Below are 72,089 nucleotides of genomic sequence, written 5' to 3' on the forward strand. Positions count from 1 at the left end.
AGCATCATTCTTTAAAAGAAGTTGGAAAATGCCAATATTAATTTTGCCTGTACAACATTAATTCAGGCTTTTATCCATGTGTTTAAAATAAAGGCTCAAGTTAATGATCATATCCTTTTTTCCCACAGGACTTCTGCCTAATTTCAGCCATGCTACAGGGACTTGTCCAGGCAGAAACAAGTTTATCTGCCTACACGCCCAGAAAATCAAGTGTAAAAACCAAACCTAAAAACAATAAAAAACCTCTAGTCCAGAAGCTGTATAGTCATGTTAGCAAAGTACTGCTTTTGATTTAAAATGCCTCCTGCAAGAAAGCTTCATGCCTTCCCTACCACAGCTGGCTTGTTTCTGGCCCGGGGCATGCAAGTGCAGTCTGCAGGGCTTTCTGCAGCTGGCCACATAGCTTTGCCAGCTGTTGTATTTTGCATTCATACGTCTTCATTAGCAGATGCAGATTTCTAATTTCGAGAATATTAAACTCAGCAGTGCTCTTAAGCAACTTATATATTTTCCACTCTTTAAATTCATTCAAGACAAAATGCAGCTCTGTGTTACAGACTCTTTCCCTGAGTGACTGATTACTCCAAAGGGAATGTTGCACAAAGTGTTTTGCATCTCTGAACGCCTTCCTTCCAAGCCCCACCCCCTTTCTGGTTTTAAACCAGTCCCAAGACAATTATACCTGTAAATAAGTGGCTTTCAAAATGCTGGTTGTTACTACAGGGAGGACAGAAACCTGGCTATCAATATTGTGAGGAGTTACATTCAGAAAAAGATGGTCTCCACTCTTCTCCCTTCTTACCCTCAAGTTTCTGCTGCAGAAATAATTTGAATGGGATCTGACAGGGATGTGAAAGTGCTCTGTACTGTCACCAACGTCTGTGAGTACTCCTATATCATTTAAGTATCCAACTGACATAATATATATGATAAATGAGATGTGACAGTTTTTCATATTAAAAAATTTAGTTCTGTTTAACATTAGTCTTACTGAAACTGCATGTTGAAAACACTTGAAAAAAATCAGTCATTTTACCATTTTACCTATTAACATAATTTGCAGTCCATCTCAACTATGAACAACAACAAAAAAACATTTTCAAATGCTTCCACAAAGTTTAGAGACAGAAGAATGGCCTGTTTCAAACCTGGTCTCCAAAAATGCCTTTTTAAGATTCAATTACTTGGAATTTGAATAAATCCACAGAGGGGCAACATTTCAAGGAAAGTAATTGCCAGTACACTTCCAATTCTGTCCAAAGCCTACCTACCAACAAACCTAAAAGCTTACAGCTGAATGGATTTAGTTATATCCTGATACGGGAAAAATATGCGATTCATCCAATCCATTTGTAAACAGTTTTTTAATTTCAAGTGGTGTAAATCCAGAGTAAATCTCCTCACTCAAATGAAGTTCTTCAGAGAGATATAAGTGCAAATAAAGTAATAATGTGGCATGAGAGATCATAAAAACCTTTTTAAGGAAAGGGAATTTAATAGTTTGACATAATGGGTTATTCTGATCATTTCAATTCTCCTAAAGGCTAGAAGGATAAGCTGACTACTGGTTGGAGAGTGCATCATGCCTTTTCAAAGTTGTTCAGTGTGCTTACAGTCCACTTAAAGTAAGCTTATATTTTTAAGGTCCTCTTAAGCACACATTAATACTTTGAACCACTAAAACACCTAAAATTTTTTTCTTCAGACTACTTCCTAGGAAAAAAATTAGTTATAAAACATTGCATCATTAAGTACAGAGTGACTGACTAGACCTGTCAGGTCTTTAAGGCCACCTTTCTTAGAGCACAAGAGCTCTCTATCCCTGTGTGTAGGAAGATGAGGAAGGCAGGCTGGAAACTGGCTTGACTAAGCAAGGGTCTGCTCCTCCAGCTGAGTAGTAAGAACCAAATGCACAGCCAGTGGAAGCAGGGACAGGTGACCTAGGGAGACTACAGGATATGGTTCATGTGTAGGGATGGAGTTAGGAAAGACAAAGCAAAGCTGGAGCATGGTTTGACAAATGACCTGAAGAATAACAAGGAGGATTCTATAAATACATAAGTCAGTAAAGAAAGGCTGAGGAGACTGTATTCCCCCTGATAAGCAATAAGGGTGAACTGGTGGTGACTGATGTGGAGAAGTCTGAGATACTCAGCGAGTTCTTTGCCTCAGTCTTCACAGGCAGTCAGTTCTCTGGGTGGGTGGGGGCCAAATGAATCCCTCCCACTATAAGTGAAGAACAGGTTCAGGACTGCTACAGTGGGGATTACTGTAACACGCATATATCAAACCAGGAGTCCCGTGGAAAGGAAATATATATGGACAGATTCTTGGTAGATGTTTCAAAGATGTTTATTTCTCCAGCCACATGGCCGAGGCTCTGCTGAGGAACTCTCTCAGTCACGGGACCCCAGGGTCCTTGCCCACACAGGGAAACACAAACCAACCAATGGGGAATGAGGCTGACCAGGGGCAGGGAAACCCTGTGCCTCCCCTCAGGGCCCCTCTCCCAGGGCTACATGGCAGGGGGAGGAGACCCCAACACAGGACCACTGATGAAGTCTGTGGGACCTGATGATGTGCATCCCAGGGTCCTGAGGGAACTTGCTGACATGGTTTTCAAGCCACTGAACATCATATTTTAAAAGTCATGGCAGTCAGGTGAAGTCCTCGTTGACTGGAAAAAGGGAAACATCACTCCCTTTTTTAAAAAGAGGAGAAAGGAAGATCTGTGAAACTACAGACCAGTGTGCCTCACCTCTGTGTCTGGGATGATCATGGAGCAGATCCTCCTTGAATATGTGCTAAGGCACATTAAAGATAAGGAGGTGATCCAAGGCAGCCACCATGGCTTTTAGTAAGGGCAAATTGTGCCTGACTAACCTGGTGGCCTTCTATGATGGAGTGATGGCAATGGTTGACAAAGACATCTATCTTGTGTTAGACCTTCAATACAGTCCCACATGACATCCTTGTCTCCACATTGGAGACACATGGATTTGATGTATTCAGTTGATAAAGAACTGGCTGTAGGGATGCAGCCAGAGAGTTGTGGTCAAAGGCTCTATCTCAAGGTGGAGGCCAGTGATAAATGCTGTCCCTCCCAGTTCTCTCTTGGGATGGTTCCACTTCAGTACCTACACCGATGACACAGACAGTGAGATCAAGTGCAATCTCAGCAGGTTTGATGACAGGAAGATGAGCTCTGCAGTTGACACAACAGAAGGAAGGGATGCGATCCAGAGGGACCTGGACAAGCTTGAGAAGTGGGCCCATGAGGACCTTATGGAGTTCAAAAAGTCCAAGTGCAAGGTGCTGCATCTGGGTAGGGAAAATCCCAAACATGAGTCCAGACTGGCAGAAGAAATCACTGGGAGCAGCCCTGTGGAGAAGGACTTGGGAGTTCTCGTGGATGAAAGGCTGGCCATGAACCAACAGTGAGTGTTTGCAACCCAGAAGGTCAATCACATCCTGGGCTGCATCCAAAGCAGTGTGGGCAGCAGGGCCAGGGAGGGGATTCTGCTCCTCTACTCTGTTGCTGCCTGTTCTGAGCTTCCCCTCCCCCTCCCAAAGACACTTGCTCCTGTCCACGTGCTCCGAGCTCCTTTGTTCCAAGCGCGGGCAAAACCAAATGTAACTCAGACTCTTTAGCAGTGTCTGATTGGCCGGTCACCCTGGGTCCGCCCCCAGTCCTCCCCTTTCCCCTTCTCCGAATAAAAGATGGTGGAGGGGAGGCTCCGCCCTCTCTTAGCTCAGCTATCTTCCTGTGAACATCTCTGGTTGTCTGTCTCATTTGAAAGCTTCTAACTGCAGGAAATTGAGCTAGCAGGGAGCTATATTTCTCCCTCTTTGCTTCTGCTGATGGTATTTGCTTTGGAGCTGATTCAGGTACCGATTTTAGAGCTACTAAAGTGCTAGATCGCCCACTAGCCAGTATAAAGCTGAAAAGATACCTTCCACACTACTCTGCACTTGTGAGACCCCACCTGCAGTGCTGCATCCAGCTCTGGTGTCCTCAGCACAGGAAGGACATCGCCATGCCCAGAGGAGGGTCACGAAGATGATGAGAGGGATGGAGAATTCCTCCTACAAAGACAAGCTGAGAAAGCTGGGGTTCAGCTTGGAAAAGAGAAGGATTCAGGGAGACCTCATTGCCACTTTCTAGTACCTTAAGGGGACTTATAATAATGAATGAATGAAATATCATATAAACCATAATGAGGCATTTATCAACATGGGACAATTTTTCTATATAGACATTACAGCAGCACTAACGTGAGACTCCCTTCAGGTTAATTATTCTGGGGAATTCAACTTTTCAAAAATCAATACAGCAATTGTGCAAGGTAGAAGTACCCTGAGCTGGTCGACTTAACCCAGTGTCTGTGGGCAAAACAGAAGCTGATGTCTAAGTTAATGCCTAAGCAGTAAGAAGGAAATGGTGCAGTGATAAGGGCACTCAGAATATGCCGAGTCAAGGCAATTCACCTCGTATGGGAAAACTTTGACTGTGGGAAAAAGCTGTGGGAAAAAGCAATAGGCAGTGAGTTCAGCTGTGTAGAGCCCCAGCTGAAAAGGGACATATGTGAACTATATGTGTAGGGCAGTTGTAGGCCCTGAAGAGTTTATAAGGTGGTGTATCATGGACTGAATAAAAATTAGCATAAAAATAGGGGTTTGACACATAAAGGCAGGCCTGTGGCATTCACATATTTACATGAGGAAATCAGCTCCCAATATAATTAATTTATGTGCTGAGTAAGCAATAAATAGGATGCTTATTATCATAGTATCTAGCCAACAAAACTGACCAGTTGAAATGTTTTCCAAATCTTTCCCAGAAAATAGTGAAATTTAATAATCCTGCCATAATGGCTAAATTTCTGAAAACTGTATGACTGTATCATTCTAGCTCTCAGTAAATTGCCTATTAGGCAGTATAGAATTAGGTATTTGCATTAGAATCTGCCTCTCCACAGACAAATTCATATTGAATATGTGTCACTATAGGGGCATTACTTAAATAAGGATGATTTCCATGAAAATGAAAGTTTGGAGAAATGTCGTGCAAAGATGTTGCCAGTAAATATCTTTCTCCAGAACTGCTTTCTTTATTTTGCAGATATTCTTGGCTTAGTTATGCCATGTTTGTTCCCTTTCTTTGTATCGTTTGAAATGAGGGCATACAACATAAGTGCCCGTATGGTCATCTTAAAGCAAGGGTAAACTAAGTCTTCTGGTACTGATTACTCATGGATGCCCATGAAAGCTTTCTTTGGACTGCCAACTTCAATAAAGTTTCCAGTCACATGCTGCTTAAGCAGACTCTGTCAAGAAGACTATATCTGGTACTATGTGCCTAACCCTAAGTAAGTAATTCTTGTTCTAGGTAACACTCATAATCTCAAAGAGATTGGAAAATAAATTCGATTTCAAAAGATATGCTCAATCGCAGTTCAGTATGCAGAACTAATAAATGAGTAATAGAAATCTTCAATTTAATAGTCCACTTATTAAATCAGATGAGCTGTTTTCTCATACATCTACACTTTTTTTTTTTTTTAATAATTAAGTTAGATCCATTAAATGGTTCCAGAGAAAGTGGTGTCATTTTTAATTCTACTTTACAAAATGGTCTAGCCACCTATTGTTCTAATGTTCTAAACACCTGTGTTTTTCCTTTCAAATGCAAACTTTTCTTACCTTAGAAAAGTTAGGGAGATGAAGAAAGGATTTAACGTCTCTATTGAGATAGCCACAAAACAAAATGCAGTGATACTTGAAGAGATCCTCCTGTAAACTAGCTAACCCCTTTGCATTTTTCGCGGATGTCAAAGTGTACATCAAATCAGTGGGAGCAAGGATACACAAACAATGCTTGATTGATCACACTGGCAGAAGGATGCCCTTACAGCTTTTCTATCATGCTACCCTGCAAAACAGGCATCAGTGTTTGACAATACTTCTGCATAACGGATCATACTTAAAAGGGAATGTGACTTGCAGACCACGTGTCTCCAGTTAAACAACAACCTCATGGCAACAGCAACATGTGTTTATACGGAAAAATAATATTGGGAAAGTATTTTCTCTATTCCCTAGTGTCATTTAATGTGATTTAATATTTAGAAGGAAAGGAAGTCACCCCATATGTCTGGTGTGGCCTTAGCAGACCACTGACTGCATACTGGGAACAACTGTTCTAAATCATGTGAAATTTGCAAGAAGTAAAGATCCACGTCTTGCTGAGTTCTGAGTTCTGAGTGCTTACAGGGTTTTTTTTTGAATGCTTTCTGCTCATCAGAGGAAGCCAAGGTCAGTAGTGTATCATACACTAGAGCAAGGACATTAATCTTACTTTATACTAGACTATTTCTGGAGTGAGGAGACCAGACTTGCTTCATTTAAAATGTACCTTAAGTGACTGATATTAAATTTACTGAAACAAATGGTACAACTGAATATTTGCCTTGGCTTTGCAGGATACTGGTACCTCAGAGATCACAGCTTGAGAGCTGCTGGCAATACATTTATTTTAGAAGGTGCTACTAATATACCTTGAATTCAAAGTACTAAGGAAACAAACTAATAGGATGTATAAGATCCCTTGATTCATAACCAAGTTTTTCCTACTTCTAGTTTTTAAATTCTTCTTTTGGTTTGAGTTTGTATCTATATTATGTGTTATTTACAACTCATGACTGAAACAACTCTGTTCTTTTCTTTATAAATGCAAACTTCAATTTTCATTTCAGATGCAAAAAGGAAATTAATTTTAATTTCAACTCACAAAAATTTGTAACAACTTTCAGAGACACAGTCTCCTTCATTTTTTTATCCTTTTCAATATTTGCAGCAGAAGTCAATCAAATAGCTGAATCACAGTGCAAACACTGAGTCCCACTAGAATCGCACATAGAATTCTACTGGGTCATCAGATGCCAGTATGAAAAGCGGATTTGAAAACACTTTTGGTATTCATCCCTTCATTTAGCATAGTTGATTTAAAGCTAACTTATCCCTATCTGCTCATATAACGCACTAACCCATTCACGCAAAAGTATTCACCTCTGCCTAGGTGTGAGAACTTTGCAACTTCTGCTAGTTACCAAACATATATAATTTAAATATGTCCCTTTTCTGGGTGAAATATGAGTCGCCATCCAACTTTGCCAAAATTGATAGAATTTTTTCCCAAATTCATGGTTATGTGACACAACATGATAAAATTCCTTTACTTATAAGACTCTAATCTCATCAAAACAATTTCATCTACCACTGATTTACCATGGACTGTGGTTGACTGTGTGACCAGGGTGTCACTCCAGTCTGAAGGACTGGTCTGTGTAGCCACTGATATGTACATTAACCGCATTGATCGTCCCTTTTTGTCAAATTTGGTCAGATCAGTCAGTTACTGTGAGGGTGGTATAAGCTGACAGTATACCCTCAGTAACTGTCAAACTGTGCCCAGCTAAAACCCATGGGTCAGGGTGTGGATAATACATTGAATTTGCTGCCACACATTTGTTTCACCATATTTAGTACTACTGCTGGTTGGTGAGTCCAAGTGGTAGGGAGAGAGTAATTATCACTACATAACACTGGGGAAGAGGAGTTGGCTTGACCTAAGTTGGAACATCAGCACTTTCTGAAATGTAAAAATCTTTGAGTTATCTCAAATTGGGCAACCATCAATCCTAAACCTTCAAATTCTGGTGCTTAATGATTAAAACATAAATGATAATGTTTAAACAATTCTGCTGAAAGTAATAAAAGTAGGTTAAATCACAAAGGCAAGCTTTCCTCATAGACTGGTTAAGTCTCCTTGAAAAGGGGAAGGAGGGAGAGGAAGATTACAAGGAAGGGACGGAGTCATGTTTCATTGGTTTTCTGGAGAAGCTGAACTTCTTGATAAACTGTTCTTGGGGAGAGAGGAGGAGAATGAGGTCATCTGCTACAGTAGTACCTGTCTGTACATCTGTGTACAGTAGTACAGAAAGGCATCACCTTCACGGAGCATTTAGTGGAGACGGGGAAACACAGGTCAGTGGAGGGAGTAAATACTACAATAGAGCTTATAATGACAGAATTTATCCTGCAGCAGTTAACATGACAAAATACTAGACTTGTTCTCTCCTTTCCAGATTAAAGCACCTCTATTCACAGCAGGTGATTGTCACATGACAATGGTGATGGAAGAGACAGGGCAGATTGCTTGGATGCAATAAGCTGATTTTATTGATACAGAGCTGAGTATTTATACCTTTTCAGCAGTAACTGAAAACAGATTCTTATATAAGCAGCAATCACTGTAACAACCATATCTGTTTCTTAATAACATTGCAAAACTAAAAGCTAGCACTAACCGTCACAGGTACATACTAAGCATGCCGTTCCCTTGTACTAACTATTTTGTGGTAGGCTGTACTGCCTGCCACGGTTTGCAGCCTAGCAGCACTAGTGCGTCCACTTCTGACATGAGTTTAGCAGTGCTCTCACTTCTGCTTTCTAGCTGTACCTCCACATCTCCCCCTTTCTTGTCTACGAGTAAAATTTTCTTTGTTGACTTACCAATCAGTCTCTGAACACATTGCAAAACACATGGCAGACAAATCATCATAAGCAGCAGCATGGCTAAAATATAAATTCCTGCTTTAGCTAAATGCTTAAGCCAGCCAGTAAGTCCCCATCCTCCAAGTATGTTTCCAAGCCAGTCGTTATCAATTACAACTCTCAATTTGGTGACACTATCTTGAAGGGCATGAATAGACAAAGAGTAATCAGACAAGTTCATGTGGGGAAACACAAAAGGTGGAAAGGATTTTAGGTGTGAGAAATAAAAGCAGGTTTCAGAAAATAAAGCAAAAGGATTTAGGATTCAGCTTTGGCTGTGAAAAGATAGAAGAAGATACAGTTATATAGCAAACAAGGACATTAAAACAATGGTTAGAGTTTCTAGGTTTGGCCTAGATAGACTTTGAAGTTGCAAAAAAATATGCTTAGCAAGATAGATGAGTTTAAGCCTTATAATGGAATATTGTGTATTGTTAAGGCATAACAAGCCAGCATTGTGTTTAACAGTTGTACGTGCGCTATTATGGATTGGTTAAGACAGCTGTATGCAACTTTTAGAAGCATGCTGATTGGCCAAAAAGCTTTTAAGAATGCTCTGTAACCAGGAAATTTTTGGATGCCCTTGGCAGCGCGAGCTTTGTACCATCTCTGTCTCAACTCGGTATGTGAGACTGATAATGGAATAAAATAATAAAAGGCTCCTGGAGCGCCAGTCCAGGCTCCCCATCCCATTTGTCGATGAAGATGCCGACACAGTTCATGCAGCATAAGCCTTCAAATTCGTCACAACCGTGCCCATGTGCCAAAAGCAAAAAGTCAATTGCAGCTCTATTCTGCAGTGTAGCATGTCTCACGCTATCAACGTCTGTTAATAAGCCTGTTAAAGCAGAGCTAGTAGCATTAGTTTGTTTTGCAAGCCAGCAGCCAAGGTTATTCAGGGTTTTTAGTGCATGTGCCATTCCAATAGAAGGAATAATAGAGGCAAACACTTGGGCTCTTAGGTTCCAAGATTGAACATTATCATCACAATCCTGGCTATATGTGCATGTGCTGCATTTTGCTCGCACCAGCGAGTGCAAAGATGGTAAGTTTCCCTGAAAAGAGTGAAAAATGGTTAGTCACCCAAAAGTACAAGGACCTCCTATTGCCGTACCCAGTATTCCCTTCCAAGCTCTGTTTCCACATATCAAAAATATGTTGTCTAATAATCCAATAGCAGCGCTTCCAGGAGTAATTGGTTGGGGGAAAGTATGGTTACATCAGGCAGAAGCATTGGCATAAATTCCATCCCATTCACTTTCCCCTAAGGGCATAGCTACCAAACAGGTTTGGAAAGGGTCACCAGGGAAGGCCATGGATGGGCACAGCGTAGACTGTGCTAGCTTCAGCTAGCGTAAGCCAAACATTGCGTTCTGGGAGGGGTGGCATTGCGACCACCTCTCCTTCATCAAGAAGGAGTCCTACTAAGAGGACCAGCCTGAAAAGGCAGATCTAGCTCCCAAAAGTACCATTGTGGAAGCCAGCCACACTCTTTTCCACACACAAGTTTTAAAATAATACAGTTACCGTAAGAATAGCATAGCACAAAGGATCACACTGTGGACAGTTGCCGCAGCGGCGATGCGACATGCAATACCACCACTTCTGACACTTTTGACACTGACACAAAACCCACACCTGATGGGAATAATTTTTGCAAATAAAACAAGGAATAGGGTTATTCTCAAGTCCAAGTCTCTCCTTAAACCATTTCCAATACTGCTCACTAAGAGAGACTTGATCTGCAATTATAGCTTCTACTTCCGTTGGAGTGGGTCATCCCCGGAAATCAAAAAGTGGTGTAAAGTCGATAAGTCCTCTGGAATCATGTAAGAGCTGATTGAGCTGGTGGTCAGGTGGAGATGTCCTCTGCGATCTCTGGAACCGAGGCAGAGACTGGAATGGCTGGGGTCTCCGCTGATAGTGTGCCAGGGTGGTCAAGATCCTCAAGATCCTCAAGAGAAGTTTTCAAGGATTCTCTGAAGGGTCTCACGTTCTTAGCTGGGATCCACCTTGGGCCATTCTCTGTAGAAACACAGGTAAAACCCCTTCCCCATGTGATGAGGGGATAAGGTCCCATGATCTTACCTGTTTCTGGGTCCTTAACAAGGACTGGGGCCTTCTGTTTAACCTCTAACTGTCGGTTATTGCTGAAGTGCCTTCCTTACAATCGGAGGGTTAGGATCCATCAGGGAACAATTTAAAAGCTTAAAAACATACAATGCCTTCTGTAAGCCTTCAGCTGGAGTAGCATTCCCCATTCCCCCTTTCTGTTGTAGTAAAAGATGCTTTAGTGAACAATGGGCTCATTCAATGATAGCTTGGCCTGTGGAGGAATGAGTAATCCTCGTTTTGTGTGTCACTCCCCAGAGGGCAAGAAAATGTACAACTCTCTGGGAAATATATGCTGGGCCATTATCAGTTTTGATCTGTGAAGGAATTCCCAAGACTGCAAAGGCACTCATAAAGTGACAGCAAACATCTTTTGCCTAATCTCCTGTATGACAGGATGCAAACAGGGCACCTGAAAAGCTGTCTATAGAGGAATGTATATACTTAAGTTTGCCAAATTCAGGACAATGAGTAACATCTGTTTGCCAAATTTTGAGGCTCTGGAGTCCTCTAGGGTTAACACCTCCAGCGAAAGAGGGAAAGGAGTGTCTTTGACAGTCTGGGCACACAGCCACAATGCTAGAGGCTTGGCGAGAAGGCAAAGCAAAAGTTCTTGCAAGTGCAGCAGCATTCTGATGAAAAAATGAGTGACTGATTTTTGCCTGGGAAAAGCAATCAGATAACCCTTGCGCAGGTAGCATAAGTAAATCTGCCTGGTGATTTCCTTCTGCAATAAAACCAGGCAAGGTAGTGTGAGATCTAACATACATTACAAAATACAAATCTTGTCTATTATCTAAAAGGAAAACAAGTTGTTGCAGCCAATAAAACCAGTCTGTGTTAGGCACATCTTTTAACACAGCAGCTTCCGCTCTTTCCACAAGTCCTGCAACATAAGCAGAATCAGTTATTAGGTTAAAAGGAATAGGCCAGCATTAAAAGGCTCTAATTCAGCAATTTGAGGGGATCCTGAAACGGTGAAATCTGAGTCCCATCGGTTGAGATTTGAGTCCCACCACAGCATCACGGACATGCGGGTGCAACCAGATCCATCTGTCAACACAGTTAACGCAATGGGACTTCGCTTCTCTTGGGTTGTGTTAAAAGATTAAAACCTGCTGCCACGACCTTGTGTTTTGGGGGATATGTAGAAAGTTGTCCAGAGAAATTGGTGAAAGTCATCTGAAACACTTCAGACTGTTGAAGTAGCCACTGTAAATAAACAGCAGTAATAGGCAAGCAAATCAAACAGAAATCTACACCTGCAAGTGTAACAAGTCTCTGTCTAGCTTTTACAATGAGCAAAGCAAGCATTTCACATTGGGTACTGACAGTTTTGGACATGTGATGTGGCAGAAAAATCCATTCAATGATTAATAGAGGATCTGGCAAACTAAGGTCCCACTGAAAAATTAAAGCGTGGGGCTGCTTGGCCAGATTTAAAATTATTAAAGAAACGGGCAACTCAGTAGCCTAGCGGGCCGCTTGCTGGTTTGAAATAGCATTAGCTGCCTTTTGCAATGCTTGGCGAGCTTCCAGTGTAAGCTGCTGAGGTGATAATAAATCTGGTTCCCCTTTTAACAGAGCAAACAAAGGGCTCAAGTCTGCATTTGAGATTCCTAACAGGTGATGAACTCAATTAATTGTCCCCAAAAGTTTCTGAGCATCATGCAAAGTACAAATGTTGGTTTGAATTTGTAAAGGTTGAGGAGAAATACTCTGGGTCCTAATTCGCCAGCCCAGGTATTTCCAAGGGGGTTGATGCTGAATTTTTTCAGGAGCAACATAAAGTCCTGCTTGGGTTACAGCATTGCTGACAAGGGCTAAGGCTTTCTCCATAACTTCTTGTTTCTCTGCAGCAATTAGGATGTCATCCATATAATGATATAAAAGAGTGTCAAGCATGTCCAGGTGAATGGGGCTGAGGATTTTTGCAACAAACCACTGGCAAATAGTGGGGCTATTTTTCATGCCTTGGGGCAGGACAACCTAGTGATATCTTTGCAAGGGTGCCTGCATATTGGTGCTCAGGACAGAAAAGGCAAATTTTGATGCATCCTCAGGATTCAAGGGAATATCAAAAAAGCAATCCTTTAAATCGATGACTGTCAAATGCCAGTCTCAAGGGATCATGGTAGGAGATGGGAGGCCAGGCTGGAGGGCTCCCTTGTCCTCCATAACAGCGTTAATTTTATGGAGGTCATGGAGCAAGCGCCCCTTGCCAGTTTGTTTTTTAATGACAAACTGGTGAATTCCAAGGACTGGTGGAGGCGACTATGTGTCTCTTTTGAAGCTGTTCCTGGACCAAATCAGTGAGTGCACGCGCAGTTTAGGTAATGACAGGGACCACTGGTCCACCCAAATAGGGGCATCAGTTTTGCAGGTTAATTTCAGGATGTTGCATGCTTCAATGGTCCCCATTAAAAATCCGACTGAATTCTGAAACCCCATTGAGAGAGTACATCTTGTCCCCACAACACTATGGGCACAGGTAGAACAAATGGCCTTACAGAGGCTGTGTGGTTTTCTGGTCCTGTCACTTGAATCAGATGGCGACTTTGATAACTGCAACTGCTTCCTCCTATCCTGGTGAGGGCCACAGGCACCTCCATGAGGGCCCAGTTAGGGGGCCACTTATCTTGAGAAATGACAGTAATGTTAGCTCTGGTATCTAAAATACCGGTGAGCGTTATTTGTTGTCCCTGTAATAATAGGGTGCATTGGCAGGTAGGACACTTGTCTGAAATTGTTTGTGCCCATAGTATTTGTGGGGTTCCTATAGAACTATATCCTCCCACCTTGGTGCTGTATTTTTCTACAGAAGATGGTGAATCATGTGGAAGAGGGATTAATTTAGCTATGCAGGTCCTTTGCAGGATAAAACGTGGATTAGGGGTCCAAACAATGTTCTTAAGTTCGTCATTAGAATCTAAGTCCCTGACCACAGGGAGAACAGAAAGTCCTGGAAGGCTAGTTGAGGACCTTCCTAAAAGTAGGGCACTTTTTTGGGGCCCTAGTGGTCCAAAAATTCCTGTAGGAGGTAAATGAACAGAAGAATCATTTAACCTTACTGTGGCTGAGGTGTGCAAGTCCAATCCAGCACTTCCTGCAGTTGCTGGGCAAAGACTTGAGGGAAGCTCCCGTTGAGCATCTGTGGGGCTGACATCTGCGAGGCTGGCATCTGCGGAGGCGGCTGAGGCAGCTGTGTCAGAGCTCTTTAAGCTCTGGGAAAGGTAGCTGTTCCCAATGGGCATTTAGCTTTCTTGGTCCCGTATATAAGACTGGTGGCACAATTTTGTCTGCAAAGTCTAGATTCCCTTCCTTTAATGCTTATTGTTTCAAGAGGACCCAGGTAACGTGAGGGTTGGGGGGAAATAAATCTGGCTCTTTTTCAGGATCGATGGGTCTGGGGTCTCCTTCATCCTCGCTGCTGTCAGCTGGACTGTAGCCAGTGGTAAATGCTTTTATAGATTGCGAGGAGCCCTTCTCCCTTTTTATTGCAAGGGGGGCTGGAGCCTTTAGTGAAAGAGGCACAGTCTCTTCAAATTGTAAAGAGTTCTGAGGCTCCGCTTCTGCGGAGGGGGGGCAAGGGGCATCCTCTTTATCTTTAGCAAGAGATTTTTCTTGAGCTTTTAAAGCTTCAAAAATTACTTTTCAGGAGGGAATCATCTCTGCAGCAGCTTTATCACCGTCAGCTACAGCATTCCAAAATTCCACTCCTACTCTATCCCACAGATCCGCCGTAAAACTTGTGGACTGAGTTACTCCTTGCAGTTTAGAAGCAGTCCATCGAAGCATAATTTTTAAATCGTTCACAGGCAAAGATTTGCCTTGCTTCTCTAGCAGCTTTGACAGAAGCTCAAGCACATCTCTTCCTAGGGTGGTCATCCCCTGACCCTGGCCCATAGTTCCCTGCAGCGACTCACCTCTTTTTCAGAGGATCCGTTGCCGGCTGGCATGGGTCCTGCTTCTCCCCGCGGCTTAACCACAGTTCTGAAGGCTCCCGCTTCTCCTCCGGCTTAACCTTCGGCAAAGTTACTGAAGTTCTGCAGGGCATCGCCGACTTCACTTAAGAGCAGTCCCAGTCCTCACATGGGGCACCAGTTGTCGCATGACTGTTGGTGATGGAAGAGACGGGGCAGATTGCTTGGATGCAATAAGCTGATTTTATTGATACAGAGCTGAGTATTTATACCTTTTCAGCAGTAACTGAAAACAGATTCTTATATAAGCAGCAATCACTGTAACAACCATATCTGTTTCTTAAAAACATTGCTAGCACTAACCGTCACAGGTACATACCAAGCATGCCATTCCTTTATACTAGCTATTTCGTGGTAGGCTGTACTGCCTGCCACGGTTTGCAGCCTAGCAGCATTACATTAGTGCGTCCACTTCTGACATGAGTTTAGCAGTGCTCTCACTTCTGCTTTCTAGCTGTATCTCCACAGGTGATATATGTCAAGACAGACTATGTCTTGAAAATACTTTCACCAAAAAGAAGTGTATGATCAATTGAGAGGAACAAAGGAAATTAGTTAACCTCTCATGATTTGCTGTTTCTCTCTGGTTAGAGAAAGTAAAACTAGGACTACAACTGAATTGTGTTGAGTATTCTTGAGCAATAATTAAACAGCCTAATAAAAGTTTGACATATAAGTATGTGGAGAAAAAATACCCCAGTAGCTTTTATTAGAGTTTCCTCAGATTTCTTTTGGCTGCTTCCTGCCTTTTTCAAATTTTTTCTGTCTCCTTTAACAATAGGCTTTTCGCTTCAAAATTGCTGCCAAAATAGGCATTAAAAATCCTGAGTTATTTATCTGCTCCAATGTACAGACACTACCACAGATGCTCTGTAAACATCTAGACAGCTAACCCAGACAGTATATGTTGGCACAATTCTTTTTATCCTTTTTGGAGAGGCGACTATCACTTACTGTGCAGCCCAGTAACAGGACTCTAGTGACGTTTTCAGGATGCCTCAGTTACCATGAACAGCAGGTGGCAACCATGCTCCCTGCTCTTAAAACTCCCCTTAAAATCCTACCTCCCTTAGACTTTCACCTTATACCTAAAGCTGGAGGTACCAAATTTTGTCAGCAGTGTAGGCAAAGTTGAATGGTAAGGAAGTTTGAAGGAAAGGACTTGAACCAAGTCTGTGCTGGAGTAATAGGCATTAGAAGTGGCTGTTGACTGATGCTTCTATTTCTGCTCTCTTTCTGCCTTAGGCTCACCAAGAGAGTTGTAGCCAAACCTGGTAGATCCCAGATCCCACTCTTCCTTCTGCACTCTCCCACTGTGCAGTGGCATGTTACCTCAGATGCGAGACAAGGAATGAGCTGTGTCCCAGGAAAGCTGCTGTCCTCAAGGACCAGCTGCCTAAGTTATCCGTGCCTAGAATAGGTCCACAAAATGTCATGGGTATCATGAGACTGTGATTACAGACAATATGGAAGCTGACATGATTTTCCACAGAAAACTTGATACATAATTATATCTCCAGAATCGCATTCACCAAGAGACAATAAATCTTTATTAATAATGATGATAGGCCTTTATTAGTGACAGATGGGGGTATTGGGTACATCCTCAGCCAGTTTTCAGATTATATCAATATGAGTGGTGCAGTTGATATGCTTCAGAGAAGAGAAGGGTGACTTTGACAGTCTCAAGACATGGACCCATGCAAACCTCATGAGGTTCCACAAGGCCAAGTGCAAGGTCCTGCAAATGGGTTGCAGCAATTCCCAGTATCTGTACAGACTGGGTGATGAACTGGCTGAGAGTAGCCCTGAAAAGGGCTTGGGGCTACTGGTTGATTGAAAAATTGTACATGAGCTGGCAACATGACCTTGAAGCAGAATGGCAGCTGCATTCTGGGCTTCATCAAAAGCTGCGTGGGCAGCAGATCAAGGTACCTGATTCTGCCCCTCTACTCCACTCTGGTGACACTGCCTGGAGTGTTGCATCCAGCTCTGGGGTCTGCAGTACAAGAAGCACATGGCCTCTATTAGTGTAGCTCCAGAAGGATGCCACAAAAATAATCAAATGGCTGGAGCATCTCTCCTCTGAAGACAGGCTGAGAGAGTTAAGGTTGTTTCTCCTAGAGAAGAGAAGGTTCTGGGAAGACCTTGTTGCATTCTTTCAGTATATAAAAGGTGGCTTATTAGAAAGATGGAGAGATAATTTTACCAAGGCATGTAGTGACAGGACAAGGGACAATTGTTCTAAACTCAAAGGGGGTATATTTAGATTGGATATAAGGAAGACTTTTACTGTGAGATGGTTGAGACACTGGAACAAATTGCCCTGAGAAGTTGTGGATTCTCTGTGCTTGTAAGTGCTTAAAGCCAGGTTGGATGGGGTTTTGAGCAACCTGGTCTGGTGGGAAGTGTCCTTGCCCATGGCAGACACTAGATAATCTCTAAAAGTCTCTTCTAACTCAAAGCATTCTGTAATTCTGTGATGTTCCGGCATTGCAGTACCTCATGCATAGAGATAATCTGGAAATCCATTGTCACAGCTGTGTCTTTTCTTTAACTTGTTCAATATTGGCAAAAAATTACTATTGTCTTTAGCAAATGCAAAGCAAAGTATCCACATAACAGAATCCTGTTATGTGGGTTTTATAAAGTAGTTTCACAGAAATACAGAATCACAGAATTTTTAGGGTTGTAAGGTACCTCTGGAGATCATCCAGTCCAACCCCCCTGTCAAGGCAGGGTGACACTGAGCAGGTGAAACAGGAATGTGTCCATCTGGGTTTGATCATCTCCAGAGAGGGAAACTCCACAACCTCCTTGGGCAGTCTGTTCAGTGCTCTGCCACCTCAATGTAAAGAAGTTCTTCCTCACATTGAGGTGAATCTTTTGGTGGTTTAGTTTAAGGCCATTGCTCCTCACCATATCGCTGAGCACCACCAGAAACAGTCTGGCACCATTCTCTTGGCGCCTGCCTTTCAAATATTTATATGTATTGACAAGATCCCCTCTCAGTCGTCTCCAGGCCAAGTAGACCCAACATCCTCAATTTCTTCTTATAAGAGATGCTCCAGTCTCTTAATCACCTTTGTGCCCCACCACTGGACCCTCTCCAGTTGCTCCTTTTCTTTCTTGTCCTGAGGAGCCCAGAACTGGACACAGCACTAGGACTGGCCTCACTAGAGTGGGGTAGAGGGGCAGAATCACCTCCCTCAACCTGCTGGCCACAGTCTTCCCAGTGCACCCCAGGATACCATTGGCCCTCCTGGCTGCAAGGGCACTGCTGGCTCGTGATTAACTTTTGATCCACCAATAAGCTAGCCACATCTTTGGTTCTCCTGGTGTTAAAGAGAAAATCCTAAAACAGTCCTTGAAGTACAGCAGCCTATTAATGTTCTCAGTGTATTATTACATTTTCCTGTATATCATTCAATAAACCTCTTTGGCCTATGACTTTCTGATACTTTGAAAGAACTTGATGAAACTCGCAAAGTTTCTGAAAATACCAGTAACTGTGGAAATGCTCATGGAGTATCTGGAAGGGCAACCAGGAGTTCTGTAGTTACTCCTTGGTAAAGGGTACAGTTAAAGTGTTGTGCTGTACATTATGTTAGGTCTTAGACAAACATGATCTTTTTATTAAGTTCAGAGACGGATGACACTGGAGTTATGTTCTTAAGGTCATACCCTAGGAATGGACAAAGAAGCCAAGAAAAGCCTATTTAATAGATGTGCAGGATATCATATGATGTAATGTCTCGTTAGACAGAAAACCCAGAAGTTTTTATTTCATCCATCATGCACTCTCAACCTTGCCCGATTTTTGGTTATATCATATGGTGTGATAAAATGTGTCACTTTTTTTTCCCACAAGTCTTGTGCAAAGTCTTGCAAAAGAAGTTAGTATAGGAATTTGCCCTAAAGGCAACCAGGAACCACCAATTTATTCCAACAGAAAATTGCTATTGATCCCTGCTGAGCTTACACCCATAGACATCAGAGGGAACACCACTGTTGAGCTACTGTATTTCCATAGTCTAGAGTTCGTCCTTATTTCTTTTCACCGACTTGACATTGGTTAGATTATCAGAATTTGTAACTGTTTTAAAGTGAATTAGGTGACTTATTATCTGAAACATTTATTGAACCTTGAAGAAAAAGACAGTAAGTGTAGACAGCGTTGTGATAACAGATTTTTGTCTGCTCTTTACCAAGACAAGGGATACAAAACCAGTTTTTCAGCTCATTTACCTAGTGAATAAATATTTTTGCAATCTAGCGCATCTTTCCACATCTCTGTTCTGCAGATGCCTTGTCACAATACACATTTTTATCTTAAGAACAAGCACTAGAGCCTCTCATAAGGACAAAGTAGAATTTAACTGCAAAAATGTTTGGCTACATAAAGTAATGCCTTTCTATTTCAATGTTTAATTCTAAATTACACCATAAAAGATATTTCCATTAAAAATGGTAGGTATTGGCTAAATATGTAAAAAATTGTACGGTTTAGGATCACATTTCCTTAATGTAAACATAATTAAATGAATTAAACATAATGTAACATATTGGGATCGGAGTTATTATTTTATTAGTTGTCTCCGCATTAACATGGGGTTTTATGTGAAATACTTACCCAGAAGCAGACAAAATAGAGACATTTCTCACTCTACTCCAGTTAAAATATTGCTAAATATATTGCTTTTATTTAGGTTGTAATAACTACTGGAGACATCAACCAGCTCAGGACTGCACTGTATGGGGGATTACTCAAGCCATGCAGCAGAATTAGAATTAGCTTTACCTAGTTTCCACTGTCTGAAAGATGGACAAGAGGTGTGTAGTCATTATCCATACTCCCTCTGCAGTGAAGAGAGAGAGCAAGAGAAAATATAGGTTTAATTAATTCCAGCTGCCTAGTAAATATGTTATGAAGGAGTTGAGTCATTATTTGAAGGTGTCTGTTTATCTCTGCCAGTTACAGGGAAAGCCTGAGCAACTATGTAAGTCCAATTTTATACTTAACTTTTAGATATCTAAATTATCAAAGATAAATCATCGCTAAATTACAATTGTTATTCAAATTTTATTAAAACAAATAGATGGATAAAATAGATGATGGATAAAGTGGAAACTAACAGTAACAACAGTCAAGCAAAATATTTATAGGCCTGAAGCTAAAGCATAAAGTATATTATTAATACACAAGCAATATTATCTGCTGAAGGCACTTTTTTCTTCATTAAAATTCATTACTTGAATTCCTGCATCTGATGGAAAGTACCGAACTGCTTTGAATAGTGAAATACTTAAACTTATCTAACTTTTTTTTTAACCTACCCTCCTCATAACTTCTTTCCTCCTTCTCACAGAAGTTCCTGGTATGTGTGGGTCTCCTTTCCTCCCCTGTATAAATTCTTGGTGAAATTTATTCAGCCTTTTGGAGCTCAAGTTTGTTGGGGTCCCTAGTCCCCACAGAGAAGTGCTAAAATGGGTCCTCGTGGTCCACAGGCTCCTAAGTTGCCACAATAGTCAAAAGACTCTGGCTGATCCTGCCACAGGCCCAGGTTGCTTCTCAAGTCACTAGCATTGAGGCATTCCTTGGTCTTCAATAAGGTAAGGTAAAATCAGTTCCATAGTTTCAGTGGAAAACTTGAAAAATTTAACTAATTTGAGGAGCTATACTTACAGCTTTTTACCGGCTAGGCTAGTAGTTTAATGCCTTAGAAAGCCTTGGGCAGCCTAGAGAGGTAGCACGGGCAATCCAGCATTTCAGTAGCTCTAAAAGCAGCAAAATAGTAGCTGCAAATCTAATACCACGAGCAGAAGCAAAGAGGGAGAAATATAGCTCCCAGCTTGCCTAATTTCCCACAATTAGAAGCTTTCAAAAGAAACAGAAGCACACAGATGTTCGCAGAAAGAGTTGCAAAGCCAAAGACGGTGGGCCCTGCCTTGGTCCTTTCTTTTATTGGGAGAAGGGGAAAGGGGAGGACTGGGGGCGGACCTGGGGTGACCGACCAATCAGACACTGCTAAAGAGTTTGAGTTACATTCAGTTTTGCCCGTGCTTGGAACAAAGAGTTTCAGAGCACATGACAGAGGCAAGTCCTGGTTTGTCTCGGGGTGGGGGAGGGGAAGCTCAGAACAGGCAGCAACACTAATTTGTTTTGTAACTAATCTGTTACTCCAGGCATCTCATGTGCACTGTCTTGCTGTTAACAGAACAACTATGAAGAGCTTTAAAATTTGGGGGTTGACTTTTCTAGGGATTGCATTAAAGAGCCTAACCTCACACTTAATTTCCAGTCTACATTCGTTTGTAGAGGGAAAAAAACCCCAAACAAACCACACCCCAATGTCAAACTGCCATCCTCCAACATTTTATTTTTAAAAATAGAAACAAAAGAAAATACATGTAAAAGAAAACAAAGAAGTTCAATATGGAATGCTTTGCTGGTTCAAAGCACTGCCTGTCTGACTCTATTTGTCTTTAAAGCTGCCAGGAATTTCAGTTACAGTTAATTCAGTTCAAAGCACATGGGGGTTTGTTTGGTTTTGTTTTTTTTTTTTCTTCTTCTCAGTAAGAACAACACAAATTAAGGAAAAGGAACAAGTTCATCATTGGAATAACTCCAGATCTCAATATTCTTGATTTGATCATATTTGATCATAAATACAAAGTTTAATGGAGAGATTCTATCCTTCACTACAGGTACTTCTTCCATTTGGTGTGAAGTCTTCATAGTGGACTTCTTTCTAACGCTTTTCACATACATGGGCTATTTAGCTGCTAAACCTCAGTAGCATGACAGTGCAGTGACCATAACAGGAAGGAAAAAAAGAAAAAAAAGTAGAAGAAACAAAAAAATATAACAATGACGGCTTCAACTGAGAAGGAGCTGTAGAGTTGAAAGGTATAGTTTTCATGCCCTGATTGTATTTCTAGTCACATTTTCTGTATAAGTTTTCAGATATCTAAGAAATTAATACAATTTAAATATCCAGCTGTTGGCCTATCAATATACAAGTGCACATGATGTAGGAGAAGAATAATATTTTAGAAAAGTTTTCTTCCTAAGTCTTGGGATCTTTTCAGCAGAAACCAGTTGCCAAGATAAAGATATTGTCCCAAAAGGGCTGTTTCAAAATTGGTATTTATAACATTATCCAGTGGTTTTGTGATGGGATTAAATATCCACTGAGTACAAGGTCAAGTCTACAAAATGAATTGACTTGTGACCTACTTTGGATTTCAAATTGCTCCACCAAGGCTAGGTAGGTCATTGCACATTGCGTTTTACTTCTTAATCATACCTCTGTCAGAGGTTTATGGACTTTCTATACCAATAACCCTTGAAATACATTAGAAAAGAGGAAAGCAAACTGTAGGAGTCTGTTCCTTTTTACATATCACAGTATCCTCTTCTGACCAACTCATCTTCGGTGCTGCAGTATTAAGAAAGGACTGAAGTCCTGAGAGTTTGCAGAGCCCAGCTGATTTCACACTTTTAATTTTAAATCTATTTTCTCAAAATGATCAGTTGTCAGGTTACCTCAGTTCTTTGATACCTTGCTGTAGAACCTAAATAAAACAATTTGTGCATGCTCTCTGTTTGATCATAGCCTGGGAGACACTGGCCACAGATTTAAGCAGGGCTTTTGCCAGAACATACTGTACCAGACCTCCCAGATATTGTGAAACTAACAGGAGGCTTAAATTTCAAGCTTTTTAGATGACTGCCCCTTAGCCAGAAACAATGTTGTAGTTAAACCTTTTCCTCTAGGCATTCAGGGAATACAGGAATTGTCATTATGCTGACGAATTATATGCTTTGGGTGTATTACCACATGCAAAGATGGATAAAGTGAGAGTTATCTGCTGCCAAAACCTTTGTTGGAGTATTGAGTATAATAGTAGAATATGCCACTGCTTGGTCTACATTTAGGATAATTGTCTCAGATACTCAAATAAAATATGTTTAGATGAACATAAATCTATTTGAAAGTTATATTGGTTAACTGTACTTTTTGCTTTCATGCTTATTGTTTTTGTGGTATTGCACATCTTCCCATCTCTCCCTAGAGAAAGAGATGTAGTGACAATATACATTCCAAAGCTGTTGGAAGGCTTAGTGCTAACAATTATGTTTCATTTAAGAAAATAACTGTGCAAAGCAGCATATTCCTTCCCTAGGTTCAGGAATGCCTTTCAACACATCTACATGGAAGTCCATTATTAGATGCACTCGTTGAAAGGAAGGAATAGTGAACGTTCCCAACATCATTGTACAAGATGGAACAGTGGGCTTAAGGAGAGAAAATACTGTTCTCTTTGCATAGCTGTTGGAGGAACAGTTTGATGATATCGACCATGTTCATGTGCCTAGAAATATTTTTGGTTCTGTCACTTTTTGAGGATGATGCCTTCCTGAGCTACTGTTCAGATATTATGTTCTCATTCACATCTATGATATGGACACCAGAAGTTATTACTTACAATTGAAAATTATTTTTCCAGTAAGGTAATATAAGAAAGACTGATGTACAGAAAAACACAGAAGGATACATCCCTTATGGATGAACCAACCCCTTTTCCATCCCCATACCTCCCTTGATCTCCTAGGGAAAAATTGGCCTCAGAGGTTCCTTATATATTAATTTTTGCATTTCCTTTTAATACCAGTCTATGCAGCTGCAGAAATGCACTGAATTAAGTCTACCAGAGATAAGAACTAAACAACAGAAAAAGCTGGATATAACTGTGCAGTAAATTACTGCTCTTGATAAGAAGAAATATTCCATTTTTTGGAAAGTATTTTAACATACTAGTTTGTATCCAAGAAAATAGGGAGAAAACTAGACAAGGAAAAAGTAGGAGAAAGAAAGTGAAGCAGGAATTACTGACTGTGTGATTAAAGTAAATTTAAGAAATTTAAGAGTGGTGAATGCTGGAAATTTTTGTTGTGCTATTTGTATAAAATCTGAAGAAGCACATCTGGGCATTGTATAATGGTGTGAAAATACAGATTAACTTCCCAATACTGCCTCACTCACCTGTAATTTGACTTTGTTTTTTAATGAATATTAATTAGTCTTTCCACAAAGTTGTCATTCGCTCCATGCTACTGTTTTGTTGTCACTCAGTGGATTTAAGACACACAATTCACCTTTTTGTGGACTGCTTTGCCTTCTACAATCAGGTACCTCACTTCAATTGAGATTTAAAACCAAACCTTGTTCAAATACTGGCAACACAAAACACTCCTAGGAGAATACAGAAGAAAAGTTTGTTTTACTGGTGATGGTGTTTGGTTGCTTTTTCCCCTGGTGGGAATGTCTGTCTGAGACTTAAACCACACAGCTGGGAAAGACAACCTCAGCCTACAGCCCAGGCGGCCTGCATACAGAGACTGTATTTGTCAGCCAATGTAATACATGGAAAAGAAGCCAGAGATTTCATTACCTTCTGCTCAAAAGAGCCTGGGGCAGCCTCACTTGAGACTGCATAGCATGTGCAGAAGAGATCAGACAGTTCAGCTGAAGGCAAATATTAGTATATTGGTTATACAAGTGCACAGTACAGAATTAGAAGCTTTGTGTTATCCCTTCAGAGCAACACCATTTTTTACTGGTGAATATTAGCTAATTAGGCATATTAGCTCAGAGCTGGTACACTGTGGCACCAGAGTACTCTACTGACTAGTGGTAGCTTACAGCCAATTTGTTCTCACAGACAGTCAACTGAACATAACGTAAAAGAAGGAAACTGAGAACACGTATTATCAGTGCAGATTATCTGGGACTAATTTAACACACAGAGTATAAGTCTTTCTGTGCTCACATTTAAGCCATGAGCATCTGGTCTTGGCCATATTTGGTCTACTATGGATGAATGGAGAAATCTGTCATCTGTGGATACCCTAACAGAACTAATATCTTCCAAATAAATGTCTGGGCAAAATAAACGACTAAGGCAAAGCTCTGTTCATTGCACTGCTCCAAAAATAGGTGTATATTAAAATAGAGTCAAGTGTTATACAAAGTGCCCTGGCAACAAGAACTAATATTGCAGTGAGTTGTAAGTCCCAGGAATGCAAAGAGAGTTGGGCAAACAAACTGAACTGCTCAGTTATAAACACGGGCTGCTGCTGCGAAGAAAGGCAACAACCATACTGGAACATGAGGGAAACCTCAGCATGCTGCAAATCTAATGCATTACCTTCAGGCAAAATGTTGCAGTGGAAATAAAAGCTTTGAAATTTTTAGACAAAGAAGATGGGTAACTTTAGCTGGACCAGAGAGGCACAGCTAATAGAGTGGGGACAACTTTCAGAATGTTACAGCACATAAGGATTTTCTGGTGACAGGGAGAAGGAAGAAGACTCAAAGCTGTCAGCATTTTAGTCTCTATTTTTGTTCTTTTCTGACCCTTACTAGCTATGCAGTATAAAATATCACCTCTGATATACCGTGGTTGCATATAGCCCCGTGCCCATTTCCCCAGCTGCATCTCTTCAGCATGTATTGCAGTCATATAAATAACTTAATACAATGATCTGATAAAAATATTTAGATAACAATTCTGTCTAACAAGTATTTCAGATACTTCTTAAGAAGATTATTCTTATTAGACAGAAAACAATTTCAATGGGGTTCACCCACAGTGCGCTTTACATATGAATGCTGAGACTGAATACAGCAAAGCCACTCAGAAATTTTACTTTGGATAGAAACACAGCTACACTAATTTATTTCATGAGACATAGTTTGTGGCAATGCACGGCCTCCTTTCTGGAGATATTAGCTTGGGTATTCTGAGTCCAGAAACACTTACTTACACAAACTTTAAATCAGTTCTTTGTGAATGCTAGTTCTGCTACCAGAACTTCCAGGAAACAGGTAGTTATAGTTCTCCCTGTAAACTTGGGTAATTTGAACTATTAGTTAGGAAAGGCCAATCTAAGACAGCCTTCGGATGTAATAATCCTTATGAAGATACCTGTGAACTGTGTTGCTATTGACCTAGCTGCAGATTTAAATACAGGTTTGTCTTTAAAGTGTCAGTCTTTTCACTTGTCTGATTTTCATAGTTTTACTATTCACAGTTACCAATAAAGAAAATAAATGGAAATTTGGCACAATGAGTGAATGGTAAAAGCAAATTGTTGGTTTGTGCCTTGATTCAGAAAATTAGGAAGAGACAGAAATGGCAAGAATTGCCAGATTACCTACACACCCTTCATTTTAACAAAAATACACAGGTATTTTCATAAAAATGAAAAGAATATGGGAAGAGTTACCTATTTTTCCACTAAATACATTAAAATCATTAGTAGGAGTATACAGCAATCCAAACATTACATTACATTCATATATTTTCATTCCTATAAAGCACAAAAAAAAATTAATTCAACTAGTTTCTGGAAACTATATACCTGCTCTTCATGCGAATGGTGAATTAAACAAGACTGGATGTTACAGTGGGGATACTGCAACACGTGTATCAGACGAGGAGGCCCGTGGAAAGGAAATATATCGACCGATTCTTGGTAGATATTTTCAGAGATGTTTATTTCTCCAGCCTCATGGCTGAGGATCTGCCCAGGAACTGCTCAATCACGGGACCCAAGGGTCCTTGCCCCGTGCAGGGGAACACAAACCAACCAATGGGGAACGAGGCTGACCAGGGGCAGGGAAAGCCCGTGTCTCCCCCCCAGGGCCCCTCTCCCAGGGCTACATGGCAGGGGGGAGGGACCCCAGCAACTGGATACTAATATGTTTACCCTTGCTACAATTTTCCCTCAGAAATTATTTCTCCCTTTCAGCTTTATTTCAATGGTTTGGTTTTTTCTCATCAAAAGTGCCCAAGACCTACCCATCATTCTTTGGCATCTGAAGTTTATTAAAATTATTTTCAAGCAAAGCATGATCTTATTCTTCTCAATTTTCAAGTAAGCTTCTCATCATAACATGACCAATATGAATGCAAAAAATGAAGTTTACCTCAATTATCTCTATTACTTCTATTCATATACAAGGCTGTTTTACCTGCTTCTGGTCGAAATGCTTTGAATAGCTTTGCAATAAAGTCATACAGTCTTATATCATTGGCTCCACAAAGATAAAACCAGGAAGCAGATAACAATTGACACTTTTATTGTGATATATTTTTGAATGCGTTATCTCCATGCCTCAGAGGACCTTAATATTTGCCACTATTTTTTGTAACCTATGTAAGCTACAGAATTCTCAGGAAGAGCAGGGTAGGGTTTCTGCCACCCTTGTAAATAAATGCTTATTACCTTTAATAAAACAAATGTTTCATTACATATTTTCTAATTTGTAATTATTTCTGTCTGATAATAAAAATACTGTATATTTCTCTGAATAAATCTGAGTTCCCATTATTATCAGTGTTGCCTATTTAAGAGAAAAACGTTACCTAGAAATACTGAACTAGATGCATGATCCTGTCCACAAAGTACATTATCACCTGATTTTCTGAAGAATCTTGTTTGAAATGTCATAATTTCTAAAGTGACCTTTATAGCTCTATTGACTGTGAAACCAGAAAAAGTGCTTCATGGTCCAACTTGTATGACGTGGCCATAGGACACTTCAGAGTAATTTAGTGCTGAACTGGATCACATGAATTTAGAAAAAGATTTTCCTTAGTTTTCTATTAAATTATATTTGAGTTAAAAATATTAATGATGAAGAAGTTTCTTCAATTGGCCACAGTGGTGGCAAAAAGTACATATGATATTTCTAGAATCTCTCCTCCTGGTGTTAACCTATAGTCAGTGTTCTAACTTTGCTTAATAAACTGAAAACCTCAGCTGTTGAATTTGTGATAGAACCCTAACATTATTTGTAGCTAAGCAACTATATAGAGGTTGGATTTCCACATACTGAATATTTTCTCATTCTTTGATAATTTCATGTGAACGTTCTTAGAATGTTTTTAGTTCTAATTTATATATATTCCCTTTAGCCTTGAAAATACAAGACCCAGTGCCTTTTTCTATTCAAAGTTTCCCAAGAATGACAGCTTTAAATAATTTTATCTCTTTATTCTTTGGAACATCATTTGGGGACCCCACTTATATATGAGCCTAAGGCATGTTTGGTATATGATAATATGTGTCTTCTCCTCGGAAGTTTTGGAATGTTTGCACTCATATATAAACTGAAAGCAACTCTAATTTCAGGAAATTGTTTCTAATTTCTGATGAGAAGTCATATAGCAATTGCACTGATATTTTATACTTCTTTATCAGTGTCTGTGTCAATTAAATAGTTCATGCAGCTCCACAGCAAAAACTGCCACTTCTGAGTTTCTTCAGGTAAGAAGACAAAAAGCAGATGGTGTCTAGTTTGGCCCTATAATACACTCTTCAGTACCTTAAGAACCCAAATTAGTTCAAAAGCTAACTGCTAAAAAAAGAGAGAAAAACATATTTGAAATATTTAATGAATATTTCTAATGAGAAAGACAAATAAAGATAATTATTTTATGATTATTTTGCATTTATAAGCACAGTCAGGCAGCTACTTTTTTTTTCCAGAAACTAAGATCTAATAATACTACAAAAAACCCCAGCCCCTGTGACTTACATATGTCACTAAGAGGCAATGAGAACAAACCACACCTTTTCATGCAGATATTACTCTGATCAGATAGAAGAAGAATCATTTAAATGACACATATACATACAAAAATACAAACAAAAATGGAAAGGTTGACTCTGGATATGAATATAGAAATTATTTGTAAGGTGAAAAGGCTAATACATTTTTCTATTCTGTCTGCCATTTCTTTTTCTTAAAAGGGAAAAATAGGACTGTTGTTACTGTGGTCATGGTGTCTGCAGGGATTAACAGACATTTCCTAAGGTCATTTCTGTAACTTGCAAAAATATTAGTAACATTTAATTAATAATAGTCTCGGTGAAAACAGATTAAGTCAACCCCATTGACTTTGTAGCCATCACGTCTTACATTGCTTCTGGCTCCTGTGGGATGCTGTGCGAAGTTACTACAGACACCTTTAACTGAGGCAATTTAATATTTCCCATAGAGAACATAAATTCATTTGCATTATTATCACCAAATGAAACCTTATTTCAATAACATTTAACATAATTAAAATCCATGAAAGTATAGTGCAGATTATATTACAAGAGAAATAAAATGTTAAATATTAGAGTGATAGTTCTGATTGAACACATAAAATTTTTTCAAAGTTGCCAAGTGACCCTTTTTATGATTTGTGCTCATTAGATATTTTTAGTGTACTCTTTGCATTGGATGTAGGTCTGAAGGTGTTGGCCATGAGGGAGATGCAGCAGGTGACTTCTGTGTGAAAAACTGGGGGTTGCCCCATGCCAGACTCAGCTGGGTCCACCCAGGTCCAACATGAACCCTCCCCAGGGCACAGATGATCCTCTCAGCTAAGCTGGTGGCACTTCTGAGAAAACACATTTAAGAAAGAACAAAATACCTCATAGACAGTGAGGACCGAGGAAATACAATCCTGCAGATCTCAAGGTCTGAGAAGATGGAGTGGGAGGAGGTGCCCCAGGTGCTGGAGCAGATTTGCCTGTTGCCAATTGAGAGAGCCATGGTGGAACAGGTATTTCCCTGCAGCCTGTTGAGGACCCCACGTCAGAGCAGGTGAATTTGCCCTGAAGGAACACTTGCCTGCAGAGAGGAGTCCACACTGCAGAAGTTTTATCGCGAAGGACTGCAGCCTGAGGAAGATTCATGGTGCAGAAGGGAAGAAGCATGAGGAGGAGGGAGCTGCAGAGAGGAATGGTTATGAGCTGACTGCACCCCCCCATTCTCCATCCCCTTACACTGCTCTGAGTGTATAAAGTATAAAAGAGGTAAAAGAGCAGGGTGGTCTAGTTTTTGTCTTTGTATCTCACCTTCCTACTGCAACTTTAATTGGCAAAAAATTAATTTTCCCCAAGTCCTTTAAACCCTGGATGATAATTGGCAAGTGATCTTCCTATCTTTATCTTCACCTATAAGCTTTTCTATCTTATTTTCTCCCTCATCCTGTCGAGTATGGTGAGTAATATAGTGATTAGGTGGATGTCTGGAAGCCAGCCAAGGTAAACCCAGCCCACATTGTATGTTATCTTCTGGGTAAAATGATTTTGATTAGTAGGGCTCAAGCTAGAGTTGCTAAAGGACATTCTAGTGTGAAAATCCCATTGAAATAAATACTCATGGCATGGGTGCATGAAAACAGAATGCAGAAAGTGAAAAAGAAAGAAAATGGGAAAGAAGCCACATTAACCCATTTTAGGGTCTAGGTTTCAGATGGTGAAATGAAGTTCTGTGGTTTTAGTTTTTCCCATTTCTTTTGGAAGTTAATTAAGTCTTCTTTTTCAGGACCTAACTAATGAAAACAAAGTCTCACAGAAGGGTAGCATTTGTTGCAATTAAATAGGTACAGTAGCAATATGCACAAATAGGCAGTTTCTAGACACTACTACATATGCATTGCACTGGTTCCCATATATACCAATACAAAATTGAATTTAAAAGTTCATGAAAATGCATACCTATAAAAGGATGGTACTTATGTTCCTATTTTGTATGCAAACACTTAAATGAATGGCTTTTCACTGCTTAATGAGCTTTCAGAATTTATATGATGCAACAAAATTTCTCTGCATGCAAACACGGTACAAACAGGCAGCTTGCAAATGACCACAACTGATAAGTTATAAACAACTGAGTGAAGATATTAATTTAGATAAACCTTGCTTGTTGATTCAAAAATATACAATACGGTAACTTACCTAATATGCTTAGCTCTTCAGATGCTATTTATAGTCATTTTACCAGCGGTGACATATTACTTCAGTTGGAGAAAAAACTATGGTTTAATGAGAATACATATCAGATGCTGCTGTGATGCTCTCCTAAAAAGAACAGCATATTTCCAACACACTTTATTAAGCTGAATTACTGGTAAGGTTCTTAGTTTTGGTTATAGTTGACTAGAAGATTTACAACTGTTTGGATTACTATTATTTTTCAAGTGCATAGGAATTTAGAAACAAAATCACGAAAAGCTTATCTAAACAGGCATATAAATGATTCTTTTGGGAAACTGTGTAATGAATTTGCTGAATTGGATTGCACATATCAGAGGTTTCCTGAGCTGTGAATATCCTAAGAACTGAAAAATGGAGGAAGTGATTTGATAATATAATGCCAATGCTTTCTTTTATTTTTGGTAAAGAGCAAGAAAATTTCTTGGCAAAAAGCGATATGTCTGATATATTTTTGCTACACTGAATGCCATTCTGATGAGAGCAATTATAAAGAAAATGTCTGTTGTAAAGTCATACACTATGTAGGTAGCAGTTCACAGGAAAATAATTTTTAATTGGGCGCAGGCACCTTCACCAACTCAGCTTAAGTAAATTATGCTGCCTGAAAAAAAATCTTATATTTGATAATCATTTTGATTTGGAACTAATTTGGTATGGAGGAAGTTAGGCTAGAAAATAAACATTTATAATCTTGGAGAAACTTATCTTCAAGAGAAGTGTTTGTACACTATCTACAAAAGAACTGCTGTCATTTTAGAAAATAAACACGGAAATACTCATTACCCAACCCCAATGTGCAAAGAGTATGACACATGAATGGCATATCTGGAGTGAGTTTAAACACATCAGCTTGAAGTGCATTGATTTTTTTGGTGTTGAAATGGAGAAGTAAGTATTAAACCACTTCAAAATCATCATATGCACATCCATAGACATCCATACAATTCAGACCAACATTGAATGTGTTTCAGGCAACTGAGACAACAGTAGATTTTAAAATATTGTTTTATTAAAACACTTTCATGAGAATGGAGGACTTACCTTTTGAGAAGTCTCAGAAATGGGCAGATATTTTTATTTATATGCAGCAGGTGTACACTCACCAATCTGGGCACTCAAGGAACTCCACTGTTCTTCAGGCATCACAAGGGACAGTTAGTAATTTACCTACAACAAACCTGCTTTTAATTGTGCTTCAGTGGCCTTGTGATCACATTGACGTTCTTAAATAGAGTGTTCCAGAGGTAGCAAGTATAACACTGGTATTGGTTATCAAAGCACAAAATAAGGTGACTGGAATTCAAAGATTAAAACATCCTGTTTCCTCAGGCAAATACTTTTTTAGTCCCATTGTAACTCTTCCAGGGGTTACTGCCTTCTTTCACATTTTTAGCATGCCCTTCTTAACAGGCTGTTGTCCATACATTAAGCATACAGTCAAATGCCAGCCATTCTTATCATTGTACATTCAGTTCACGTGCTAGACACAAAGCAGCAAATAACAAATTATTAAAGTTCTTTGCATACATATATCCATTGTGCAACATCCTTCCCTTTCAAGGGTCATGTGTTAGGTCACAAATATTGATTTCTATTCCCAGAATTAGCAGGACATTCACCTAGGAGCACTTAATCATATACACAGATAAAATAATTTTCAAGATAACGTATATTTCACTAACCTTGCTTTCATTTAGCAATATTACTCATGTAATACAAATCCTTATGCCCTAAAATGCTTTCTGCTTTTAACATATCAGTTCTCTGGATGCCCTCAATTTTATTTCAGTTTTCTATAATCAAATTCTCTCATACTTCAGCTCACTGACAATAGTACATAATCATACATGATTCCTCAGCAGACTGTGCTGGGTTGACCCCAGCTGGACACCAGGTGCCCACCAAAGCCCCTCTATCCCTCCCCTCTTCAGTGGGGTGGGGGAAAGAAATCACAACCACAGGCTCCTGGCTCAAGATAAGAACAGGGAGAGATTACACACCCATTGCTGTCATGGGCAAAACAGGCTTAACATGGGGAAATTAACTTAATTTTTTACCAAGAAATTCAGAATAGGGTAATGAGAAATAAACCCAAATCTTAAAACACTCTCTCCTCACCCTCCCTTTTTCCTGGGCTTATCCTTACTCCCAGTTTGCAATACCTCCCTCCTGCCCTAAGCAGTGCAGGAGGACCTACCCCTTCTTCTTCCTTGACCTTGGTGTCTGCAGGGTTCTTTCTCTCACATATTCTCACTCCTCTCTCCAGTTGCTGTTTCCCAGAAGTTTTACCCCTTTGTAAACCCATTATCCCAGACGTGCTACCTCTATTGCTGATGCACTTGTCCTTGTGCCCATGCTGGAGCTGTCTGTCATTGTCTCCATTGGACATGGGGGAAGCTTCTACCAGATTCTCACTGAAGCCACCCCTGTATCTTCCCAGTACCAAAACCTGGCCATGCAACCCAATACACAGGAGCTTAATTTTTAAAAAGTAGGGCAATCCATACACTAAGAAACTCCAACAAAAAGCAAAATGGTTTAAGGCTATGAAGTGTATTTGTTTGCTGTTTTCCAATATTGTTGGTATACCATATTTAATGAAATCCAAGTTACCTTAGAAAATTTAGCACAACTCTGACCTTGTTCAGTAAGAGGCAAAAAATGTTTGTAGCACAGCAAGGTATTATTTTATTATAACCAAAGATTAATATTTAAGACAACTTCATATTGAACGAGTATATTCTTTACAGAAAAATATGGTTTTTATTTTAAAGATTCCACATTTTAACAGGCATTTAATCTATGGAGTGTACTGGTCACTATAACTGGTCTTCAGCAGTGTTTCCTCTTACTTTTTCAGCTTATTTAAATTTGCTGGAATAAGTAACTAGTAAAATTCCACTTTATCACTGTGAGAAGTGTTCTTTGGATTCTCACCTTTATCTGCTATTACTCTCTTTCTTATTTCATTCACACATGTTTTTACATTCACTTAAACTAAAAACAAAAAGTACTGCTTTTTATGCTTTTAGCTCACCATCTGACTTGAAGAGAAAATTAACCTCATTACAAAACAATGGTAGGCAACAGCCACCTTCAAAGCAAATACTTTAAGGAATTCACTTTACAAAATAAAATTAACTATCCCTTAGAGAATAGGAAATTTCAGTTGCAAGGAATTATTATAAGAAAAGATGATGTAATCTTTCAAAATCAAACAAGCTAGAAAATACAAAGATTCTCATACTTTATTAAAAAAAATCTTAGGGGAAGCTTCAAAATCTACATTATTTATTCTTTCAATCATTTAGCAAAATCATAGTTCTAAACTTGTCCACAAGACTATGTTTTCGGCAATCAAGTCAGTATGTGCCAAATCTAACCTCCAGAAAACCCTATCAGCTATTCATACTTCAGTCTGCTTGATAAAGCAAGTACTATCAGTAACAGAGAAGGCACACCCTGACTTTCTTGACAGGCAACAGGCACAGGACTCACAGCTTTGCTATTTGATAAGTTTATTCTAGCATTTAGCAACTGGTACCAAAACATGATAAAAAGCTACTATAATTGGCAATGGAACAGTAAAGAGCACTTCTTCCACAAACAACACAGATCAACACCTTCATCTTAATGAATAGACCATATGGGCCTGTCACCTTGAATCACCATATTAAATTTGATTTTGAGGCTAGGAAAGACTTTTTTGCTCATCTTTAACATGTCCCACATGACAAATTGTGAGGATTACCTGAGTCAGTTACTGCATCCAGTCAAAAAGCTAGAGATGAGCTACAGCGTCTCTCTTTCTATCACGTGCAACCTCAATTTAAAAGTTTCAAGTGAAGAAAAGATCCACAAAATATCTTTGTAAATTTTTCCATTGGCAAATTATTTTCAATACTGACATTTCTGTATTATTTTATTCCATTCTTGCTTTTAAATATTGCTTTGGCTTTTGGAATGAAGAGCATGAACAGATTTATTATTTATTATGAAGAGGTTATCTTCAGGAAAGACTGTACTGTCACATCATCTTTCTCTCTTCTCTAACAAGAGATAAAACCTACATTAGTAGAATTGTCATGGCTTTTGCTCAAATTTTGAGTTTTCAACTTCCTCTTTGAACTATTAATTCCCTAATTTGCTGCAGTATTCCAATAAGACAATGCCAAAGGGTGTGATATAAAATGATCTTGCTTCTTTTTGCAACCAATTTCATGATTTTTGTATCCAAAAAGCTGCCTGCTCAGTACTCTGAGTATGTGCTTTCATTGTGGCATAGAATCAGTTTAAGCCTTTGTAATGGGTGACTATGTTCTCCTCTTATACCTCCAGCACATTGTCTTTTTCATCCAGAAGCACAACCTCATACTTGGTTGTACTTCACACAAATGTTTTGATGGCATCCAGGTTGTTAAATGATTTAAATTCTTATGTAGAATTGATTTGTCTTCCTAAGTGTTTACCACTGTCATGGTTACAGCTTTGCCAGTGGTAGTTTCACACTGCATAATTGATAAAGTATGTTGAAAGTGTTGAACTAAGAATAAGCTTATGTAAGACCTCATTGGAAATGTCAGCAGTTGCAGGTCTGTAATTTGTAAGCAACTGAACTCTTGGTACTGCTCTCACATTAATCTGCCTAACGAAAATGTAGTGCCACACTTAATCATAGGTTTCTACAAAAAACTCATCATCACCTTTACAAAGCATGCTTTTAGCTCATAAGGAGAAGTATCTGTGTATATATATGACTGTCATTATTTATAAATAATTTCTGACTGTTTTTTATTAGATTACCCCCTTCAAGTATTTTGTTAATAATGTCTAGGATTAGGTACTTTATATTTTGCTTTTAATCAAAGTTGGATGGATGTGCCAGTAAATATGCAGATCATTTTGCTTATTTATTCAACAGTTATTGAACACAGAGATCCCTTAAATGTCTTATTAGCAAATTTTTTCCAGTGCCTACTTATTAAGAAAATGAGTGATAACTTATTATGAATCCTTTATTTCTTATTGTACATTAGATAATTACTTACCTTTATACTTTCTACCAAAACCTTCTTTTTGTCCCTGTTATCTTTGCCAATAGTTTCCCATACTTCTTAGTTTCTGTTTGATGTTCAGTAGCATTAGCTTCTCACATCTTCCACTTCTTATAGGTATTTTTGTTAATTTCTTCATTTCCTCCCTAAATGCTGAGGCCTTTTGTTTAGTTCCATATCTTTGGTTTTGATGAGCATCATCTTCCTAATGGACTGATAACAAGCTTGACGGCACCTAGTAAAATGCTTTTAAGTAGTGTCCAAATGTCATTTGTGCTAAGTTCTTACTACTCTCTGATTTAGCTGTAAGTGTTTTTTGCCTTTATGATAGGATCTCTTTAAATCATTACATATATATTCTACTTTTATTCTTCTGTTCTATATGCACATTGTAAATGTGATTTACTGGAGCATATTGACAGATGAAGGAAGAGACTGAGATAAGGGCTTTCTTGGCATGAAGACAAGAAGGCTTTGTGGGGATTTAATAGCAGCTTTCCAGTACCTAAGGAGAGGTTATCAACAAGATGAAGCCAGACTCTCTACTGATGTGCATGACAGAAAAACAAGGGAAAATTGAGATGCCACCTTTACATAAGGAAAAAAATCACTGTGGCATTAACCAAGGATTAGAACAGAATGCCTGGAAAGGTTAGGTAACCTCTGTCCTTGGAGGTTTGTCTGACTAGATGAAGATATGAGAAGCCCAGTCTGAATTGATCACAGAGTTGATCCTGCTTTAAGCAGGAGGGTGAACCTCCAGCAGTCCCATCCAGCCTGAATGATTCCAATTCTTCAATAAGATCATTTACAACTGTGCTTAATTGTTAAATCTTGTTCTTCAATAAGATCATTAAACTGTGTTTAATTGTTTGCAACAATTAAAAAGAATTTATTTTTAATTTTGTTTGTAATTCCCTCTACCTGTCAGAATGAGGATTATGTTACCATTCCATTGGGTTGGTTATGACCATGCCTCAGGTTTCAATTTTTAGAAAGAAAAATACTTAGAAATTCTAGGATGTTTTAGAATCAGCTTCATGAGAGCACCAGTTCTTGTCATTCTGAGTAATTTCCTAAAATAACACAAGTTCCTTAAACATGTGAATGCCTATACCAACCTTTCCCTTGTTCTTTGTTTTGTATAGTAGATAGACTATTCTCTATAATATAAAATCACCATTGCATGTGCAGTAGGGTTTTGTCAAACAATCATTTAAAAACTCAAATCTGTGTCCATTGCCAATAGCAAGCTGTGATAGAGTCACAAATTATCATTCAACCGTTGTACCAATACCATGTCAGAGGAATTCGGGTAACGCAGGATGAGCAGTACTTTGTTGACACAAAGTACTTGGTTTTCAAGTCCTAGGACAGTGCTTTAATCTTTATGTAATTTGGCTGCAGTCTATTTTCTATGTCCTAGATGCCACAGGCTGGCTGATATTGAACATACAATATTCCCTTGCACTAAATGTTATGCACACAAATGTTTTCTGCTGACATGATGAAGGCCCAGATGGTACAGACTCAGTTCTCTGTGATACTAAAGAATTTCATTTCCAGGATCTAAAAACAAAAAACCCCAACTGTCTTCTCCAAACAGTCACTTTTGCTTGGCTTTCTGATGAGTCTTTTTTTCATTGATGAGAAAAATGTCTGAACATGCATGCCTTTTGATAACACTGAAAGCTAACACCTTAAAGATAATTATTTTCATAATACTGACCTTTTCAACATGATGTATACATCTTAAAGTGACTTCTTTAAATATTCATGCTGATGAGAATTCCTTTGATTTCTTGTCTGAATTCGTGACTCCTTGCCATAAACAACCTCAGTAATATGCCTGTAGGCTTATGACTCTCCCATAAAACCAATCACACTAGCAATCTCATTTTGAGCTGGTATTAAAAGTGGGATAAGCAAGTGTTCCCATATTAGCATAATCCAGACAGAACTTGCTGCATACAGTTGAGGCATAAAACTTTTCCTGTTACATGGTCTGGCAGCTGAGATGAAGATATTTGGCAGGACTTGGCCTATGATCTTGCAAGATTTTGTCTGTAATACATTACTATAGTGGCCATTAATTCTCCAGGCTTTGGCTTTACTATTCAAAGTCTAAAGTCAGTAAGTATTTTCTCTATGTACCCTGGAAGTAAACTGAAAGGGATGATGGTATAATTTATAGCTGAAATTTTACAATGTGACATAAGAAAAATGCAAGAAAATATGGGGGTTTTTTTCACAGCATGCACAAAGCACACCCTCAGCACTTTCTAGACATAAGGATCTTGGTTAACTTTATCTCCTTCTGTTTAATGACATGGATCTTCTTTTCATCTGCCCTTTTATATCTTTTCCTCCACTTCATGAAAAAACATAAACCACTACTCTTGCTTGTGTGAAATAAGGAGTGTATTGTCTTTAGTATAGAGTAGATTCAGATCTACATCTTTGTATTGCTCTCAAAGCCTTCAAAACCAAGGAATTGGTTCAATTCTGAATCTCTTCAAACAGTACTAAGTAAAATGATTTGTAATGCATGAAAAAATAATTTTTACATCATCAGAAGCCTTTGAGTCAGCCAAATGAAAATCCCTTACCTACCTACCAGTAGATGCCTTGGGAGGGGAGGAGAGGAAGACAGGGAGAAAGAATGTACATCCAACTACTCCATATATAATTTTTCTCTAAATGTCTCCTACTCATTTTCAGAAACAGAAAATGCTGAAAGTTTTGCATTCTTCTGGTGTCTTGTAGACTTAAAAAGGGAATAACATCTGAAGTTTGAAGACTGGAAAAAAAACTCCCCCTCAAAAAATTTGGGGAAGTAACCATGTATCAGAAGAAATTTTATCACCTCTGCAATGAAGAGTTAATGCTAATACAGGAAAAGAGGCATCTCTATTAACCTGTGGTGGTTGCTAGCTGGTTAAGTAATTGCTGTAGACAAGATGTATGTTTTCAAACCATATTAAAGCAATGCCAGTCTTAAGTAACTTCAGTTACTTAAAAGCTAGGCATCTAAACAATTTGTCTTACACATAGTCCTTGTCTTTAAATATTTGGGAGTAGTAAGGAGAAGTTGCTGCCTCTCACATTCCAGGTTAGGTACTCACAGAGTGGATTTATGCATGAAGGTACATTTAGACACAAACTAGAAATTAAAAGACACTGAAAGATGGTTATTTAGAAGATCAAATAAGCCAAAGGTGGGAACTATAGCTGTTAACCGAGGAATCAAAATTTCAGGCCTTAAAATTTTAGATAAACAAATTTTGGTTCCTAAGTTTCTTCTCTACTTGAATTCTCTACTGAAGATTCTTGTCTGTCAGGCTTTTTTAGGGGTTAGCCATATGAGGTTCTCTTCTGTGTTTTTATCTGTGCTTTCAATAACAGTACACTTAGTAGACAGGCAACACCTTTTATACTAGAAAGCTGCTGATGGTAGCAAGGCCACACTTAGAGATCAATTGTTAATTTTTTTAATTTTTCTGATGTGGAATAAATGTACATGTTATTTTCATCACACATTTTAATTAGTCCAAATCAAATTTCATAAATAAGCTGTCAGAGGAAATGCCCAAACCATTTCTGAGAGTATAGTTACCTCATGTAATGTGAAGAAGCCTCTACTTGCTATGATTTTGTTTAGCCATCGTAGGTGTCTAATTACATTCTTTTGATGTCAGTAAAATAATTTAATTTCCCTGAAGACATTGAAAGGCGTCTTCTATATTGAAAAAAATATTTTCCCATGCCACAATTTGAGTTTTACACATTACTACTTACAAAACACATATGTCTATCTTTCTCCGTTCAAAATAAGTTTTATGCTTAAATAAGAATTCAGCCATTATATTTTGCTTTTAAAGTATAGTCAGCAATACACATAGCAAAATATATGTTTTCATAAAAAAGAACCCAATAGCTGGAGATGTATTTGGCAGGTGTTCTAATGGTGTAATTTGAAATGATTATATTTCATTCCATAAGAATTTTTTTTGATATCCAAAGAGTAGAGACCAGAGCATAGCTGCATAATTTATAACCATATTTGAAATTTTGGAGCTGCGTCAGCATATTTGATCGTATATAAAACTAAGAACTCAGTCCAGGTCCATGATTTTCTAATGCCCATTTTGGAATCAAATTCCTTCTATTCTATAAATAACAATACAGAAATATAAAAAATAAGGCTCAGGTGAGTGTGCTCATCCCTTTCCATTAACTCTAGAGGAAGCCTAGAAATTTTACTCAGAGTATGTTTAAAGACTAATATTGGGTGAGATATATTCCGCTGTAAAAATTGCCATCTCTACTCTACAAAAATCTTGGCATAGCAAGTAAATTAAGATTAAAGAACCAGGCTTAATTTTTTTATTTGTAACTTTCATTTCTCATTTAATGCAATATTGTTATAAAATATAAAATGACAATATATGCTATAAATATGTGCTATAAAACAGCAGTAATGTTAACATGTAGAAGGAATGAGAATGAAAATCCGGTCTAACAACATCGCTGTCCTTTTGGGTATATGTCTTATGCTATTATTATCATAATAATTATCTGGATTTTGAATGTAACATACTATTAAATATTTTCATGGTCTGTAAAAATATATTTTATTAATGCAGACCAGTGAATGATTTTCACTGCATATGCCATTTGTTTCACATGCAATAAAACCCACCTATCTCTTGTGCCTAGTAAATTCAACCAGGGAGATGCAAATACAAAATATGCCATTTTTTTTTCTTCATCCAGCAATTATAATTTAGTACAAGCTATGAAACTAATATATAACATTATTTATTCTTCAACTATTAGAATTCATTCCACTGAGTCTAGAGCTCAATGCGAATACTTAAGAATGAATGGCATTATAAATTGCTATTATAACTAGAATTTAAGATACATCTACATACAACATAAATAAAAATAAACACTTATTCAAAGCTTTAAGTAGCCTAACTATTAATAACACAATACATCAACATTAATTTCATTGGAAACTCAGCAAACAGGAAAGATACAGACACTACTTTCCAACCTCTTGGTGGGATGTACAGTTTCCAACACCTCTTTTCTGCCCTCTCAAAATTACGTCTTTTACAACCTGAAAAAGATTATTGTCGTTAGGCAGTTACAGACTCAGATGGTGCTAGAGGCAATATTTACAGTCCTAGAGCAGTTACAGAGAACCCATCTGATTGCATGTATGTGCACAGGGAGAAGGAAAAAGAAAATGAGTAAGGGAAGGGACAATGAGAAGAAATAAGCATTGAGCTCCCTCCTAGCAGCAACTGTGGTAATATGAAATTGGATAATACTATGTTTTGTAGGCTTACATGATTTACAACATCCTAAACAGCTTCTAAAAAGAGTTAAGCAACCAGTGCATACCGTAGATGTGATGCTGCCTGCCTCCCACAATTTGAGAGTTCACTAATTTGAGTGTTCTATTCCTTATAAGTTTCAGTCCATGACTGCTTATATCAGCTTGATGCAATAGTCAAATTTCAAAGTAGCAAAAGAATAGAAAGCAGTAGCAAAAAGATGCTTTCAAAAGATGGTGGATTACTGACCAAACACAGTTCATAATGTTCTCACTGGCTAACTCGTACAACAGGATCACCAAACAGGAGTTAGGAAGCCTAGAGTTGTCTTAAATTCCCATTTTCATGAATTTTAGCAAGCAATGGCAGACTTACTCTCAGTCATCCACTTTTTTCTTTTTCTGTATGTGTTTCCATAGCTCATTATTTGACATCTGAGTTCTGACAATAACAGTCATGGTCTAAGTTTCAGACAAACTGCTCCTTTCATGCTGCCAGTTCAAGAAGATTATGTCTGCAGTCCTTTGCTGCAATGTCCAAGCCTCAGACACAGGACTACATACAAGCAGTTCACTGGTAATATAATTTCCTCTGCCTCCTAACAGCTCCCCTAACAATGGGAATACACACTGACAACAAAAACGAGAATCTATGCTTGAGACTTCTCTTAGGGTAGACTACTAGCTGAGATTTCATCTAAGGACAAGAATGAAGAATTATTCTTTTTGCTTCTGTCAAGGTCTTCAGGTGCATCTTTAGGCTAATCAGCATAATAGATCAGCAAATTTCATGAAATATCAGTGTGGATATCAGATCATTATCTATTTCCCAAAGGAAAACCTCCATTGTTTTTCTATGTCTATCTGACATAAATGTTTTGTATGGAAACCAATCCTATCATTTCTGAGAAAGCAAATTACTCTTCTAAATAACAACAAAACCATAGTTATATTTGATTGATGTTGAGTCAATGTGAGCTTGAGAGCTATGGCCATACAATGAGCAGCCACAATTTATAGTTGACAAGCTAATAAGAGGAGCTAAGACGGTCTTAACAAAGATCAAGGCTCTGTTAAAAATAATTTATTATTTTACAACACTGCCACAGGTAAAATAATAAATTGTTCATGAGTGAAGTTATGATGAAGGATTGCTTGGCAGTCTGGCTGGATATCAAAATTTTTTTTTACAGAATATGATTAGCTGGATAAAAGGTGAAGTGTCTACACTTTAATTTCTAAAGTATCATGAAAAACTGTGCCAATATTAATACAAAGAAGCATCAGTGGACTCGTTATTCTTGATATACTCCTTGAGGACATGTAATAATTGCCTTTCAAGTTTTAATATTCATTTTCTCATTCATTTTCACAAGTGTTTAACTGTGCTTTTGTGGCCAGGCACTGATAGTGGTAACAAGGTTGGGTTTAAATATCTAGGGTTAAACTCTATTTAACAGAACCAGTGGCAAAAGCCTTACCAGAAATTTGGGAAAATACACACCTCTTTTTGGTATCTCTAAGAAAACCAGGATCCTCTCTTGAAAGCATTGCATCTGCAGATAAATAAAAACAACTCTAAAGAAACAGGAGACTACGAGAATGTTAATGCTGAAAGACACAAGAACAGATCTACCAGCTCTGTAACAAAATAACCACTTTGGTGATATCTTCATCCACTGTATCTGGTATGCAACCTTCTAGACTCCATGTCCAGTAGACGGTTGTTTCTTTGAAGATTCCTCACTTTTCTAACATGATGTAGTCAGAGTATATTAATCACAGTTAATGTCTTGGAGATGCAGTTTATGAGTGTCTGTGTTCATTCTCTTAGGAAAATGCTGACTACCAGGCACACCATCCTAGCAGCATCCTCTCGTCTCATGCAACTGCTGCACCTAGTCATGACGGTGCAATGACAGAGGTTTAGCACTGTGCTAGGTAGGGAAACAGGAGGATCAAGGGGGTTTGAGGCAGGAAGAAGCCTGGGAAAATAAAGGCATAAAGTGGTAACTGAGCTGGCAGAGCATAAATAGTAGATGATCAGTGGACTTGCCTGTTCATGTTCTGCACAAAGGGTACAGCATCTGGAGAAACCTGAATGAAAGCAAGTGCCAACTCCTGGGAAGGGACCAGGGCTCAGACGCCCTGTGGTGCGAATGAGGGTGTGCAAGTGGGTGTGTGGGGACTAGCAGGGTCCTGGACAAGCTGGACTTGCTGCAAGTATGTGAAGTGGTCTGGGAGTAAGGCAAGTATGTGTGTTTCCAAGGGTGAGACCACAGGACGCCCTGGCTTTGGAAGGGACTAGGGTAGTCCCTGCTGTCAGAGGGACCATAGGGTCTGGGACCATAGGGTCTGGGGGGCTCTGAGGTTAAGATCAGCTGGAGAGTGGATGTACATCTGGAGCAGCAGCTGGAGTGGGCCTGCAGACTCAGTGAGTCCCAGTGGCAGCAGCTGGCGGGGGTTGGGACCTAGGGGCCACTGCTGGCTCTATTGCGTATCTGAGTTCAGCTGCTAGGTGCATATACCCTGTAAATCTTTTCCCACCAGCAGACCTCCATCCTGCTCAGCCGGAGAGGGGACCTGGATGAGGCCACTGGTCCTGTTTGTGTGAGTGCTGAGCATGTCTCTCTGTTATGTGCATGGCTGGCTGTGTGTACATGTGTATTTGTGGTGGGTGGATGTGCATGTGTGCCTACTGGGAATACACGTTCAGGTAATATTGCATCAAAAGACAAATTTATGGATTAATTTATTTAAGTTACATGTATATATTATTCCCCAAATAATTAAAATGCATATTATGGAATAAATAAAAAACAATACCAGGTACAACCTTTAAGCTAACATTTTGCTAAATATTTAGTTGCTGATTTTTTTTGAACTACCTTTCTAGCAATAAAAAATAAGGATAATTCTATCTTTGAAAGGTTTACTTAGCCAACATTAGAATAACTTTTCTCACACTGTCTTGGAGAGGTGTGCCAAAAGTTAAATGAAACAAAGATCCACTAAATTGATTTTTTTATAATACTTATTTCTCAAAATCCACAGGAGAGCCAGTGGAGGCTGGTGAGAAGTAGATATCGTCTAAGCTATTAGTTTCCAGTGGTGATGAAAATAGAATAGCTAAATAGCTAATATGAGGATATCAGTATTGTCTAAACCCATATCCAGGATCGGCATGCAATAGATAAATAACATACTACAAACTGCAGAAAAATCTATCAGAGTGTCATGGGTTGCAGTGTATTCTATTACCATCCCCGTCAGCCGTTGAAATCAGGTGGGGCAGTGTTCCCTTGCCTCCTCCCCCCAGACTATCTTTCTGTTAATTGCCCATCCTTGTCCTGCCGCCTGACTCAGAGATAACTTCCTCCGGACTATCTTCTGTTAATGAGCCTAATCAACACTTGGCCGCATGACTCATCACCCCATTGTGAGATGCTCCACCCAGAGGGAGGAACCAAGCATCCCATCGTGGATATAAGCTGAGGCTGAACACCAGAGACACCGGCTTCCCACTGGATTTCCAGAGGACAGGAGCTACACAGCCACCATTGGACTTCCTGAGGAAGAGCAGACTGTTTTACTACAGGATCACTGCTTCAGAGGACTGCAGCCACCATTCTACCAGACTGCTACCACCACCCTGCCTAACAGGGTGTCAGGTTGTACCTTGACTCTGTCAGTTTGACAGTGTTTTCTTTTTACCTTTTTTTTTTTTTTCCCCCCCCTTTTCTTTAATTTCCATTAAATTGTTATTCTGACTTAGTGCCTCCCACTGGTTTGTTTTCAAACTAGTACATAATTTGGCGCCCAACGTGGGGCAGCTCTGAGAGAAAGTCAGAATTACAATTTTGTGTTAACGGAAACCTATTCACCATGGTGCTCAGCTTGTCTACGTGGGTACTGTATCTTGCTCTCTATATTTTTCCTCACATGGGGAACTACCTGCCTGTTGTATTACTCCTGTTAAAACCAGGGAATGGTATGAGAATTGCTTTAATGGTTTATTATGTCTACAGCATAATAACCTGTGAGGCGATGAATACCATTCGGAGTATATACTCAGTTTTGTTTGGCTGTCCTAGTCTGGGCTCCTATGTCTGGGATCTCCTCAACAATCGCACCCAGCCCCTGGTGGGAGGAGTAGAGAGTGGTTTCTTCCGGCCTTTCAGGCCAGGCACAGCAGTTTTTGAAAATATTGAATTCCCTCTGGATGTCAAAGACGGCATAAACTTGCTGTCAGTTCTGCTTTGTCTTCTCTGTACAGCCTGCACCATGTACACCATGCTTAGAATCAGAGCTGTGGCACAGCATCCTCAGGATGAGGGAGGGAAAAAGAGCAGAGCAACAAACACCATGCCTACGCAGACTGACACAGAGGAGAAAGGAACCAAATGCAAAGCAACAGCGTCCATGTCTACGCAGACTGACACAGAGGAGAAAGAACCCAGATGCAAGACAACAGCGTCCATGTCTACGCAGACTGACACAGAGGAGAAAGAACCCAGATGCAAGACAACAGCGTCCATGTCTACGCAGACTGACACAGAGGAGAAAGGAACCAAATACAAAACAACAGCGTCCATGTCCACGCAGACTGACACAGAGGAGAAAGAACCCAGACGCAAGACAACAGCGTCCATGTCCACGCAGACTGACACAGAGGAGAAGGGAACCAAAAGCACTGTCAGCGTCCCCATGCAAACCAGCACTGAACCAGAACAGCCTAAACCGATTGCAGTTGCCCCCGTTCAGAAGAAGAAATCAAAAAGCAAATCAGTCCGCATAGTGACTGACGAGGATGCAGCAGGACCTTCGCACCCAGCAGAAGAGGCAGAGCCAGAGATCATCACTCGGTCGCTATCCCTGGGTGAGCTGCGTGACCTGCGGAGGGAATTCACCCGCCAGACAAACGAGTCTATCCTGACCTGGCTGCTCCGCATCTGGGACGCTGCAGCCAATGACACCATTCTGGACGGAAGTGAGGCCAGGCAGCTGGGATCTCTGTCCCGGGATGTGGTCATTGACCAGGGGATCGGGAGAACCCAAGAAGCTCTCAGCCTCTGGCGACGACTGCTTACAAGTGTAAGGGACAGGTACCTTTGTAAAGAAGACCTCCAGGTGCACCAAGGAAAATGGAGCACAATGGAACAAGGTATCCGGTGCCTGAGGGAATTGGCTGTGCTGGAGATCATTTTCTCAGAAGATGAGAGATTTCCTAAGAGCCCAGATGGTGTCCAGTGCACGTCACAGATGTGGTTGAGGTTCGCACGCCTGGGACCAGAGATATACTCCCGTTACCTGGCAACGCTGCAATGGAGGGAAGGCGAGGACAGGGTGGGCGTCTTGGTGAACAAACTGAGGATTTACGAGGACACCGTCACAGCCCCGTTTCGCACCCATGTCTCATCCGTGGAAACAAGTCTTTTGGCTGAGCAAGTCCGGAGCTTGATTGAAGAAGGCCATCAGAAATTGAAAAAGGAACTTAAGGAAGAGATTTACCAGATCTCACCAGAACCAACAAGAGTCTCTGCCATTAGGAGCCGGCGACCCCCAACCAGGGAGAGAGGATACACCCCACGAGGTAACCTCTGGTTTTTCCTTCAGGAACATGGAGAAGACATGAGTAAGTGGGATGGAAAACCCACCTCCTCCTTAGCAGCTCGGGTACGTGAACTAAAAAGAGGGACAACTACCACAAGAAGCGCATCTAGAGTCAACATTGCTCCGGTCTCCCGCACACAGAACTCCAGACGGTACCGGAATGATAATATGACCGATCCTCTTGAAGGGACCTCAGGAACGTATTCACCGGAAGGGAGCAACATGCAACATGACCAGGAATAGCGGGGCCCTGCCTCTAGCCAGGTAGAGGAAAGGGAGAATCGGGTCTTTTGGACTGTGTGGGTCCGATGGCCTGGCACATCTGACCCACAAAGATACACGGCTTTGGTTGACACCGGTGCTCAATGTACTCTGATGCCATCAAGGTATGTGGGAGCAGAACCCATTTCTATTTCTGGGGTGACAGGAGGATCCCAGCAGCTGACTGTACTGGAAGCTGAAGTGAGTTTAACTGGGAACGAGTGGCAGAAACACCCCATCGTGACTGGCCCGGAGGCCCCGTGCATTCTCGGCATAGACTATCTCAGAAATGGATATTTCAAGGACCCAAAAGGACATCGTTGGGCTTTTGGGATAGCTGCTGTGGAGACAGAAGATATCAGACAACTGAGTACATTGCCTGGCCTCTCAGATGACCCCTCTGCCGTGGGACTGCTAAGAGTTGCAGAACAACAGGTGCCAATCGCCACAGCAACAGTGCACCGCCGGCAATACCGCACTGACAGAGACTCTGTGGTTCCCATCCATGAGATGATTCGCAAACCGGAGAGCCAAGGGGTGGTCAGCAAGGCCCATTCACCTTTCAACAGCCCTATATGGCCAGTGCGTAAGTCCAGTGGAGAATGGAGGCTGACGGTGGACTACCGTGGCCTGAATGAGGTCACGCCACCATTGAGCGCCGCTGTGCCGGACATGTTGGAACTTCAGTACGAGCTGGAGTCCAAAGCAGCGAAGTGGTACGCCACTATTGACATTGCCAATGCCTTCTTCTCCATTCCTTTGGCAGCAGAATGCAGGCGCCAGTTTGCTTTTACCTGGAAGGGTGTGCAATACACCTGGAACCGACTGCCCCAGGGGTGGAAGCACAGTCCCACCATTTGCCACGGACTGATCCAGACTGCATTGGAAAAGGGTGAGGCTCCAGAACATCTGCAATACATCGATGATATCATCGTGTGGGGAAACACAGCAAAGGAAGTGTTTGAGAAAGGAGAGAAAATCATCCAGATTCTCCTGGAAGCTGGCTTTGCCATCAAAAGGAGCAAAGTCAAGGGACCTGCCCAAGAGATCCAGTTCCTGGGAGTAAAGTGGCAAGATGGACGACGTCAGATTCCCACCGAGGTCATCAATAAGATCACTGCGATGTCTCCACCGACCAGCAAGAAGGAAACACAAGCTTTCCTAGGCGCCATAGGTTTCTGGAGGATGCACATTCCCGAGTACAGCCAGATCGTGAGCCCTCTCTACCTGGTTACCCGCAAGAAGAATGATTTCCACTGGGGCCCCGAACAGCAGCAAGCCTTTGCCCAGATCAAGCAGGAAATCGCTCATGCGGTAGCCCTTGGCCCAGTCAGGACAGGACCAGAGGTGAAGAACGTGCTCTACTCTGCAGCCGGGAACAATGGTCTGTCCTGGAGCCTCTGGCAGAAGGTGCCTGGTGAGACTCGTGGCCGACCACTGGGATTCTGGAGCCGAAGCTACAGAGGGTCTGAAGCCAACTACACTCCCACAGAGAAGGAAATCTTGGCAGCCTATGAAGGAGTCCAGGCTGCCTCAGAGGTAATTGGCACTGAAGCACAGTTGCTTCTGGCACCCCGACTACCGGTGCTGGGTTGGATGTTCAAGGGAAAGGTTCCTTCCACGCATCATGCCACCGACACCACATGGAGCAAGTGGATTGCCCTCATCACACAGCGTGCCCGTATTGGAAACCCGAATCGCCCTGGGATTCTAGAAATTATAACAAACTGGCCTGAAGGTGAGACTTTTGGATTATCCTCTGAAGAAGAGGAAGAGCAAGTGACCCGTGCTGAGGAAGCCCCACCATATAATGAGCTACCGGAGACTGAAAGACGTTATGCCCTCTTCACTGATGGTTCCTGCCGAATTGTAGGCGCTAATCGAAAGTGGAAAGCTGCAGTATGGAGCCCCACACGACGAGCTGCACAAGCTACCGAGGGACAAGGTGGATCGAGTCAGGTTGCAGAACTTAAAGCCGACCAGCTGGCTTTGGATATCGCTGAACGAGAGAAGTGGCCGAGGCTCTATCTCTACACCGACTCATGGATGGTAGCTAATGCTCTGTGGGGATGGCTGGATCGCTGGAGAAAGGCCAACTGGCAGCGCAGAGGGAAACCCATCTGGGCTGCTGAGATTTGGCAGGACATCGCCGCCCGAGTAGAGAAGCTGACCGTGAAGGTTCGACACGTGGATGCGCACGTACCCAAGAGTCGGGCTAATGAAGAACATCGCAACAACGAGCAGGTGGACCGAGCTGCCAAGGTGAAAGTATCACAGGTGGATCTGGACTGGCAGCACAAGGGAGAATTATTCCTAGCTCGTTGGGCCCATGATGCCTCTGGTCATCAGGGGAGAGATGCAACATACCGATGGGCCCGTGACCGAGGGGTGGACCTTTCCATGGACAGCATCTCACAGGTCATCCACAGTTGTGAGACCTGTGCTGCAATCAAACAGGCCAAGCGGGTGAAGCCTCTGTGGTATGGTGGACGATGGTCAAAGTACAGGTATGGTGAAGCCTGGCAAGTTGATTACATCACCCTTCCCCAAACCCGCCAAGGCAAGCACTACGTGTTGACCATGGTTGAAGCAACCACTGGATGGCTGGAGACCTACCCTGTGCCTCATGCTACAGCCCGGAACACCATCCTGGGCCTGGAAAAGCAAGTCCTGTGGAGACATGGCACCCCTGATAGGATCGAGTCAGACAACGGGACTCATTTTAAGAACAGCCTCATCAACACCTGGGCCAGAGAACACGGTATTGAATGGATATATCATATTCCTTATCATGCACCAGCTGCTGGAAAAGTTGAATGCTGCAATGGACTACTTAAAACTACCCTAAAGGCACTTGGTGGGGGGACCTTCAAAAATTGGGAAGTGAACTTAGCAAAGGCCACCTGGATGGTCAATACCCGAGGGTCCATCAATCGAGCTGGTCCTGCCGAGTCTGAACCCTTGCACACAGTGGATGGAGATAGAGTCCCTGTGGTACACCTGAGAGGTATTCTAGGAAAGACTGTTTGGATTAATCCCACCTCAGGCAAAGACAAACCCATCCGTGGGATTGTCTTTGCTCAAGGACCTGGTTGCACTTGGTGGGTAATGCAGAAAGGATGGGGAAACCCGTTGTGTACCACAAGGAGACCTAATGTTAGGTGAGAACGGTGTGTAGGTTTCACTGTATATATATATATATATATGTATGTGTGTTTTAGAGTTTAAGAAGGTATTGATTTGGGATAATGTAGATGGTAATAGAATAAGGGGTGGATAATGTCATGGGTTGCAGTGTATTCTATTACCATCCCCGTCAGCCGTTGAAATCAGGTGGGGCAGTGTTCCCTTGCCTCCTCCCCCCAGACTATCTTTCTGTTAATTGCCCATCATTGTCCTGCCGCCTGACTCAGAGATAACTTCCTCCGGACTATCTTCTGTTAATGAGCCTAATCAACACTTGGCCGCATGACTCATCACCCCATTGTGAGATGCTCCACCCAGAGGGAGGAACCAAGCATCCCATCGTGGATATAAGCTGAGGCTGAACACCAGAGACACCGGCTTCCCACTGGATTTCCAGAGGACAGGAGCTACACAGCCACCATTGGACTTCCTGAGGAAGAGCAGACTGTTTTACTACAGGATCACTGCTTCAGAGGACTGCAGCCACCATTCTACCAGACTGCTACCACCACCCTGCCTAACAGGGTGTCAGGTTGTACCTTGACTCTGTCAGTTTGACAGTGTTTTCTTTTTACCTTTATTTTTTTTTTTTTCCCCCTTTTCTTTAATTTCCATTAAATTGTTATTCTGACTTAGTGCCTCCCACTGGTTTGTTTTCAAACTAGTACACAGAGTTATTCCTTTGACTGTTTTTTTAAAGACCTAACCCCCTCAAAAATATCACAATAGCAATGCTGATGCTGTCATTTACGCTTCATTAAGAAAGTGGTGATAGGAATCGTGTAACAGATTTTGAGATAAAACAAAAATCAGTAGTGTACTTTTTTTTTTTTCATCTCTCACCATCTCAGCACCAACTTAAAATGATTTAATGTGGATCACAGAAAGTGCTGTATGAATGTTTTACTAATACAATTGTGATAAATTTCTTATTTTCTATTTAAAAAAGTAATTTTATTTCCAGGTTGCCTTTTCACAAGATAAATGAGGGTATTATGAATTCAGGAACATTCAGAAGATGAGCAAGAGGCTATGTTTAAGAAATTAAAGCATCTGCTGACTGAAATTTGTTAGCAGAAGGTAGAAGAGATTTTATTCAGTTCAGTGAAACTGTTTGATTCAGAAAATTCCACTCTTGCCCTCAGTTTTGCTAAGAAAATATAGAGAAATATCAGTTAACAAGACAACATTTCTGTTCCACTGAATCACTGCTGCCCAAAGGTAGAACAGCTCAGTTCCTACAGTAAAGCAACCTAGGAATTACAGTTAGTTGAATTGGTTAATTCCATCTACACTGCTTTGACCATTGCAAACAGATGATGTAGACAAAGTTCCAATAATTAATGTTAGCTTTTAGACTGATCTTCAGGAACGGAAGTGTTTTCTTCATCTTCCAACATGACTGTCATCAATATAATCTTCTCATCCTTTTATGCATTTTTCTGTCTGTTCTGTGAAGCTTCAGATGTTCAAAGCAAAGTGAGATGAGTCTATAAACCCAAGCCTTTCATTTTTGTTTTGCTTACAGCCTATTTAAACAAGAGTCTCAGAAACAAAGGTATCGATGTGAAAGTTTTCTGTGCTTCTGCTCCTTTAGTTAAAGCTTGTAAAACTCCCACTTACCTTCTCTGGACAGACAAATAGCTAATAAAAAACAGGGGATTTGACTTGAAAATAGATGTACAGGAAGGAGAATGACTCTGCTCAAACAGAATCTTTCAGATGTGTATGCCTAACCATAAAAATAACAATAAAAATAACATCACCCCTTAGTTTAAATATAATAAAGACCACAAAAATATTATACATAAAATTAATAATTGTTTTTAAAACATTTGTTGACTCTGAAGTTGACTTGATACATCACCATTTTGCTTCTTAAATACCTATTTGTTGTTTTAAACTCAACGTTTTTTCCCTGGAGTTTTGAAATCTGGAACCATGTCACACTAACAATATCATATACGCACGTACAGATAAAGCAGAAAAGAATCCTTAGAGACCAAAGCCCATTTCTCATCACCTCTGCTTACATTGCTTTAAGAATCCAGATTTTATCCTGCTCCAAAATTTCACTCTCCTCAGAGATAAAAGTTTTTCCCTAAACTCAAACCAGACTCTTTCTTGCTGCTTATGCCCATCATTTTTTATTCTATCTACCATGGATAAAGAGAACAGATTGTGCTCTTTATGTATTTAAGAGAAACTCAGCAACTAATGAAAGAAGTCCTGCTCTTGGCAAAACCGCACATTGCACATGAGTTACATTTTCTTGAGCACAAAGGTTCAAGTTACTATGGCTATACATCTACTGTTACTATACTGCTGCTGTATTATGGCAACTTCTAAGACCTACAGTGACATAGGAATACATTTTAGTCCACTAGGGACTAGGTGGACTACAGAGGTGGGCAACTGCTGGGATGGACACGATCCTGTGCAACCTGCTCCAGATGAACCTGTTTCGGTGGGGTTGGACTAAATGATGTCCAGAGATCCTTTCCAACCCGAACCATTCTGTCATTCCACAATTCTATTATCAGCATCTCAGAGTGGAATTCCTCAAGACTAGTTTCAAGATCCTGGCCATATTTTTTGGTTTGGCAGAGCAAGTTAATTTCATTCAAATCACCAGCAAATGTACCCAAAAAAAGCGACTTTTTTTCCCTTTTTGTGTTGTTGTGTTTTTTTATTCCTATCCTACAACATCCAGTACCCAAGAAAATTTTTCTATACAAATATACGAAAAAAGAAGATGAAGAGTTAAATTGTCATTCTGTCTCTTCCATTTAGCCTCCATTTATTTGTGACTCACACACAAGTAATAACTCTTGCTAAATAGAAGGATAAGTGGTAATATTTTCCCATGTAGCAGTTACCTGAGCATTAGCAGAATCTCTTCTTACCACCAGATGCATATCTCCCAAACTGGAAGGATATGCTCATCCGGCTCTGTGATTCAAAGTAATTAGCATCAGGCTTCCTGAATGAGAGCATGTCCTGTGGAAACAGAAGGTGGGTTTACAACATTGCTTAAGACGTTTGACCTTTTTGCATTCTGGAAGGTCATCTTGCAGAGAGAAGATTTCTGAGAGGATTCCTATGCTTTTTCTTCTAAAATTCTTTAAAGATACCTTTAGAGTGGTTCTAGAATTGAGAATCCAGTGTTCAGTTGCAAAAGCTGAGCATAACTTGTTCCAGTAAAATGATGTTATCTTACTGTCCCTATTTCCCCTCAATCAAGAAAAAGATTTTTCTTTTCTCTAGATACAATGTTAAAATTTGGATTCCATAATGCATCTTCCCAGTGTTTTCCATAGAGTATGAAGGCACAATAGACTAAAATATTCTCATTACTTAAATGTGCAAAACATGCTAGACCTATTTTCACTAAAAATCGTGGGTTTCTTCTGCTGGATCACAAATTATTATTTTGTTTCTTTTACAGTACATGGATGAGTTTCAGAAAGTTATTGGATAGAAATATCACAAAAAATATCAGAAATAGTTGGACAGACTAAGCAACATAGTTTATTTGTGAATTGTTAGGAGGGGGTTTTAGAAGGATATATGTTTCACTGCAAACTTCTACTTACTGAGTGTGATATTTTGCTTGCAGGTTCTGTGAGACAATTCAATTTGTATTTAATATCCTCAAAAAATGCATAGGGAAAATCTGATGTTTTAGACCACTGTGTGTAAAAGCAGTGCATTCAGCAAGGAGAAACCTTCAGAAACCCTGAAACTGAAGTGTGTACTACAAATCTTTCCCCCTCTCCAGAATTACTATTTAGAGAAGGCAAAGGATCATAGCATAATTCATGATGGAAGGGGTCACATCTGCCTCTTGAATCGGGGGGGAGAAAAAGAGTTACATTTTCAAAGCAGAAGGAACTGAGCACTTGGACACCAAACCAAGATAGGTTGAATTGCTGAACTCCATAGCAGAGTCAGCTCTCAAAGTTAATACTCGCACAATATAATGCTGTCATTTAAAAGGTATCTTGTTACTCAGCAAATGCAAATACAACATGAACTGCCTTGAACCATCCAAGAGTCATGTGACCTTGGGAAAAAGGCGGAGAGCTTAGAAGAAGCACAAAATCACAGAACAGGTCAGGTTGGAGGGGACCTTAAAGGATCACCCTGTCCAACCCTTCATGGGAAAGGGAGCTTGGATGAGATTATCTAGCGCTGTGTCCAATCACATCTTGACAACTTCAGTGAAGGTTTCAGTGAAAACCTTCAGTCTTTCCTCATGTGTGAGGTTCTCTGCCTTGCAGCAGGGCTGATCGGGCTTGGTGGCACCATTTGTTGTGGAGTCTCCTGGCTTTGCTTCCTTTTGAACAGAAGCAGGGTGAGCTTGTGTCTGTTGAAGTGGTGGTAGGTAATATGCCCTACAGAATAAAAGCAAAGGATTAGTTCCTTCAGGAGCCCTGAAAGCCACAGTACACTGCAGGGAGTTCCCTGAGGTAGGCTTTTGGTGCTCCAGAATTTTTTTTAGCACCTGAGGGAGATTTCTAGAATGTCAGACACGTACATAAATCAAGTTCTGGAATCTTGAGTTCTCTTCTAGAAATGAGCCTTAATGTAGCCCCATTTATTGTAATGAAGTAAAATACTGGCTGGCCACTTTCAAAGATATCAGCCTACACAAAGATATCCTACACAATGAAGGAAGATGGAGAATATGGAAAAAAGCTATTTAAACATCTAATTAAAGACTATATCACCTTGTATATATTCATAAATGAGGAAGGAAGGATAAATTAAATTTGTCCTAGGTATCTTGATCTGATGTTTTCTGATTTCTCAGTATAATGAAGAACAAGTAAGATTTAAAAAGACATTGTAGGAATAGAAAGAGAATTAGCAGCTGAGAAACTGTACTGTGCAAGGGAAGACACTAGAAAAAATACAAGGAAAGTTCAACACAGAAAGTATAAGGAAAAGGAGTTTAAGGCAAAAAATGTTCAAAGAGAGGAAAGTGCCAACAGCTGAATAAATAAGAAAGGCTTGTTGTTCTCCATTTCAGTTGATAGCTAATTACTGAAACTACATCTTATATATGTAAAATTATTCTATCTTTTGGGTTTACATATTTTATTATTTCAATATCTATCCTAAGAAAATAATAATAGTGTCAACACTCTGGAAAATGTTTGTGTCACAGCAATAGAAACATTAGGATATCAAAGAGTAAGTCTATTGTTTTAAGCACATATATAACAAACAGACCTGATATTGTCATCTAAAAATAATAATAAAAATTAGAATTAAAAAGGAATTAAATGATGAACTCTACCTGTAACTTCTCAGCATCTGCACTGACTCAAATTTAGATGTCCAAACAACTATGTAGTTCCCTCTATTAACACATGATGTACTTCCACAGACATCAAATTGAACACTCAATAATCAGCAGTGTTCCTCCATATACTTCATGCTATCTATAAAAGCAAGAAATACAGATTAATGCACTAACAATCTCTTTTTCATAATACATTGATGGCATGTCATTCTGAGCAACCAGCCATTCACACATCACACAGATTTTGCAAGACCACCTTGTCAAATCAAAGGATTTAATCATGAAAGAGTTGATTTTTACTTCTTACTCTTTTTGCAGAATGAGGCAAAGGTATTTAAGGGAGGCCCAAGTCTGGAGGGTGCTTCTGCACGAATACATTCTCTTGAACAAGGACTGGTAATGATGGTTAAACTTCTGGGCAATTTAGACAATCAATAGTTCAGATATTGTCATGTTCAACAGCCATTTGACTTCCCTGCAATATATCAAGACTATCAAATTCATGTGCATGCAGAAATACTTTAAATATTAGAAAAACATACTTGTAGATAATTCTTCACAGAATGCTATGAGAGATCTGAATCTATTGCTAGAATAATTATCTTAACAGAATTAAAATATGGAAACCTCTGATCTTCTTTATTTGACTTCTGATCTTGTTCCAACACCTTGTTATAAATGTGTGAAGAATTTCTCCTGGAATATCTTTGAAATTGTCTATTCAATATAATTTTAAAAAGTGATTTACTCAGAGCACTCACTATATTTAATGATGATCATTTAATAATTTGATAATTATAGCAAACACTTTCATATATGCTTCCAAATATTTTTGCATTCCTTCAGACATGTAGCTGTAATTTCGGAATACTGGGTATGTTTCTGGATGTAGTAAAAGAACTGTTTTGGAAACAGTTCCAGTACTGTGTTTTTTTAGTGTTGATATAATAAACTTCAATACTAAGAATGTACATTTCTGTTAGTTTGGATTTTATAATAAAACAACTTTGCTTCACATACTTGCAGTGTAACATGGGGTATAAAGAAACAGAAAGCAGTCATTATAGAAAGGAATTCCTATAACAAATTTTCATATTATTACAACCTTATGAAGGAACCAAAAAGGAAGATAAAAGTTTTATAAAAATGTGCAAGCTTATCTGCAAACTTAGTAGTTAACAAACCATTTTCAAAGCATTATGGTGTGTCTTTCTTAAATGACGATTTTCCGACCTTTTCTAGGACACTACTAAAGGAGTTCCCTTAATAGTTCACTCTGCAATGCTGCAGAGTGTTAGTGGTTCAATATAAAATATTAAACTGTAACATACACATTTTTAAACTAATTGGACTAAGTGGATTATTAGATGCATGGGGTTTTTTCTATTCCAATAAATACCTCTCACTTACAAAAGGCTATTGTAATTATTAGTAAATAATAAAGAATAGTTCTGGGGTTTTTAGATAATTTTTTCAAGGCAGAAATGTCTTGTCAATTAGATCAATAGTGAAGAAAATTAACTTATTTCCCAAAAAGCCATTCTGCTATTTCACTGAAAAGGGGATTTTTTTTTTCTGTTACATGTTCCAAAACTTACAAAATATTTGTGAAAATTTTCTTTAACTGGTCCTGCTAGCTGACATGTACCATAAGGCACAGTTTATATACATGCCCCTCTGCAGCTTCATGATACAGTTTGCAAACACACATAACATGTGTCTTACAATATCCCAGAGATATACGTGACTTGATTTCTGAAAAAAATACAGAAAATCTCTTAAATAGGACTTAATACCAAGTCAGTTTTACTCTGTAGAACTAAGGAGAACATGGCTGCTGGATAGGGACTCAAACTACTGCAAACTATAACCTCTCTCTAAATCACAGAGAGATTACTATCAAGCAAAAGGTACTCCACAGGCTAAAACAGATTTAGGGAATTTCATCCTCGTGTCATCTGTTCTGACAAGTTTCTTACTCTTTCATATATACCAGCTGCTAAAATGAATGCTGAAATTCCTGGGGGCTAATTCTGGGGGATCCTCCTGCAAAGAGAAAGAATGGTTACAAATTATATATTTTGTTTGGGTTTTTTATTTTTTTAGTATGTGTTTTCAAATAAGGTGGGGCATATGCTAAATGAACGATTTCATTCAACTTTGTTTGAAAAGAGAAAACTAAAACATTGCCTCACCCCTGGAACTTTCTGGGATATTGCTTCAGTTATGTGTCAGTGAAATAAAGCTGTCCAGCAAAAATGCCCAGGTTTGGTGGTTTGGGATTTTTTTAACCTTTTCAATTATTTCTTCCCCCAGGAGAAGTATAGCAGTAATAGTAGCATCCACCTAGATGAGAACCTGTGCATAAAGCACTACCACAATCATTCCTAGTCAAATCAGCATTGATAGTGCTTTCTCAAAAGGCTGTTCATAGGTTCTGCCGCAATAAAAAAACCCTTGCACAGTGCTAGATCTGATGAATCCTTGTTTCTGTCTGCCACCATTGGATATTATGAAACACACTCTTCATCATTACTCTTCACAGAGCAAAGACCACACAGTCTTAGAGCACTGCAACTGTTAGGCTAGGATGGGCTACACACAGAAAAAAAAATGAAAGAAAACCCAAGAGGGATAATTCATTCCTTCAGGGCAAATGATAGCTACAGTAAACAGCTCTACAGGCTCTATAAGGATACCAAATCTCTCCACCTCCAACATTAGGGTAAGTATACAAATCTAGATAAAACACCTACATGCTTTCCCTTGTCTCAGTTTCCTCAGCAGTTTGAAGCAGTTCTTTGATCTCAGATTAGAATCCCCTAGGGTTTTTTTGATCTCTGCCCCTGTGGCTCATGATTCCTGATCTGATCCCGTCTCACTTGTGTATCCAGTTTTCTGTTTCTGGTACTTTCCCCTTTTCCCTTAAGCATGCCTTGGTCAGTGAAAGACTACTTCACACTGTCCTAATAAACTTCCAAAACTGGTAGCTGTTTCTTAGTAATCTTACTCTGTAGCTTGGTCTTAAAAACTGGCAACCAACTCCAAATGTCAAGAGGATTATGCAGTCCCAGGCCTTCTTCTGAAGACAGTGGCCCACTGTCCAACAGTGAAGAGGGAAAGAGAACACAAGTAGAACCCAGTCAAAGCAACTTCATTTTGTGTCCAAGTTGCAAGCCTTCTGTATCTTACTCAGTGTATAGAAGTGATTACTGAGTCAGGGGCATACATTTGAATTATGAAATACCTTAAATTTGGCTGATTTTGAAGAGTTCGCTCTCTTGATGAAAAGTTGCAAATTTTTAGGAATACCAAGAATGCTTTGCTTTTTTTTAGATAAAATAGTATTTCTACCAAAACCAAGTTCCAATTAAGTGTCGTAACAATGGGAGGATTAGTTACATACACTTTGTTTGACAAAGTTGTAAACTTATTTTTAAAGAGATAGACAAGCATATAATTTTAAGGAACTGGATAATCTTTGATGTGAAGCACTGCAAACCTTTTGAGAAGCCTTGGGGAGCAATTATAAGGAAACTGAGGGAAAATGAGTAAAAAAGAGCCAAAGTTATAACACTTGCAGAGTAGTGGGGCTGGGAAACCTGATGAGATGTAAGATTTATTATTTAATAACTAGGATCAAAATTTTGAAGAGTATTCAAAGCAGGAATGGTAAGCTTATTCCTCATGCTGTAAACTATGATGAGTTGATAATGTTACTCATTCATAGGAGAACACAAATGGCATAAAAATAGTAAGCTTTGACAATAACATTAATAGTATTTTGAATAGACTTATATAAGGCCAAGAGGCAACTGCAGTGATAACAGCAGGGTAAGAGTCAGGCAGTTAGACAGGTACATTTAGATACTGGAAATAAATGATTCAAAAAAACTCCTTAATTTTCTATAAAGTTTGTATGTCTAGTTGTATAGGAGAGAAAGTACCTTAATTAAAAATATTTGTGAATCTAAAAGCACTAGTATTGCCAACAAGTACAGAGAAAAACTAATGAAAAAGGGCTTAGAAAGAACATAAACATCTACCTTTGGTTATCTTTAAATTTAAGCAAGCACACTTAAAAAGAGAAGAAATCAGCATTATCACTGATAGAACAGAGACCACAGAACAGTAGAGAGGAATTTGAGGATGTGCTGAAATTGATCTAGAAAAGAAAAATCAGAAGAGGAAATTTGACAAATTAATAATACTCAAAAGTATTTAATTTCTGGTTGATCTGGTTTTTTTTTCTTCCTCCCCAAAATCCTTAAAACACTTTAATGACACTTTAAGTGACTCCTCCTTAGATGAGGTCAATTTTGAAATGAAAATCACCATTTAGCACAGATTTATAGGTTTTCCATCTGTAGATTTCTTATCAGACTTGCATTTTCTCTTGCTATGCATTAGGTTTAGATGCCATTCAGTTTTCCTTATGAGGTTAGAATAGGTATAATACACCATTTCTTTGCTGAGTGAGATTGGGCTAACATGAAAACTGGTATAATTGCCACAATAACTGAGAAATGTTTTTATGAAGTTCTTTATACTGAAGAAGCAGGAAGAATTTCCTCACATTTTTACTTGCTGATGTCTGCAGTTAGCAGCAGATGCTCCCATACTAAGGCTAAGAATGGGATACCTATTGGAGCAGATGGAATAAGAATTATTGCTGGCACAGCATAAAATACTTGAAAGGCACAAGTTTGAAAAATGCTTCCTAAAGGAGTTTGCAAAATGCATCAGCAGACATGCAGCTAATGGTATCTGAGGTAAATAAGGGCATTGCTTGATGGGAATGTAACAACATTACTTCTGTGTGTGTGTGGGAATACAGACACAGGACTATTGGGAAAGAGAAATCTTTTAATGTCCTTTGATCAAAATGAAAAAGAAAAACGGTTAAATAAATTTTGAATTTAAAATACTAATAAAGCTAAAGTGTAACAAAGATGTGAAGTGAGTATTCACTGTGATACAAAACGGATTACCTTGTTATCCATAATCATAAGCAGCTGTTCATTACTTTGCCAGTCTGAACTCTTAATTTGGTTGCAAGAGTCTGAGATTTTGCATTTATACCCTGGAGAGCTAATTTTCTCTCCAAGATGCCCCAAAAGTTTTGGCAGTTGCTAGTGCTTTTCCTGCCCCTCCAGTAAATGAATGAGTTGATGAGGACTGATAAGAGGAACAATTTGCTGTTCCCTTGAAGACTGACGGGGCTGAAAGCTAGTAGTTTACCTGGATGGGACAGGAAGATAGATGAACCACGTTGTGGTATCAGTCTTTCTCACAACTATCTCGTTGGACCTCAGCAACAAAATCATTTTGGAAAATCCTTAAACTCCCTCCCTGACTTCACACCTGGGCCAGAACGAGCGTGCCTCCTTTAAAGTGACAAACTGTCCCCAAATACAGCAGTCATTCCTTTTCAAGTCTTCAATTCTGTGCAATCTGGGCATTTCTTCTCTACTGACAAAAAAGAATTGTATTTGTTTTTATTTATGAATTGTAAAGTTTCTTTACTAACTCATCTTAATCATGAGAGACAGATTTGGCAGTTGAGATTCATAAATGAGGCTCTTAAAGAGCACCCCATATCTGTTCAGCCATTAATATCCTTGCTACAGTTATCTAAAGGTCAGTTGGTTTCCTATTGCTACATTAGAAAAAATGCTGCTTACACAGAGGTGCCAAGTATTAGACCATTTGCATGTGAAACACTTGAAAACTGACATCATCAAAGAAGCTTAGATCCTTTTAAGCATTCAAACAATTAAAATTAAAGAGCTTGCATCTGAAAACTGAATTGTCACCTAAATGCAAAAAAAGTAAATTCAAAAGTAAAGAAAACTTAGACAATATGCATTTTGGCAAGTGAAGTTTTAGACTACATTACTAGAAATCATTTTCAACAATAATATTTCTAAAATAGTCCATAGCAGCATAAAAAATACTTTTTCTGCTTCTTAATGAAGGAAGCTAGGCTTGGATTGCCTTGAATAACTTTTTGATCCCAGAAAAATATTCCAAACGGTTTTCAAAAGCCGTTCTTCTGCTTTGAAATAATTGCTAAAATCACACTTTGCTTTCATTCCTTGCCTCTAAATAGCAATTCAAGTGCCAACAAAACACTTTATCATACTCCAAATTGAAAAAAAAAGTAACATTTCATTTATATTATATTATATTATATTATATATATTGTATATATATACAATAATTTATGTTGTATACTTTTACAGAGATTATTTTAAAAAAGCATCTTTATAAAATGAATTTCCAAATCTGTTCAGTGGAGCTTTCACAAAACCTGTGGACTGTGAGATATATGCCTCTCTTGAGCCATCAAAATAATAAACTTTTTCCCCTACCTTTTTAAAAACTAGAAAGAAAGTTTACAAAGAAACCAATGAGCTCTTAACTCTTGCAACATCTGTAGATTTTTTTCAGGAAATTGTTTTACATTGGAAAGGCCATAACTACACCAAACAGTAATCTGAAGTAAGGTCACAGAAATAAGGTTTTCTAACTTAGACCTTTGCTTTATTCTTTCTCAACCCTGTTGAATTTCCCTTCACACTAGGGATAATAACGGTATTATTGTATGATGCTGAAAACTGTGAGATCAGTGTGGAATTTTAAAATAAGTTTTAAAAAATTATGTTTTCTAAATTATTAACGTCTAAAGCCCCTAGGCCATAAGACTTTGCCCAAGTGAATCTACATCAAGTCCCATAATTTTAGAGGTAAAAAATTCTACAGGAGACAAGACTGGAAAGAATAAGTCCTGGACAGTAATTTACTGAAAATATTAAAATGAATTATATAAAAAACTTCAGTGAAGGCCTTAATGCTACTTAAAAGCACAATCATGAGCAAATACCAACCACCCTTTTAAAATAAAGATTCACCTAACATCCTGAATCTGTAGTACCTAAGTCAGTTAAAAGGGACTAAAACCTGAAGGAAATTGCTTAGCCATACAAGAAGGACGTAAGGTACTCTAGCTCAAAAAAATCACAAATCAAAAGGAGTTAATTAGTCAGAGAGATGAAATATATGAACTGAATAGTCCAGGTCCCCAAACAGGATGTATTTCTCAAAACCAAAAAATATCAAGGAATTTTGCACTACTGTGATTTCAAGGTGAATAGCTCATTATTAGTTTCACATATCTTGAAACACTTCAAGATATCAGCATAAATTTTAAGTTAATAAATAGAAATTAAGACCAGAAGCATAGTTTCAACCAGAGGTTGAAGAGCAAATCTTGCTCTCACACCAACTTTTGCATTGATTTTATGAGGTCTAGATGGGGATTTGAGGATTAAATGGGGATAAGGAGAAAGTTGCTTTTTCTTTTCTGTTTTACAAAAAAGATGCCACCTTAGATTACTTGATACAGACTCACAAAGGCATACTGTTCTCTCATTTTATCAAAAATATTTTTTCATACTATATACGCTCTTCAAACTCCCAGGATTGTGGTAGCTATCCCAATGCTCGAAAAAAAATGCATTTGAAAACATTCCTGAAATTAGAAAATTAAAGACATGAGCAGACAAACAAGTTATTCCAAGGCACACCAATGTTTGAAACCTTGCCTCTTCAGGAACTACTATATTCAATGTTCTTACCCTGAGGCACATGTAGGTAAATGATAGAGAGGTTATTCCTCTCTCCGGAGGATAAGCTCTCTCATGTTTCCACAAGGTGAGAATATGCAGACTGTTCCTGTGGAAAGGCTCTGTTGTAAATTAGTACATAGTTTCACTTGAAAAAATTAAAAAGCCCACCCATATTCTTAGAATTAAGGCATCAAATAACTTCTCATAGCAGAGAAGAAAGCTAATGTAGAATAACTTAATGGCTGATGAAGTAATGTATGATACCTTGACTATTGTGCCATATAGGAAATGATTGGGACACAAAGAATGCAGTGATCAGAACTAAATACTTGACAGCATTCCATATTTCCTTCAGAAGTGTTCACTGTGGTTACAAAAAATAATTAAATGATACAAATTTATTAGATCAATGAGTCCTACAGACTGCACAACTAGTAACTCCATTGTAGGTATAATAACTGGCATTTATCCAGAGTAGAATTAATAAAGGCATTCAGTTTTGGCAATAAAAACACCAAGAGATGAAAGCATTTTAAGTGGTTCATTACACTATCTTCTACATTCTTAACCCTTATTCTTCCTTGGAAAATACACCACATTTCAGTCAGGCATAGTTTGAACCAGTCTCTTCCATGTGAGGGGTTTTATTGATGCCTTAAGAGGCCTCCTAGAAACAGAGACTAGACAGGAGTAAGGGAATAAAGGTAGGTATTTATTTTAAGGGCCTTCAAAGGTACCCTGTGGGGAGCCAGCGGCTACTGCCAAGATGGACCCCAAGATGGACGACAGGTCACGAGTTTTTCACACTTTTATAGGTTTGGTTCATTTGCATATCAGGGTTAATTCTCCAGTTAAAGCTTCAGTTAATGATGTAGTTTTCCTTTAGAGGCTTTTGGTTGATACTTTTTGGGCCTAGGACGGTCTGAGTGCCCTTGGAGAGCAGGCCTGGAGTGGCTTTGTTCTGCCTACCTGGCATGAGAGAGCAGAAGTTAACAGGCTACAAGAAACTTCAGAGTTACACACTAGGCAGTAGGATTTGAAAAATATAAAACCTAAGGCATCATTATCAAGTCATTGCTTCATCTCATATTTAATAACGTGAACAGACTGGACTTCTTGTATAGAGCATTTCTTGTTTTGCTCCTATACCTCTATCCAATTTTTACAGTATTTTATAATTATCAAGTATGATACTCCACTATGAGGCACAACTATAAACAGAATTTTTCTTCAACTCATTACTGCTTTTTTTATATTGTCTCTACATCTACATATAGATTTTCTCCTGTAGCACTCATGCTGGCAACACCTTCCAGAATGTCTGTCTAGCCATTTTTGGATATGGCAAAAGAGAATTTGGAGGACAATTGAGAAGTGGAAGAGTTAACTGGTTATCAGAAATTTCAGAGAAGCAATCCATGTGTGTATGACTGACAAAGAAAAATAGAACTACTTCTTCAAATGTTGAGAAAGAGTGCAATGGAGGCTGGTAGCAAAAACTTAGCACAATGAATAACCAGCATTTCAGGACTAAATGAAAAATGACTGACCAAGTGACAGTATCCCATGCAGAGCTTTGGCCGGCATTTGGACCTTTTTCTACATCATTTTGATAATCATCTATCACTATGATGTAGGAGAAGAAAACTGTAAAATGTACAATATGAACTATAAATACACTCAAAGTAATACAAATGCAATCAAAGGGGCTCAGAAAATATTCTTTACATTTGCTTAGAGCAAAAAAGGGTTCCACAAAGAGTAAGCTGGGAGAAGATATGAGGTTAGAAAGACATTTGGAGGGAAATACACAAGTTAACATCAATGGGCTGTGCAAAAGTGAGTTGTTGGCCTTTTACCAGTTTCCCATTCCACAGCTGAAAAGTATCAGAACCTCAAACTTCTTTCAGCCACACTTTAATGATTTCACAGAAAAAGGTCAGCTGGATAGATTCAAAGAAAGCACTGTGAATCTTTGACGAGGATGAAGGAAAAGTTGTGGAAAGCTAATAACAAGTTTGAGCTACATGCAGTGTGATATCTCCTCTCCAAAGTTATTAAGCCTTTAATCTACAAGATTATTAAGCTTTCCAACACACTTAATATCCAGTCAAAGGTGAAAAGAACTTTTATTCTGAATAATAAACATAAAATTAGACATCCTGAAAAACAATTAATACCTTCCCATTTGGTCTCCCACCTTACAGAAAGCATGTTATTGCCCAGAAGGTGGATTTATGTGTTTAACTCATTATTTTCATGAAGAAGACTGATAGCAGACCCTTCATTGCTTAGATTGTTATGTACTCAAAGACAAGTTCAAAAGGTAAGACAACTATGCAAATTATACTCTTCAAATACCAGAGATATTTTCACTTTAGTTTTTCTGTAAAAATACTTTTGATCTGCTGCATTAAAATCACACTAAACACAACAAGTTGAGACATACTGTGGACTTTATGTAACAATCTACAACGAAGTCCCTAGGCTTAGTTTAATGAATTTCCACCATAGAAGAATTTTCAGTGTTATACTTTCTTGCTATAAACCAAATTAATTACATTTTTATAATGTGTTAGTTATTAGGACAGGTAGATTTTTTAAAGCATCATGTTGACAGTCTTCTGAAAGTCATTGTACATTCCTTAAAACTGTTCTACATTTACTTGAGTAGTGATTTCTCTACATTTAATTATGCTCCCTTCATGAATTCAGGATAGTCTCTAGCCTTGGTAGGTATGGGATGATCTCAGATAAGAACTTGACAATGTGCTTAGATTTCCATTGTAGCTACACAGAAATATAACTTTCTACAGTTATGAGAGTCTGGCAGTCACTAATGTATTTCAAAATTGACAAGGTCATTTTTTCTCTCCATCTAAAAGCATTGGATAGAGGGTTCAGCATTTAGTGAGAGGAAACCCATTAAAATGAATGGGAAATCTTATTTTATAAAAACAATAAGGAGATGCTTTCCAGATTCCTACTGCAATTAATTTCATTTCGTTCTAAAACAAACTTTTAATAAATTATTTAATTATCAGTGTCAGTATTTTCTTTTCTAGACAGCATTGGTTTGGTTTTGGTTTTTTTTGTTTAGGTCTTTAGATACCTGCATGCAAATACCCTAATGTAAAGGGAAATACAAAAAAAAAAAAAAAATCCATGAAAACATGTATCAGGTGTTTTTAAATTTTTTCTGCAGAAGAAGATTTCTAATCTGTGGAATTTGAATATAAAGATGAAGCAGGGGGCTGAACCAGTGTTTTGCTTTCAAACAAAAGTGTATATTTCCTGTTTCCTTTTTAAAATCAAATTACCAATAGACAGAAAATGCAATTCACTGACCATCTGTTGTTCTTCTCTTAGATCAAATTGTTTAAATAGAGAAATTTATTCAGTATGTGGCAAAGCAGAGGGAGCAGATGCTGATCAGCAGGAGTGGCTTTTCAACAACAATACATTTTTAGATGGGCAACACTTGTTGCCCCATTCTCCTTTGTTTGCCATCTTTGACATGAGAGCAAATTATCCGCTGGACTCATCCTTGTGTCAAATTTTGGTTGGATTTAGCTCTAAAATATTGTCTAGGTCTTAGCACTTCAGAAGTTATTTGCTTCAGGACAGTGCCATTGCTCTGTACTCAGTAGTTATTCTAATTAGAAATTCATTCAACACATTTTAAACCAAACATATTAGAATTATACTTTATCTACACTCATTCACAAGTATGAAAAAACCCTAATATTGTAGGCTTGTTTGTTCTTTCTTCATAAAAGAGCTTAAACTGGAGATATTTGCATTACTGACCTTTAAGTACCTAACCCTAAATACCAAATTTCAGAGGCTAATTTTCCGGAACTATTTGGGTAGCCAGCCAAAAGACTTGGGTATGGAAGCTTTACCTTCAAGATCCCTAACTTAATCCAGTCACAGTGCCCACTTAGGGGAGTCTACTGTAGTCCAGACATACCATGGAAGAGGTGGAGAATGGAACTTCAAGCCAACATCTTTGCTCTACAGTGTCCAATGTGACATGAGAAAGCAGCTGCGTGTACCAGAGTTTCAAGGTCATTCTGTCTCCAAGTCTCTCTTGTTGTCCATTTCTGGAGTGTTCTGATTTAGTTTCTTCCTAGCAGAAGGAGAAACAACTACTTTTCATTGTGGTAATACTCCTTGGCAGAGTAGTAGACAACACATTATTTTAGTGCATTAATATTTATGTTTGAGGGTCTTATTTAAAGTACATTTTTGTGAACGCTGTGCAGACTTGCATCTAGAAAATATTTTTAATTTAAATCCAATTCTTTCTTAGAATATAAACACTGTTCTTTCTACAATGTACATAAACTGCATAAATGAAAGGGTGTTAATATTACATACTTGAAAGCTTTTTCTCATTTAATAGTGATAGCCAGCTTTGGTTATGAAAACAAAACTCAGAGCTTTGTTTCATAATATTTTCTTCTGATTATTTTTTATAGCAAATAGTAACTGTTTCTCAATTTCTCTCCTCTTTATTTTGCTATGTATTTAAATACTAAATGATACTATTACCCTTTTGCCTCTTTTCATGTTGCTGTCACATAAGGATTTAGTCTTTCTGGAAGGAATCAATATGCTTAGCTGCTCTCTGGTCGTACTTTTTTGAACTGTGAAAATAAAATAATGCTAAAATAAGGACCAAAGTTATGTTTCTCTTTGCATTTTATTTAGAATAGGACAACAGATATCAAAGAAAGAAGGGCAAGGAAACCCAAAGTATCTTCTAATTCAGTCAACTGTTCCAAGGCCAAACCAACCATCCTTAAAAATATTCTTGATATATGTTTTCCTAACTTGTTTTAGGGAATTTTCAATGACAAATTTTCCCTTTTCTAGTAAACATTCCCATTGTGTAGGTATTTATATAAATTAATAATATTTTCCTGCTCCCTGACTTTCTGCTCTTTAATTCTTGTGCACTGGTCTCTAGAATTGAGTAAGGACTGTGATCAGTTTGTAGCAGAAGGGCAGATGAAATAAGGAATATTACTTCTCTTTTAGAAAACCAAAGACATAAACCCCAAACTGATTTTATGCTTCTACTTGCACTGGGGCAGCCCACAACAACATATTTAAAATCCTAATTTGTCCTCTGCCCTTCCATCCACTTCAGAGTAAGACCAGTGGACATGACATGAGAACGACTGGGAACACCAGGGATGGGCCTTGTTCACCACCTGCAGACTGAGATGACTGGAAGCCCAGCACAGGGTCCTTCCCTTACTACCTCCTTCACAGAATGGGTGCCAGACAAGTAAGACAGTGGGACTTTTGCAAAATGAGTTGTTGTGAGCACATGGAAGTAAATACTCTTATACTGGGGCAAAAGGGTATTGGAAGATGAAAAAGCTGATGCATGCAAGCTTTTCTTCAGGGACACCTCCTAAATGAGTCATTGAACAGGTCTGGTAGCCAGGACATGAAAAGCAGCAATATCCTGGCAGAGGGAAAAGACTTCAGCTTCCTCCCCTCTGCCTCTCCTCACCACTCCCTTCTCTCTGTTGGCTCCAAAGGGGAAATCCAGGCCTGACTTAGGAGGGTCTGGCACACAGAGACTGCCTGGCCCTTTCTCCTGATAAAAAAGCATGCCACATCCCATAACTGTGAGCCACACTGTCCGCACACGAGGGATGCCATCAAAGTATTCTTGGGCAGCTGTCAGCAATTCCTCTTGTCAATGGCCACCCACATCCAATGGTGCTGTCTGATGGCACTGGATGTAACCACACTGAGTCGCGTGTCTTGACAGAATTTTTATATACTCAGTGATACTACACCCCAGTGATTGCAGCCTAACCTCCCTCAGCATGGTCCTTGTGCATGTCTGTCTCTCCCTCTTCTCATAAACACTAAAATGTGCAATCTCCATCACTTCCTTCACCAGTAAATGTTTGCCTGTTATCCTGGCCATACTCTGGGGGTTTTTGCATTCCACAGCAGTCTGTTACAGGATTCAAAACTGGGATGACTGTGACACCATATGGCCTCCACTCCAAAGTTATCAAGAACACTTGCAGCCATGCTCAAGGCCAAAACCATGCCATAGACCTTGTTAATTTCAAAGAGGAGGTGACTGGGTCCCTGTATCCCAGAGTGCTCCTGGGACTGTTTACTTATACTGTCATAGGCTTTAGATTTTACAGGAAGTACTTATTCCAAAGTAATTGTCTTTAAGTGTAAATAATGAAAATAATGAAGAAAATAAATAATGTATCAAGATCTCAAAGTCTTGTCGTTTACTGACTATGCTGCTTGAACACTGAGGATATTTCAGATTATCATACTGTTCGCCTCTTTGTGTCTTCTATGACCATATTATACGTATCCAAATTTCCCCTACTCCCTAGTTCTGTTTACCAATTTGCATTGTTAATATTAATGATGTGGTACTATTTGAAACCACTAGTCTTATTTTAATGCTATTCTCACAAGTTTAGCTAATCTGTGTCCAAAGGTATTCTCTGCCTTTGCTCCTTTTCTTAGAATTTCACTCTTGATTGAAAAACCCAAAACCTTTTCCAGTACCATGATCTAAGAAGCCAGACATTCATGTTCTAGGTAGTCCTTATCTTCTCCTGGGCCTTTTCCATCTGCCACCAGGGATGATGACTAGTAAATGATGAATCGTGCCCAGTCAGTACCTGTAGAGAAGCTGGTTCACCTTCTGAGGTTGTTCAGCAATGCCCCTTCTAACCAATTTATCCTTGTTACTGCTTTGCCATCATCTACACTTGGCTGATTATGCCAAATACTGTTGAATGCTTTCCAATCTAACTTGTGCTATTGGTATTTTTACCCCTGCTTCCTGAGAAATTTGAGTAGGAGGCATGCCAGACAGCTTTCTATTCCCAGCTTTCATTGATAGAAACCTTTGGCTGTAGTGTCCAAAACCAGATAAAAGACCAGGATTGAAATGGGTGAAGAGAAAGGGGGAAGAAGCACTCAGGATGTTTGTATGGATGAGGTACTCATGCTAAGAAAATCTTCGTCATCACTGGTTTTGATGATAAACATAATCTTTGACATTTTTCATCTCTGCAGACTTTTCTTCACATTCTTTCTCAAGACTCCCTTATTGCTCATGGTTTATCTTCCACTGTCTGTTAAATATAATATGTCTGTTAATCTGTTGAATATTAAGCTCATTTTGCTTACATCAAGTCCTGCCCTTTTGCTAGGTATCATCAGCAACCAAAACCAGTGATGACAGGACAGCCAGTTACACGTTTTTGTTCTCAGCCTCCCTGTGACAGCCACTCAAGCAGGAGGCCTGACACTGCCAATCACACACACTCTTCAATATCTCTTTGTCCTCAACTTCTAAAAGAGGATAAAGAGGGTAGATTTAGATTAGATATTAGGAAGAAATTCTTTACCGTGAAGGTGGTGAGGCACTGAACTGGTTGCCCCAGAGAAGTTGTGGATGCCCCATCCCTGAAAGTGTTCAAGGCCAGGTTGAATGGGATCCTGAGCAACCTGATTGCATGGGAGGTTCCCTGCCCATGGCAGGGGCTTGGAACATGATGTTCTTTAAGGCCCCTTCCAACTCAAACCTATGATTCTATGATTCTACCTTTGCAACACAAAAATTTCTCACACTATTGCAGGAAATTTAATAATGCTAATATTGCTTTGGTTTTTCATTCCCTCAATAAAGGATTGTTTTCTTCATTGCCAAAATTCCAGAAGTCCTTACCTCTAGCTGACTAGAAGCAAATGAATAAAAGGCATGCTGTTCTACATGAAGACATAAAGGGAGAAAATGCTGAATTAAATTTCAGCAGGAACTCTTGCATCTATAACTTCCCACCTTTGGAGTAGTACTTTTGTCACCTTAGGTGTTCTTAAAATTTTTAACCAAATTTATTAGTCCAACTGAAACCACTGCTCTCTATTAAAAAAATCTTGTTCTTTTACTGGATAGTGGCTTCAATTACCCTTGAGGAGACAGTTTCTTCTTGAATGCACAGAAATTTGTTCAAATCTTCATCTCTGAAATTCTTTAACAAGTAGGTGTCAAAGTACCTTGACACATACTTTGCTCAAGACATTCTAAACACAAATATTTTTTCCTGCCATTGTGACCTTTCTATGCCTATTCTAAATTCTCCATTGAATAAAATTCAATCTGCTGCTTCTCAGCATCAAAGGTTTTATTCTCTCTGTATCCTGAATCTAGTATCCTGAAAGTTATTCAGCCATATCTCAAGACACCTTCTGCTCTTCTAGAAATGCAACATTTCTGTCTTTTCATTTTCTACAGTTCCACTTAAAAAAATGGGTTGTTTTAAATTTATTTAATTCATTACAACACTCCAGTATTCTTTAAAGAATCCATCAGTGTTTTCCTTAAGACTCCTCATGATATCTGTAAGAAAGTGAAGAACTCCAAAGTGGTGAAAGGGTAGTCATACAATATTTTTCCCTGTGGCTATAAAGACAATATAAAAAAATATATAATCATACATTATTATTTTATCTGAAGTCTCTAAATTTTGTGTTACATCCTTCTCAGTCTTTTGAGTTTTCTGCAAATACCATTTACTGCAATATCAGCAATATATAAAATACATTACAAAAATCATAGGTTATAATCATTTAGAAATTCCAACACAATTGAAAAGAATAGATTAGTATAAAGACCTGAGTAAGGGTATAAACATGGGCAGAATATCTCAAGAAACCATTAGACATTCTGACGATGAATATCATCTTATATTACTATCAAATTTTCTGAAATAAAATGCCAATTGTACCAGCTTTATTAGAACTATCAGAATCTTATCCAAAAGCAAATAACTACAATAAATTTTGGAGAAGAAAATATAGAGACAAGATACTTATTGAGATGTGTTGTATGACTGAAAGATGCCATGTTTGATAAATTAAATGTGAGAGATTTGGCTGCAAAAATACTGGCACCATTTAAGCTTCACACAGAGAAGAATTGTCACACTACAAGGAATTATCCTCTATTACTGTGGAGACACATGGTGACACTACATGTGTAATAAAATGTGTGTCACAAAAATAAAAACATGGACAAACTAGCAAGTGTTCAGAGAACCACAAATTTTTAA

This window comes from Corvus hawaiiensis, chromosome 4 (assembly GCF_020740725.1).
Source record: "Corvus hawaiiensis isolate bCorHaw1 chromosome 4, bCorHaw1.pri.cur, whole genome shotgun sequence".
NCBI classification, from domain to species: domain Eukaryota; kingdom Metazoa; phylum Chordata; class Aves; order Passeriformes; family Corvidae; genus Corvus; species Corvus hawaiiensis.